General features: G+C 31.0%; 7 protein-coding genes and 1 long non-coding RNA gene across 13 annotated transcripts in view; 2 read left to right on the top strand and 6 right to left on the bottom strand.

Annotated features, from left to right (window-relative positions):
- Positions 1-22,072: 22,072 nt before the first annotated feature.
- Positions 22,073-26,116, bottom strand: LOC127262577 (protein ZINC INDUCED FACILITATOR-LIKE 1-like). 3 transcript variants are annotated; one of them, XM_051291323.1, is made up of 18 exons: positions 25,910-26,116; positions 25,636-25,837; positions 25,168-25,208; positions 24,942-25,002; positions 24,739-24,841; positions 24,551-24,653; positions 24,421-24,474; positions 24,266-24,328; positions 24,135-24,184; positions 23,748-23,823; positions 23,450-23,665; positions 23,273-23,360; positions 23,103-23,188; positions 22,919-23,026; positions 22,791-22,835; positions 22,626-22,714; positions 22,410-22,453; positions 22,073-22,329 (listed from the first exon to the last, which is right to left on the bottom strand). In XM_051291323.1, exons 2-18 carry the CDS (start codon positions 25,820-25,822, stop codon positions 22,235-22,237), a joined length of 1,509 nt encoding a protein of 502 aa, XP_051147280.1. In that variant the 5' UTR covers positions 25,823-25,837; positions 25,910-26,116; the 3' UTR covers positions 22,073-22,234. The 3 variants fall into 3 exon arrangements, with proteins under 3 accessions (XP_051147280.1, XP_051147279.1, XP_051147281.1); XM_051291322.1 differs by having other exon boundaries at positions 25,636-26,116; XM_051291324.1 differs by having other exon boundaries at positions 25,661-26,116.
- A 9,618-nt stretch (positions 26,117-35,734) lies between these two features.
- On the bottom strand, positions 35,735-39,298 carry LOC127262430 (putative B3 domain-containing protein Os03g0621600). Its single transcript, XM_051291107.1, has 5 exons — positions 38,885-39,298; positions 37,291-37,408; positions 36,642-37,080; positions 36,446-36,573; positions 35,735-36,216 (listed from the first exon to the last, which is right to left on the bottom strand). The coding sequence occupies exons 1-5, from the start codon at positions 38,950-38,952 to the stop codon at positions 35,974-35,976; spliced, it is 996 nt and encodes a 331-aa protein (XP_051147064.1). The 5' UTR covers positions 38,953-39,298; the 3' UTR covers positions 35,735-35,973.
- Positions 39,299-43,328: 4,030 nt separating this feature from the next.
- Positions 43,329-45,440, top strand: LOC127262644 (uncharacterized). Of its 3 annotated transcripts, none has more exons than XR_007841212.1 (4): positions 43,329-43,725; positions 43,858-44,202; positions 44,417-45,200; positions 45,301-45,440. It is a non-coding gene; the product is annotated as an uncharacterized LOC127262644 (long non-coding RNA). The 3 variants fall into 3 exon arrangements; XR_007841213.1 differs by having other exon boundaries at positions 44,417-45,225; positions 45,301-45,424; XR_007841211.1 differs by having other exon boundaries at positions 44,417-45,196; positions 45,301-45,421.
- LOC127262643 (inactive protein RESTRICTED TEV MOVEMENT 2-like) lies at positions 44,218-45,405 on the bottom strand. Its single transcript, XM_051291431.1, has 2 exons — positions 45,258-45,405; positions 44,218-45,167 (listed from the first exon to the last, which is right to left on the bottom strand). The coding sequence occupies exons 1-2, from the start codon at positions 45,403-45,405 to the stop codon at positions 44,383-44,385; spliced, it is 933 nt and encodes a 310-aa protein (XP_051147388.1). The 3' UTR covers positions 44,218-44,382.
- Positions 45,441-47,845: 2,405 nt separating the features above from the next.
- LOC127262504 (probable carboxylesterase 15) lies at positions 47,846-49,093 on the top strand. Its single transcript, XM_051291210.1, has one exon. The coding sequence runs from the start codon at positions 47,876-47,878 to the stop codon at positions 48,890-48,892; it is 1,017 nt and encodes a 338-aa protein (XP_051147167.1). The 5' UTR covers positions 47,846-47,875; the 3' UTR covers positions 48,893-49,093.
- Positions 49,094-53,440: 4,347 nt separating this feature from the next.
- Positions 53,441-56,304, bottom strand: LOC127262673 (pentatricopeptide repeat-containing protein At3g18020). Its single transcript, XM_051291474.1, has one exon. It carries the CDS (start codon positions 56,033-56,035, stop codon positions 54,035-54,037), a length of 2,001 nt encoding a protein of 666 aa, XP_051147431.1. The 5' UTR covers positions 56,036-56,304; the 3' UTR covers positions 53,441-54,034.
- Positions 56,305-56,593: 289 nt separating this feature from the next.
- On the bottom strand, positions 56,594-60,336 carry LOC127262541 (eukaryotic translation initiation factor 3 subunit B-like). The gene is made up of 11 exons (XM_051291266.1): positions 60,121-60,336; positions 59,792-60,029; positions 59,324-59,470; positions 59,031-59,159; positions 58,778-58,906; positions 58,626-58,709; positions 58,417-58,541; positions 58,083-58,281; positions 57,460-57,992; positions 57,248-57,356; positions 56,594-57,135 (listed from the first exon to the last, which is right to left on the bottom strand). Exons 1-11 carry the CDS (start codon positions 60,240-60,242, stop codon positions 56,803-56,805), a joined length of 2,148 nt encoding a protein of 715 aa, XP_051147223.1. The 5' UTR covers positions 60,243-60,336; the 3' UTR covers positions 56,594-56,802.
- Positions 60,337-70,869: 10,533 nt separating this feature from the next.
- Positions 70,870-72,089, bottom strand: part of LOC127262540 (eukaryotic translation initiation factor 3 subunit B-like) — a 10,229-nt gene continuing 9,009 nt past the window's right edge. For both annotated transcript variants that reach the window (XM_051291265.1, XM_051291264.1), the window contains exons 9-11: positions 71,672-72,089; positions 71,460-71,568; positions 70,870-71,347 (exon numbers count right to left, since the gene is read on the bottom strand). The exon at positions 71,672-72,089 is cut by the window's right edge and continues 115 nt beyond it. In XM_051291265.1, coding sequence (XP_051147222.1) covers positions 71,012-71,347; positions 71,460-71,568; positions 71,672-72,089 — 863 coding nt within the window. In that variant the 3' untranslated portion in view covers positions 70,870-71,011. The remainder of the gene's footprint in view (positions 71,348-71,459; positions 71,569-71,671) is intronic.

The following is a 72,089-nucleotide window of genomic DNA, read 5'->3' as shown; positions in this document are numbered from 1 at the left end:
TCTACTTCCCAGTTAAACACATTCTTACGAAGCTAGATCACCCAATTCCAAACGCCATCCACCCACTCACCAAAAGATGATACCCAATCTTCTTTCATCGTTGCCAACGCGAAGATACGAGGGAATTGATATTTTAAGAAAGAATTGCCAACCCAAATATCCTGCCAAATTCTGGTTTTCGATCCACTACCGATGATTATTTTCATGTAGCCCTTGGACATTGATCTCCTTTCAAAATCTGCCCATAATTTTCCAATATGATTCCAAAGCGATCTATTTACACCCCTAGGATATGGAATCAACATGACATCGATCCCGCATCTAAATTGTTTTGGACTATCAATTACCATTTTCCAAAATTGATTCTCCCATTGGAATCTTCATTTCCACTTATATAGCAACGCCGAATTAGCCTTCCTAATATCCCCAATTCCCAGCCCGCCGATATCCTTGGGACATTGAATTCAAGCTCATTGAACCATTCTCAAATTTCTAAAATTTTCAATATCCCCCAAAAGAATTGTCTTTTTAGCTCTTCAATTTTATTCGCCGCGCCAATAGGAATTCAAAAGATGAACATATAATAATTTGGCATCGGGTTACAGATTGTCTGAATTAGAGCTGCTTGCGATTGAGATTTGTTTTTCCATTGGCTTAGAAATTTTTGAATCTTCTCCAAAATAGGCCTCCACAGACTAATATCAAAGTACCTTTTTCCAATCGTAACCCAAGGTACTGACATGGCCAATGTCCGACTCCGCACCCGAGCACTGACCCTCCCCTCTCTAATTGGATTGGTGTGACATTCAACCCAAATAATTTATTCTTAACCATATTTTCTTTAAGCCCGGTGCATATTCTAAAAATTCTCAAGATCCATTTGATCACCAAAAGTTGATCCACTTTGGCCTCCAAAAAAATTATCGAATCATCCGCATATTGAATTAGAGAGATAGTGCCCCCCTTGGCGCTCCACCTTGACACCCTTTATTAGTTTTAAATATGATGCTCGATTCATCAATGTACTCAGGATCTCTGCTACAATTATAAAAAAATAAAGTGATAATGGGTCTCCTTGTCGGATCCTATTCCCCATCTGGAATAAATATGTCCGGGACCCATTATAAGTACCGCCGCTGACACTAATCTGATGCAGGTAAGAATCCAAGACGCCCAAGTCTCACCAAAATTCATAACTTGAATTATGTTATCCAATGCTTGCCATGAAACACAGTCATATGCCTTGGCCAGGTCGAGTTTAGTCACAAACATTTGAAACTTCTCTTTTCTTGCCCATTGGATGCATCCAGAATTGATCAAGATACCGTAGAGAATCTGTCTTCCTTTAATGAAGGTCATTTGCTGATACCCAATGATTTCTTTCATAACTTCGAGTAGTCGAAGGCTTAAGATTTTTGCTACTATTTTATACATACTTCCCCATAGCATAATTGACTGAAAGTCCTCAAATGAAGTAGGAGATGAAAATTTCGGGATTAGAGTTATGAATGCTACCCCAAACCCAATTGGAGTCCTATGAGTAAACTGAAATTTATTCACCAATTCTATCACATCTTTCTTCAATCACTCCCAAAACCGTTTGATGAATTCCAAGTTAAATTCGTCTGGAGCTGGGGCCTTATCACCCTGGCAGCTTTGGACCGACTTCCATATTTCCTCCGCATGGATTGGACGATTCAACCACTTCTTAGATTCTTCAGAGATTCGTTTTATCTCAAAATAGATAACTTTGGGCTAGCTTCCTTCCTCAGTCTTGAAGTGCTGCTTATATAGTATTCAGTTGTCGCCCTTTTGATGCCTATTGGATTTTCCCATGAGTTTGCATTCCATTCCATTTTCAATATCTGATTTCTTGAAAATCTAAATTTACACCGCGAGTAGAAGAATTGAGTATTTTTATATCCTTTCCGAATCCTAGTGTCACTTGATAATAATACTAAAAATTAAAAATATAAATATAAATTTGAATTATTTGTAATAAATTATTATTGTAATTATTTAAATATAAATATAATTTTTTTATATTTTGTTAGAATTTTTTCCAAAATTTTTACTATTTATGTCTTTTTTCCTTTTTGACAATATTGATCAACTTTCTATTTTTATTTTTATATTATAAAATCAATAACATAAAAATATATTTATATTACATCAAATAATTGTTCAAATTAAAATAATTACTGTTCAAAATTTGAATCAGCCAAACACACCGTTATTATTTATTTATTATGAAATATATTATTTAAAATAATAAAATTATTTTTATTTTTACTTTTTTTGAAAAAAAAAAATCAGCTCAATCTGGCCCCACTTAGTATGATTAATTGTATTAGTATTTTCGAATCATACTAATTTTTGTTTATTATAATGAAACGTAAGTAAAATATAGGATTCGGTATGACATACCAAAATGCCGAGTCATCGTATATTGTTATAAAACTGTAGTTATGTTAAAAATATATCGATATCATCCCAAAAATTAGTATATTAAAATATGTATATACCGTAGCATACTGATAATTCGATATACCGAAAGCATCGGTATATATTGTTTCATACTGAAATATCAAATTAAAAATAATTTTATAATTTATGAAAAAATAATTTATTCTTCTTTTTATATAAATATACCGAATTATCGATATATATATCGATATGTCGAATATTAAAATATCAACACAATATATGTTATTTTTGTTGTAAACGAGATAATTTCGGTATTTCAATATATATCGATAATCTCAAATATATTTTGGTATAATATCATACATAACTGAACTTTTTAGTATACCAAAATTTTAAATTTTTGGTATTTTTTCAGTAATATGCACAATATTTCGGCAATTCGATATATTTTTTTATCTTTAATTAAAAGTAAATTATGGGTAAAAACTTTGAATGTGTTCACCCGATAAATTTTTTTCAATACATTTCACAATTAATATTATAAAAAATAGAATATAACACACATTCACATAATATATACTACCAGCTTTAAAAGTCTCATTTACTTTTTGCGTATTGATATTTGAATATTAATTATTATATTAAAAACGTTTTACAAATTAAAAAAAATAAAAAATACTTTAATTAGTGTCTTATAATTTTAATAGAATATAAAGATATTATACAAATATAAAGATATTATAATATTATACAAATATAAAGATATTTTTAAGATTAAGTTAATGACGCAAAAAGTAAATATGACTCGAACGGAAAGAATATAATATTTATTTTACATACGTATAAAAAGTCAATAATTCAATAAAAATATTAATAATTATTTTACATACATATTTCCACATATCTAATATGAAACACTTAAAATTTAAAAGTTAAAAAAAAAAAATACATACTATATAGAATAATTTTAATTTTTAAATAGTATAATTGAATGTGATAGCCAAAAAAGGAAAAGTGACATAATTTTGTGAGATGGAACGAGTATCATTTAATTATAATATTTACAAAATTAATTTATTTTATTTACAAATTTATTATGACTTTATATATGCATATAATATTTGTACGATATTTTATATTTTAAATAAGTTTATATTAATGATTAATATTTATTGTACAAAAATTAATATATATATATGAATATTTAAATACTATAAATTTATTTTTTTTTTATGAGAATTGAGTTTTTCTTTCACAAAAATATTTGATATTTAATTGTATTTATGCATTTTTTTTCATGGGTACAACATAACAGAGAAAAACACAATAGATAAAGGAATACAACATATGAATTAAATTAATACTCTATTACTCTCATTTTAATTGACATTTTTTTTATCTATTCCTTAACAATTTATACATTTTTATTTTAGAAAAAACTTACAAAATAAATACATACTTAACAAATACTCTCTCCGTCCCAGATACAGTATCTCATTTACTGTAGACATGAGAATTCAAGATAAGTATAATTAGTAAATAATTAAGAATGTATTAGTGAAAATAATAATAATTTAATAAAAATAATTTTAAATTAAGATTAAAATAACTAATTAGTATAATTAAAATTAAAAAAAATTAAATTAAAAATTTTAAAATAAGATTAAAGTGTATAATATTTTTCCAAAAAAAAAAGTGACAAAACAAATGAGACAGACAGAAATAGAAAGATGAACACGGTAAGTGGGACGGAGGGAGTATAAATCAACTTAATTAATTATATAACATATAATATTATATATCACCTTAGGACCATTCAAAATCTCTCTATTCCCCTCTCTTAAAAAAGTAAATTTTTTTATCTATATTTAAAATTCCACGTCTTTCATAAAACTAGTTTTATATTAATTATAAATAAATAAACACATATTTTTATTTACTTGTATTATAAAAAAATTTATTCTATAAAAATAATATTTATATTGTATATATTTTTTATTGAAATATAATTTTTAAAATATTTAAATATATATTTCAATTATTTAATTCTATCTCAAAATTTATCTTAAAACTCCAAATACTATTAATTATATAAAAATAATAAAATATATCATAACTTATCATTATTAAGTCGTTAAAATATAGAATGTAAGTGTATAATATTGTATACATATACATAAGTAAAAATATTTAAAAAATAATTTCATATAAAATATTATATACTTATAAGATATAAAAATTAAATAAAAGTTGTTCTCATACCCCACTAACAAACTTTGAAATTTTATAAAATAAAAAAACATACTTTCTCCATCTTGTAAAAATAATCTCATTTGATTTATGAATTCTAAATGTGATGTGTATTTTATCATCTATGGTAAAAAAATAGTTAACATTGTAAAAGATAGTATAATTTTTTACTATGAAAGAAAAATGATTTTTTTCTTTAAAAAAAAAAAAAGTGAATCTACAAATGAAGTATATATAATTATATTGAAATTACCCTTCCTCAACCACAATTTATCACCTTTCAAAAAAATTTTTTTACCAATGGCACAATAGATAAATTAAAGATAAAATATATTAAAATAATAATAATAATATTAATAAAAAAAATATATAATAATCGGTAATATAAAAAAATAATAATATATGATACTTTCTCCGTCTCACATAATTTTTTAATTATTTTTATTTTCATTTATGCCACATAATTTATCACTTATTTTTTTTTGAAATATAATTATACATTTGAATATCATCTTAAAATTCATAATTTAGAAATTCTTTTTTTTTATTTTAAATAAAATATTTAATAATTATAATCTTAATTATAATTATTTTTATTAAATAATATATTTTTTAATTACTTACTAATTAAATAATAAAACTCTGTGCCCTATTTAATGTGGACAAATTAGCTAGAGTAGAGAAAATATTATTTGTATATATTTATATTTTTAAAATGTAACTTAATTATTTAGTTGGATTGAATTTTAATTATTTGATACATGTGACATTTTAATTTTAGTTAATTGCTAAGTGTGTGTACGTGGGTTTGGATATTTGAATAGTAAAAAATTAAATTTGAATAGTTTTTTATTGATTTAATTAGATATTGATGTGATATTTTGAATGTAAAATTTATTTATAGTATAATATAAAAAAATATATACTTTAATTTGATATTTTTTAGAAAAAATAAAATTGAATAATAAAAATTTGAAATAAAATCTAAAAAAAAAACGTCCTAAATTAATTGTCAAGAACCCCTTATTTTCTCTACAGTTTTCATTTTTTAGTACTTAATATTAATATTTTTTTTATAAAAATATATTTTTTTTTATAAAAGGTTATAAGTAATTAAATTTTAAATAATAAATAAACAAAATAAAGTATTCAAAGAACAAATTCAGTTCTGGTTAGGGTCAGCACCGTTTTGCAAATATGTATGTATTTGATATTTGAATCGAATTAAATAAATATTCGAAACTGTAAACCGTAATCGAAAATATTTGCAATATTTGCAAATAATTCGAACCGAATCGAACCGAAATTAAAAAAATGTATATTAAAAAATAATTAAAATTTTAATTAAATAAAAAATATTTGCAAATATTTTAAATATACAAACAGAAACCAAATCGAAATCGAACCGAAACCAAACTGAATATAATTATTAACATAAATTTTAACATATAATAATATAAATATATTCGATTCGGTTAATCGAATCAAAAAAAATATCAGAAATCAAAATTGAATCGAACAAATATTAAATAAACAATACTTGGAATCGAACCAAATTTACTTTATTAACCAAAAATTCGATTGGATTCGTGATTTGACAGTTGGATTTGGATTCTTTGTCCACTTCTGGTGGCCATTCTCATTTATTAGTTAGTTGATCCGCAGGGTGTGGGTCCTCGATGCGCCCACCCTCATGGGTGTATTTACACATATTCTCTCCCGTCCTACATAATTTATTCTTATTTTTTATTTTTGTTCATCCCACGTCATTTGTCTAATCACATTTTAAATTTTAAATTTTATAATTTTTTTTAATTTTAATTAAATTTACTTATTTTAATCGTAATATATAATTATTTTTATTAAATAATAATTATTTTTACTGATATACTTCTTAATTACTTATTAATTATATTTTACCTAAATTTTCGTATCTACAGTAATACACTCATATTATATGGGACGGAGGGAGTATAAATATGTAAATATATGTACATATATGATGTGACAGAGGGACTAAAAATCTGTGGATGTTGGAAATTGCAGCTCCATTTGATAGAAATCGCATAGACATAGCTGGCAATTGGTAGTTTTGTGTGGGTTGAATATTTTAAATGTGTTAAATTATTCAACTTTAATCCGATTCGTTTATTATCGTGTCGGGTTAGTATTGATTCATTTAATATTGTATTGGGTTCGAGTTGACTCATGTTGACCCACGTAGATAATTAAGTCAAATTTCTTGATTCAAATTAAATAATTTTTTGTTACGTTGTCATGTTATGTTAGTTTTTATTAGTTTGAGCGTAAATTATGTTGAATTATTTAAAATTGAACTTAAGTTTAAATTAATTTATGAAAAAATTATTAAATTATGATTGTTTTACATATATAATAAATATATTAATTAATATTAATATATTATAATCAGGTTGTCTTGTCGGATTCGAGTTGAGACCCTCAACCCTAACCCGACCCCTTTACTATCGTGTTGGGTTCATGTCAACCCGTATAGATAATCAGATTAAAATTTTTGACCCAAACCCAATTATTTCGTATTGGATCGTATCGGGTGTGGTGTCGGATCAGTTTTTGCGAACTCTTAAGGCATGATACATCACAATAAGTGTATCTACATTTATACAAACAGAATTTGTATATATATATATATATATAAATTCGGATGTTTCATTCAAATTAAATTGAATTTTGAGACTTGTTTTAAAAATTTTGGATTGGGTCAGATCAAAAGTTTTTTTTTTTATAATATTGAAATTCGCAGTTGCTATCCGAAAATACGCATTAGGTAAACCTCGGTCGAACCTAATATTCTGTAAATTAGGTCTGACAAGACAAGTCACACTAGATGAACCATATATGACAGGTGCACCTGGCAGCATCGGGATTTGAATTTATAACCTCATGGTCACAAGTTCATTCCTCATGCTATCAGGTCATCCCATACGATCAAAAGTTTTAAAAGTTATGAAGTTTGAATTGATTTGGATTGATATGCTAAAATTTTAACAAATTCAAAATCCAAAATATATTAAAATATTAATATAGTATAATAAAAATGTTTGTATATTGCATGTTTTGTGAGTTCTTTTGGTGTCTTTACTATTAAAATGTTTGTGTTGGGATTTTTCCCAAATTTTACTATTTTTTTTATTTTTATTTTTAAAAAAATATCAAATCAAACATCTATTTTTATTTTTATATTAAATTAAAAATTAATTTTATATTTAAAATATCACATCAACATTTATTTATATTACATCAAACAATTATTCACGTTCAAAATTTTTACTATTAAAATTTCAATACAAAATTCAATCCCCCAAACAAATTTATTAATAATTTTTTTTTTTTAAATTCAAATTTTCAGAATTTTGGTTACTTCAAGTAATTTTGGATTTTCTATTTTAGTTTGAAGTTTATAATCTGAATGTCGGACAATATGATTTGGTTTGGACTAGTTTTTTACAAAAATAAAAAATTTTGGATTGGTTTATATTTGGTAAAATCTGAACTATACATCTGAACTATATATCCAAATAGTCTCTAAATCTATGCCCAAAGGTGAGAAAGTGTAACTCAAGTGGTTGAGTGTTTGTGGAGCTGTTAAACGACCGAGTTGAACTTGGATCGGTTCATCTCGGTTAAAGTTCGTTCGCGAACGTTAACGAGCTGAGCCGAACAATATAAACAGACTCGTTTGATTAACGAACGAGCTCGAGCTTTATTCGCGAACGTTTCGTTTAAATAATATATTTATTATAAATATTATATATACATATAAAATTATAATTTATAAATAAATAAAATATTAATTTAAAATATATAAATAAAATAATTTTAAATTTTCTTTATAATTTATATATAAATTTAAAAAAAAAAAGACAAACGAGCTCAAACGAGCTTAATCAAGCCTAAACGAGCCGAACACGAACACGAGCTCAAACAACAAAAATTCTTAACGAGCCGAGCTCGAACACTACAAACGAGCTCAAAAGCTTAACGAACGACCACGAGCCTTGTTCGCGAACGTTAACGAACACTTAAAATTTGGCTCGATTTGACTCGGTTCAGATCATTAACAGCTCTAGTGCTTTGTGACATATTTGGTGTCCATTTTTTCCTCCAATCCACGCTATAAGTGGAGGTGTTGCTACAGTGCAACATCACCAACGCCAAATTTGTTTTATTTTATTTTTTTTAGTGTTCTAATTTTGTAGAAATTATATTTGAATCCTATTTTAATTGTGTAGAGATTTATTTGCAATTTGATATATTTATATATATATAGTTTTTGTGTTTTATAGTAATTAAAATTTATAATATTTAAATTTTACAATAAATAATTAGAATATTTATAATAGACTCGAAATAATTTCTATACAAAATATTTGTATTTTTTATATAGTTGTTACACAATAATATTTTATATTCTTCAATAAATAAAAATTTAAATTATCTTGTAAATATATATAAAAGTAAAATTTACTTATATAAAATAAACATTTCATTTAACATTTTGATTTTATTAAAATAATATATTACATACAAATAAAACACAGAAAATAATATATTATTTTCGTATTTAACTTTTAAAATAAATTGTTAATAATAAATTATTATTTATTTATATTAAAAACATATTATTAAGTAATAATAATAAAAAAATTGTTTAAAATAATATATGAAATAAAATATTTGAATAATATTATTTTTGAAATAGAAAATAGAGTTGTAGATTAAAGAAAAAATATTGTAATAACTCTAAATTTGGAGTTAGAATTGCATAAATAAAAATTTTGGTTGAAAATGCCTTAGATTTCAATTCCAGTAGTCAGGTCGGAACTAGTAAAGGGCTTGAGGGTCACCCGCTCCAACCCCCAAAAGTCTATATTTTTTTAGTTAAAAAAATAGTAAAATTATGTATTTCTAATAATTTGTCCCCCTATTTGTTAGTTTTTATTTTTATTTTTATGTAAAAAAATAATAAATATTATATAATTTTATTGATCTGTTCTTCAGTATTTAATATTTTTTATAAAAAATAATATAATTATATAGTTATGTTAAAATATTCAATTTCAAACACATTATTTTTGTTCAATTTTTTTTTTCTTTTTTACCTCGGTGTACGAAAGAAAAAAAAAATCAAAATGACAAAAATGAAATTATATTTTGCACCCCGAAGCTTGGAGGACAGTTTCGCCATTGCCAATAGTATGCAACACTACAAATTTTTTTAAGGTATATAAACTTTCTAATAAATATGTACGTGTTCACTTTTGTATTTTGGGTATAGGTATTTTTATGTTATAAATGGGAAGTGTTAGTAATACACTTTCGATATTTGTTGATGAGGAAAATTCAATAATAAAAAGTAAAATTCGAAAACATATTTTGAATTTGATGAATGGTGCTTGAGATTAAGAACTCCTAAACACTAAACTCAATTATACTAAGAGAATGATTAAATAAAAGCTAAAAATATGAAAATAATGATCCCAATAAAATTTATTTGGACTTGTTGTCGATTGAAGATGCTTTCGCCATGGGAGAAGCGACTTAAAATAAGGGCTTTAAAAATCGTTTGAAACCGTCATTGTTCGGTTACCTAATCGTGCTTTTAATCGCCAACGGTTCTTCACGTCGTGGCCTTTGAATTTGGGGCAGTTATAATGGCCCTGGTCGGATACCCATTCCTTTGATATAGTTGTCTTGTTCAATCACAATAGTGGTGTCCAATTAGTATTCTTGTTCGGCCGCTCACACATACACAATTGGTCCGTTGCCTAAGCACCATTTCTTAAGTCGCTCACCTATATTTATCGGATCAACCCTACTTTGGGCCTTATTCCAATTGGGCCAAATAATTCAATTTTAAGGCTTGACATATTATCTCCCGCCGTCCTAATTTCAACTGTCACGCCTCGACTGCTGTGAGAGGTGACTGTTGAAATAACGCCATTTCATATTTTGAGACTGTAATGATGACCCTTCAGCTGCTACTTCAACACACTTTAAAACCCAGAATTTAGACGTGCACATTTCATTTTTCATTATCTTTCACCAAAATTTCCTTTTATTTTCCTTTCTCTCCTATTCGTATTTCCAAATAAACTCCATCGGTAACATTTCTGATCAAGCATGGAATACATTCGTCCTCCTCCCTTTGATGGCTCTGCTTCTGACCCTACTCTGGTATCTTCCAAAGTGCTCGCTCAAACTGTCAGCCCCTATTTTCTAACCACCAACGATGGTGCTCCGGTGGTATTCTTTCTGGAAGATGGTAAGCGACTCGCCATTAAAAATCCACTCCTAAAACCTACTAACCTCCAAGATCATATCAAAAGCAACCTCGGTGACCCAAAACCTACTTTTAGGACCTGGTATGCCCTCATTGCTGAGGCATATGGTGAGCAATGGTGAATGCAAGGTCTGGAAAAGGCCATTAACTTCTCCACTCAAACTCTTCAACTTCAGGATACCCGCGGGCATTTTTGCTGCCTGCCGGCCCAATCGGTCGCACCATTGTGGATGTAACGGTGATTATCCATCTGCCGATTGTCGTGGAGGATCCGATGGTCAACACGCTTGGCGGGGAAAGGCCTTCATTAGACCACCCTGGTTGGGCCTTGGGCCAACGAAAGCCCAAAATTACTGTATGGGGCCCTTTCATCGACGCTTACTGTGGCTGAAGAGGCACACCAGTAACTACTGAGTAGTACATTGCTTTCCTTCTCGTTTGGCTTTGCAGGTATGTTGTTTGCTATTTTTTCCAAATGTGTCACCTATACGCATGTAGATATTGCTATTACTCTGTCCGAAAGCTGATTTTGTCCCTGGGGACCCTTTTCCTTTCCAACATTTTCGAAGGTCTGGCTAAAGCCAGTGCAGGCCTGTCTGGCAAGACCAAGCTGGATACCGTATGTTCGAGACAATTCTGATTTCTGGAACTATGGTTTCGCCTCTATTTCCCTTCTCACTTCTTCGGCTGACCTTCTATCTTCCCAGACCTTGGCCGAAAGCTAGTCCTTTCTTTACTCCGACTTTTTCAAGACCACTATCATTTCCTTAAACCCCAAAAAAAACATTCATTCCACCATCAAGACCAACCACCATGACATTCCATATTTCCCTTACCAAAACTATATTGTCTTTGCCACCGAACTATTATGGTCGTGCCCACAAACTGACTATCCATATCCCTTACCAAACTCCCATATCCCACATACCAATTTTTGTGAGATGTGGCCCTCAAGCCAAGAACCTTTTTCCCCAGTAAGAAACTTGATAAGAGTAAAAAGAAAATTACGTTGCCTACCACTATCAACCTCAATATCTTGTCCGTCAATTTGGTTGTCTCCAAGGCTTCCCAGATCCCGTCTCTTTGCCTCACTTCATCTCTATTATCCCAGACGGACTTGCCTGATCTCACCAAATAAAATCTTATTCGACCAGCTCTCTGTCTATATCACCTCTAACTTCTTATACCCCTTTGAAGTTAGCCTCAAAGAGGGTTGTGAATTTCCAGGAATGGTGGGAACTCATTTGAGCGGTTGTTGGATGCCTGCTTGATGTATGCATAGAAATCTTCTTCCCGACCTCCGTGGTTGTCCTTGGAATCACCCATGTCCCTTCAGTTGGCCCTCTTGCACCACCCCAAAAATGCAAATCCATCAGAGAATAAGAGAGGGCTCAAGTACCCGAAAAAGGCAGCGAACCATTCCTGAATCCTTCCCGATAACCGCTACAGTCTCGCAACAAGAAAGGGAAGATTACATGGCTTCTCTTTCTATTGATCCAGATACACTCTCGATTGGACTGCACCAGCTTCGTTGAACGCCTCCGACTGGTAAGTCTTTTACAGTACCACCTTACATATGTAAACTTACACGCACCTTACTTGTATTTTCCATGATAGGTGGTATCAATCCTCCCTCAGGTCCGACTGAACCTGGGCCGACCGTAGGCGTCGCTCCATCAGTCGCATGAGGCAAGGCCGGCATAACTTCTAGGCCTACCGATGCCCCTGGTCCAAAAGCCACAAATTCGCTCGAGCTTGTCGAAACACCTTTACTGCCTTCCCTTCCTTCCGCAACCACCAAAACGAATAATCCGCCCACCTTGCAATTGCCCCTCAGGTATTTTGTTTATCATCCATTATCTTAAAAGAATAAACCTCACATCTCTTCTTTAGGGTACTCCTGGCGGTGCTACACGAATTTTTGTCCGCTCAGCTGCCGAAGAACGACCCACTAACTGAGGTGACGGTCGTGAGGCAAGCCTTTGGTGGCCAGGTTGTAATACCTTCCGCCTCGGAGCCCACGCCAATTTCTTCACTCCATTCCAACCGAGAGTCGGCAGCACCTGAGGAGGAAGTAGCTGTAAGTCTTTTCTTCCAACCATTAGTCCTCGCTCTTTAACACTTCGGTTGCTATTGTCTTATTCATTCTCCAAGAGTCACGTTCGCCTCTTCCATCCGAAATTTCAGCCCGCCTCGGGACCTCAACCATTCTCGTATTGCCTAGAGTTCCGATTGTTGTGCCTCGAAGCACAACACCCATTCATAAGACTGCCACCTTACCTTTCTTCTCGGTCTAAACGCCAGGTAACATCCCTAACTTGTTTTCTTTTCTAGGGACAAGGGAACATCGAACTCTCGCCACTGCTCGCCCCGTCCGATCACATCCGGGAGGTCCTCTTAGTGTATGTCAACAAGAGTTTGACTGATCTGTCGGAGTATGAGCTTAGAAAGTTGGCTGACACTCTGAACAAGCTGATTGTCACATCCGACGCTGATCCGAACACCAACCAGATTCTGTCACAGATGTACATGAGGGTCAAGAAGTTGAGTCACGACATCTTGTGGCTTCAAACATACTCCACCGTCGGATCCTCCAAACGCACTTTAGGCCCGACCCATGCTGAAGACCTAGTCCACCAAAAAAATGAAATTTTAGACTAAACTAGAAAGGTACACGACCGTGTGACAACATGAGCGTGTATAACTGTTCTATTATAATATAATTTTAATCGATTTTGGTTTCACTATTAAAAAATTAACAGAAATTATTCATATAGACTAACGGGATAAACCTGGTAGTTAATTTGGAAACTGTGTAATTGATTTTTTTCCATATTAATATTTTATATTAAAATTTATTTTGTATGAATAGATTGAATACATATATTATGTTAGGTGTATGCATATATTTTATTTTTTTAGTAATATTAATTAAAAAGTATTAAAATTTTTATTGAATAAACAAACCTGACACATATTTATTGTTAGCAGACAGAAAAACATAGAATTATGATTTTTTACCTCAAATTTTTTAAATTTTACTATTTGGACTCTGCATTTTCCGAAAAGATATATTTTCTTTTCTCACAAAATATTCCATCAAACAATAATTTAATATCAAACTCAAATCAAAATTTTACGAAACTTATCTGAAGAAACATGTCTTCAATTAAAAATAATATTAATATTATTTAATCATGCCTAGTTTACAATAAAAATATATTATTTTACTATGTAAAATATCAAATCAAAATATTATTTAAATAAAAATTAGACAAAAAGTCAATCATGTCCTGTAATATTTTTAAAATTTAACATTATTTTTACTTATATTTTAAAATTTTCACTGTTAACAAAAATATATATATATATCTTACTAAAAAATATCAAAATTTTTTATTATATATTATTTTTATTTAATACTTCCTCTATTCTAAATAATCATGTCATTTTTTTAATCGGTTAGTTAAAATTATATAATAATTGATTTATAATAATTTTTTATCTATTTATAATTTTATTACTTATATTTTAATAAATAATAATTAATTTGCTATCATTTTTTCTTTTTACCCTCTATTATCTAATTGTATTCACAATTTTCTTTTTGAATCTTTATAAAAAAATACTTTCATTTTTAATAAAAAAATACATATTTTATATTTTTTACTATAAAAAGTAAAAAGTAAATACTTACATTAAAATCTATATTTCCATGAGTAATGAAATAATACTTTTAGTTTTTGTGTGAAATAAAAGTGACATAAACATTTTGAACAAATATAGTACTATTATGTTTTATAAAAAAAATATGAGTTTGTTAATAAATTTTTGCTGATATAATTGCCGATGAATATTAATAAAAAATTATAATATATACTTATATATAATATAAATATTATATATTCTATTATTTCATTAAAAAATAAACAATTTAATATATATTTTTTATATATATCAATATAATTTCTTACCATCCACACACCATAAAAAAAAATAAAAAATAAAATAAAATTAGAATAAAATGCTAAACAAACACATCGATTATTTAGAGTTTGTTTAGTTAGTACTTTTGCTTGATAAGATTCGTCGTAAATATAATTAATATACTCCTCCGTCCCATAAATAAATATTCATTTACTTTTTGCACGTAGTTTTAAAAATATTAGTATTATATTGAAATATAGTATGAATAAAGTAGAAATGACTAAAATAACCTTATTAGTATGTCTGATATAAAAGTAATGACATTTGTGTAATATATTGTAAGTTGTAAGGGTATTTGTAATGTTAGGTAGATAGTACCGTTACTAAAAAAAGAAATAGATATTTTGTTATGGGACTGACTAAAATGAAAAAATAGATACTTTGTTATGGGACGAATTATTATATAAATATATAATATAGACACTAACGTAATATATATATATATATTCTATCTACTTATAAAAAAAACCAACAATTTAATATATAATAATATTTTTATATAGAATATAATTTCGCATACCTAACATAAAAAAACACATTCATCTAAAAATACAAAATAAATAAAATTAATTATATTTAATAATTATTTATATTATATTATACTACATTTGGCTAATAAATGTAATGCTCTCTCAGTCACTAGTAAATTTTTTATTATTATTTTTGCACGTAATTTAAAATAAATTAATATTTTATAAATATATAAGGTAATAAAGTAATATATATAAAAAATAGTATATATTTCTTTATATTAATTAAAAATTATTTTTTTAAAAAAAAGAAATTGAATTTAAACAAACTAAAATAATAAATAAAAGAATAATGTACGAAGAGAATATATTTTTGTGCATGACATCGAATGATATAAATATTTTTTTTAAAAAAAAAAAGTAATAGAGGATTCTTATGAAAATTTAGAAAAAATAAAAAAAGTAAAATATAAATAATGTATAACAAGTACTATATTCATTCAACGTTTTTAGATAAATTAATTTTGTATATTATATAAAAAACTGTGTTAATAATATAAAAGTAAAATTTTATATTGAATAATTAATTTTATATAAGTTAATGATATATGTTATATTAATATAGATTTATAATTGATATTTTTTTAATAATACTTATAAAAAATTGTTTCATTAAAAATGTTGAATGAACGTGCTGATAATAAATATCAAATAAATTTTAATAATTAAATATTAATATTTTAAATTTATTAAAATTAATAATAAAATAAAATTTTATAAACAGAAAAAATAAATATAAAAATAAATTTAACCAAGAAATAATTTTATAACACATCTTAATCGACCCCACTTAGTTTGGAAATAAAACAAAATAGAGATCCAAATGATACTTCATTTCAGAGCATGCAAATCATTGCACGACCTGTCCTCTTCAGTCTTCACCGAATAATAAATTATTGTCTGGACTGCACTCGCAAGAAAGTCGTATGTTTAAAACAATTTTCATCTCATAATTTTACTTTTGCAAAATTTATAATACTCCCTCCGCCATTCCATAATTAAATATTTATTTACTTTTTGCATTTAGTTTTAAAAATATTAGTATTATATTTAGATGTAATAGGAATAAAGTTGAAATGACGAAAATAACCTTATTAATATATGTGATATAAAGGTAATAACATTTGTATAATATATTTTAAGTTGTAAAAGTATTTGTAATATTAAATAGATAGTACAGTTACTAAAAAAAAATAGATTAGATGCAGGTTAAAATGGAAAAATAGATATTTTATTTATTATAGGACAAAAGGAGTATATATTTTTTAATTCTGGTACAGGATTTTTCAAGTTATTCATCTCCAATCATATCTTAGATTTTAATAAATTACAATAACTCATCGGCAATTATATTCTCTATTTTTTTAAGTTAATGAATATTTTATTTTATATATTATTTTTAAATTTTATATACAAATAATATTAAATATTTTATTGTTTTTATATTTTTAATTTATAAAAATATTTTAAATATTATATCAATAAATTAAATTTATTATTCTCTTTATTATTTGATCATACAAAGTAATAAATATTTTTTAAATTAAATAAATTAAAATTTTAATAATATTTATGTAAAATATAAATAAAAATACTATTATATTATACTCCATCCGTCCCACACACAAAATAAATATTTACTTTTGGTGCGGTGTTTAAGAAATAATAATATTTAAATTAATGGGTAGTTAAAAGTAGTGGAATGATATTTTTGTCCTTGTTTTTTGGTGTAAAAATAATAATGTGATGTAAAGTAAAGGTATTTGTGAAAAAAATGAGATATTTAATAAAATATTTACTTTGTAATTGGAAGTCCCAAAATAGAAATATGTATACTTTCTAGCGAATTGAAAAGAGTATTATTTAATTAAATATAATAAATACAATAAAATTAATATTAATTCTGAAATTAAAATATAAATATATAAAAATAATTTATTTTATAAATAATAAAATAAAAATCACAAAAATAAAATAATCAGTCATGATTTTTAAAAAATATAGTCAATTTTTAATTTAAAATAAAATAAAAAATAAGGAATCTATTTCACCATCTCATCCCGATGGTGATAATTGCAAAAATATAAAATGGATTAAAGGGTTGAAGATGGTTTGCTAGCAAAAATATCAACCGCCTTAAAGACGATGGAATTGCAGGGCTAGCGTCCGATGATTAGCACTTGACCCATAATTCCGATGGACTACTAGCCGAAGTGAACCCAAACACTGACCCAGACCATCAACCTTTTGAACCTCTTGGGTTTCGACTAGTCGGCCACTTTGCGAGCTCATGGGCCCAAATCTTAATTTTCGTGGCTCAACAATACTACTTTGAGTTTAGATGAAAAGAATAGTATTTTATTATATGAGTTTCAATATTGCTGAAAAAAAATTGTCATTGTTTTTTTTAATACTAGATTTATAAATAATCTATTTCTAATAAAAAAAAAATTAGTTAGTCATAATTTGATTACATCTATTTTAATAACTAGTAAATATTTTATCATTATTTTTATTTTTTTATTACTGTGTTGATTTGATCCAATTAACATACGTTTACAAAAAAAAAAGCAAATATTTAATATTTAATTGACGGATATGTTGGTGGATGTCACGACCGGATACCAAATTTTGTCATTTATAGATGGGTATTTACTAGATTTATATTGCTCAGAGGATACCCACGAGACAACATTTTATTGTCAAGGAGCTATTGGTATTTTCAAATTAATTGTGATATTTTGCGCTAAAATCGCTGCTGCCACATGTCAGCGGGCGATGAACTCCATTTTTCATGACCTTATGGAGGGCTCTATTGAAGTATACATAGACAATGTTTTGTTAAGACTTTCGAGGAGCATTTGGAAGATTTACATAAATTCTCCTTGCTGATGCGGCAACATGAATTTATTATCTAAGTAAAACTTTGTATGAGGCAAAATCCCGGTATTCCCCCATCGAGAAGCTGTGCTTGTCACTTTATCATGCGTGCACTAAGCCGGAATACAATCTTATGTATTAGAAACGAAAGATGTTGTGTTGGACTTGTTGAGATACCTGCTGAATAGGCCTGTTCTCCAAGGCCAGTTGGTCAAATGGGCTATGAAGTTACATTATTTTTCCTTGACGTATAAACCCCTCCGAGCCATCAAGGGTCAAGCGGTAGAGGATTTTTTTGCGGAGCATCCGAGGATGGTTCAGCCAGAAGAAACTCAATCAACTTATATTGAGCTAAAACTATGGCAAGTTCTATTTGACGGATCTAATGCAGGAGGGTCCGCTAGAGCTGAAGTTGTTATCATTGGCCCGAAAGGGCAATATTGGCAAATTTCGTCACAATTGTCTGCAAGATCCACCAATAATAAGGCAGAGTATAAAGCCTTACTAATGACACTATGGTTTGTGGCGTCAAAAGAAGCAAATAGTGTCCAAATAAAAAGAGATTTTGAGTTGGTAATTCGCCCGGTGCTGGAAAAATTCCGCTGCAGGGAACCAAATCTGCAAAAGCTTTTGGTGGAGGTCAAAGCATTTCTAAATGTTTGATGAAGCCACGTTGGAGGACATCCTCAAGAAAGAAAATGTGGAAGCAAACAACTTGACATAGAAGGCTTCCGGATACCGGTAGAAATACTTTGTGTGCGCTACGAATATCGATCTAACAGATTGACGGAAAGAGTACCTACAGGGACTAGCATATACAAATATTGTGGCTTCTAGAAAATTGAAAGAGCGGTTACTTTGGTATGTCATCCAAGATGGAAAACTATTCGCAGAAGGCCGAATGGGACTTTTGCGATGCTTGGGACCTGCGTAAGCTAAGAAAGTGATGGCGGAAGTACATGAAGGTATCGCCGAGCTCATCGGAACGGGACAAACATGAGGTGGACTATTTTTCGCTATGGGTATTCCTGACCTCAATCTCTAGAGATTGCGTGGAATACACTCGCAGTTGTGATGTATATCAGCACCATGGACCAGTCCGGGGGATTCCAATGGAGGAGCTGCATTCTATTGTGAAATTACGGCCTTTCAGTGCTTGGGCCATGGATATTATTGGAAAGATATATCCGCCATCATTCAAGGGTCACTCGTTCATCTTAGTGGCCATAAACTATTTTACGAAGTGGGTGGAAATAGTGTCATTGGTCCAAGTCCGCCAGAACCATGTGATCAAATTCATCAAAACCTTATTCATCGATTCGGCATTCCACAATTAATTACTACTGATTAGGGAACGATTTTCACCTACGGACGAGTAAAATCCTTTGTTGCTCAATATGGGATCAATATTTTACATTCCACACCGTATTATCACACCATTTATCTGAAAGCGAATGGATAAGCAGAGGTTAGAAATAAAGTATTAATAGCCTTGGTGAAAAAATCATTGGAGGATACCCGCGGGATTGACATGAGATGTTTGAAAAAGTGTTATGGGCATACCATAATGTGAAGTCCTCGGTAACTAAAAGCACCCTATTTCGGTTAACTTATAGACACGATGTAGTGTTGTCCACGGAGATAACAGTTCCATTATTTCGGATAATCAAGCAGAATCAGCTACCAATGGAAGAAATTAATTCTACCTTATGTCAAGAATTGGACTTTCTACCTGAAAAAAATTTATAAGATCTGGAACACATCCGAATAAGAAAGAAGCAAACCGAGAAGAAATTTAATAAGCATGTTCGGCCCATCTCCTTCCAGGAAGGTAACTTGGTTTAAATTCATTCTACCAAAATATGCCAAGGACGCCAAATTTGGGAAATGGTCTTCTAACTGTGAAGGGCCATATATAATTTCATCCAAGTGGTTAAATGGTGCATATAAGATAATGGACCTGATGGAAAGGAATTCAATATAACCATGAATGGAAAATTCTTAAAGAAATTTTACCATTCCGTATGGGAATATATGGCTTAAAAGGCATATGCATTCAAAAGATAGTAAAAAACAAAATGTATCTAAGGGCAAAATAAAAATCAAAGTTTTAATAAGTGTTTTGGGAAGAAAAGTTATCATTCGGTGGTGGAAGACGAATCTTGAGAAGTGGTGCCAGTGGCTAATGTTTCAAGGGTTGTGCAAGCGGATCGTCAAGAGTGGCGGAGGATGTGGCCGGAGCATAAGCAGGTTCTGTAATTTCCGCAGCCGCATTGTCAGACAGGATTGGAGCAGGAGGATCAGCATTGGGGTTCTCCGGAAGAGTGGACTGCAGCTCACTCAGAATGAAGATGATCACGTTGGTGGAATCAGCAGCTAGATTAGTGGAAGGACCTGCTCCACCGGAGGGTTCGGCTGCATCAGTAGTTTTCAGTGACATCCAGATGGCGGTTATCTTGTCCCAAGGCTCCTGCAATTTCTTCAACCTGCGAGTTGTTTTATCCAAGTTCTTCTCAAAGAGAACTTTCTTTTGGAGGAGGTTAGAAAGTGAGATTTAACTTTTTAGCGCTCTCAAATAGGTCCGCTTGAAGAGCAGTGCGGTTGGACAATGTTTGATCTAGCTGGGAAATGCAGACAGGGAACTCTTTTAGTCTCTATGGGATTGTTTCCACTTCAGCTTGAAGGAACTCTTGCTCGCCTTAAGAGCTTTGACCTCCGATTCCTCCTCAGAAAATTTATGGCGTTCCTTAGTGAGTAAGGATATGTTCATGCTTTTATATTGTTCTAGAGTAGAAAGACGATCCATCTTTCAGCTGATTATCATCCTAAAGAGTGAGAAGAAATTCGGACTTGTCCGCCACGTCCCCTACTCGGTCTACCAGACCTTCAAGAATAGAGAGATGCTTCGGGTCACTAGTCGTAAGCTTTGGGATCATGCGAAGCAAGAACGTTTGGATGAACTTGAAGGTTTGCGGACTGGATAATAGACTTTCTAGTAAGGTGTCAAGGGGGTCCTTAGGGCCAAACAACGCTGGGGCAGGGTTTGAGCCAAACACTAGGACATCTTCAACATCCGAGGTAGGAACGGTCTCATCATCCGAATGCTCACCTACTAACTTTATCAAATAGGTAGTTGGTCTCTCTAGCAATAACCAGGCGTCAATATCTGCCCACCATTCCTCGAATGATGGTGTGACGATTGGTTGAAATTGATGAGTGAAAAATGCCAAGGCGCCACCGTGGCAGATCAACAGAAGAGATGTCTTTAAGGATTACAATCGGTGGTGAAAGCAGATAACCAGAAATTATGAAGGAGAGTGGAAGATTGGCCCAAGATGGAGCCCATGCAAAAGGAAGAAGTAGCCCAAACGTGGCGGGAGAACCCACCAGTGTTTGTTAATGAAAAATACAAAAACACTATTGTATTTGTTGGACTTTGGGCAAGTACATCAACGGTATCTTCATATTCATATTGGCGATAATTTTAAGTTTAATAGTACATATAATTAATTATAATAAAAATAGTTATAAAGATTATACTAACATATAATTATGTTTTTTTTTTTTTTTTCTGTCAGGAAAGTTTGAATAATGTCTTAGTAAAAGAATAATCAATATTTTAAATCATAAGAGTTTTTTTCTCTTTACATTCAATTTTAATTTTTTTACCATATAATTTTTCATAAAAAAATATAATCTTTCGTTATAAAATATCAAATCAAAATACTACTATCTGTTCGTTTGCAAAGAACATTGTCCTCCTCCTTGAACAATATCATATCATCGAACCCTAAACCACCGTTGTAAAATACTTACAACAAGCTTAAATTCGATATCTTCATCTATCATAACGTTCGACTAAAAATGGTTTAAACGTCATCAAAACCCCGATTGCTTCGATAATATTCAGGACAAAGAAAACCATCAGATCGCCTGCAATAAACCAAACATATATAACATGTACTTAAATCAATCGTAATCATTCAAAGTAAACATGTGTTCGTAGAATCTACCCGGAAGAAAACTAGCTTCTTGTCGAGTTTGTGCCCAAGAAAATCTGCAAAAGAAAAGAAAAACCGGCGAACAATGTCAGCAGTACAACAAAATCGATTATCGCCTCATTCATGCGGGGACTTATAACATAACATCATTTGTCTTTTAACCAGATAGGCTGGTGTAAACACATCATCGAATCGTTGTAAGAAGGATCAAAGACGACGACGACTCACATAGTCCCTCCTCCGGCTGGACCGATAGCCTTGAAAAGCGACATTAGCGTCATCGCGATACCATTGGCAGCTCCTCTCTGGTCTTGATCCTGAGAATTTTTCAAGATTTTAGTTCGAATCGGAATTTTAAACTCGTATTGTTTCTTCCATAGCTGACTTAATTACCACAGCTCTATTTTGCAAGATGAACAGTCCTGTAACAATGGAGATCTGCAAGAAAGCGAACATACAACGTAAGAAAAAATGTCGACGTAAATCCGATGACGATACCGGCAATGTTGTCATGTATGTACCGAGAGAACGTTCTTCAACAGGGAGGCGCAGTTGAGCACGATGGAGAGCGCGATCCCGTTCAGCTTTGCTATGTAGTGATAGCTTGTCAATAGAGGAATCGAAATTATCTGCGACGAGAGGACAACATTGAATAATCGTAACGTGTTTTAAAAAGTCCCGTGTCAATATCACATCTCCGCTTACTCCGAAAATTCGACAGAGTGCTACGGGGCCGAAGATCCTCTCGACGAGTGGATACAATGACGACTGAAACACTAACAATCCGACGCCTGAATTTTCGAGGAACCATCGTGTTACCGATCAAACGATGAGAATTAAGAGATCGTAAAAATTTTGAAGTTGATCGAACATACCGGAGATCGAAAGAACCGTTCCAACATCCTCGGTTGTATAGCTTAGGCCTCCGAGTCTTCGGGGGCTCTCTGCCCACAACGAAAAGATCTGCCCAACGGAACCGCAGTTATAATTCGAAACATTTTTGCACATTTAGATTTACAGTTTTGAAAACGAACGCAATCGAAAGAATATACCTCGGTGTAAGCCATGTCATGAAGAGAGAAAATGCAATAAACAACGATGGACGACATAAGGGGCCAGTTTTTAAGAAGGTTTTCTTTTGGAGAACTTTTCCTCGGCTGGTCTTTGGTCTCTATGGCGTCATCGAATCCTTGAATTGTGACTTCCAAAGTATCGTATGAGTTCTGTGCGGACAGCTGGTTCGTCGTCGGGTGCAAGTGCAAGGTTTCCTACATTCATCAAGATTCAATAAATACTATCATTTTAAGGTTTTTTGTGTCTTAACTAGAGAATCGATGGCTCAAAACATACCGGGATCCAGAAGCAAGCGAGAGAGACGATAGCTGCGAAAATTGAAGTAATCAAGCATGGTAGGAAGTATGGAAATCTACAAAAGAAGTCGACTCGATGAGAAACCACAATAACAGATAAAGCTGGCAATGGGTCGATTTGTGTTGAGTTCGTTTCGGGTCAAATACTTTAAACGGGTTAAATTACTCAACTTTAACCCAACCCGTTCATTATCGGGTCGGGTTCGTGTTGACCCGTTTATTATTGTGTCAAATTCGTGTCAACCCATATACATAATCGGGTTGAAATCTTTGACCCAAACTCAATTACTTCGTATCAGGTCAGGTTTTGCTAGCTCTAATAGCAGAGTGTATAAACAAACGTGCAAATGAGGAAATAAAGAAGCACCTCGCAAATAGCGAATCTGATGCAAATATTCCCGGAAACTTATCTGCAGGCTTCATCCGAGTATTATCCACAACAACGTTAGAGCGATCATTCGGACAAATAAGGTGTAATCCTTATTACAATATACATACCTGAGCAAGATAGCCTCCCAAAGCCGGTCCGACGATGAGTCCTGTGCCCCAAGCTGTACTAACCTGTGCGATTTTCATGCTCAATGTTGGTAATCCTATCACCTCGGATGTATTACAAAGCCTTACAAGCTACAAGACATGTAATAACTTCTTACCGCAGACAATCCTAGCGCTTGGTACTCGTCCCGGACCAGTTCGCACGCATATGCCTGGTCGTGTAGTGAAGCTAAATAAGTGTCAAACATTGGTATGTATCACTAAAAGAGCTGTCTTGGAAGGACATACCTTTATAGGTCCGAGTAAACCGTTCAAACATCCGAGGAGAAACCTTGACACGAGAGCCATCCAAAAGTTTACACTAAGTCCAAACAGAGTATTGAACACTACCCTGTAAGAAAAGCAAAGTTAGAAACATCGTTAGATATGAAGTTGCATTGTGTGTAAAAAGAAACATGATTCGATCGATCACTAACACGGCGGCGCAGCCTACGATTATTACAAGCTTCCGGCCATATCGATCTGCAATAGCTCCCCAAATGACGGACGTCAAAGCCCTTCCAAGCATGTAAGAAGATCCTTAACAAATTGAAATCCAAGTTAAGAAAACAAACACTAGAATGAGACATTCATTAGCTAGTCGTCGACAAGATTAAGAAAATTCAATTCGAGGATCAACCTACAAAACCGGCATAATAACCAATGTCTTCTTCTCTTTTGGCAATGCCGAAGTCCCTTATCTGCACCCAGAAATGAACTCTTACACGGCATATAACTAAACTATAGATCATGTTTGGATTTCATCAATTTTATTGCAAGAATTTAACATCGTACATTGTTCTTAACACAGCCTCTGTTCTAATTCATGATTCACTGTATTGTAATGAAAAGTTTCGACTACTTACCATGAAATAAATGAATGGAAAGAGAGACGATATCGTCAGAGCTGTAATGAACAAGAATGAATTAATACAGCAGAGTAAGAGAAAAATCTAACCAAGAATCATGAAGCAACCGAACCTAATTATGTGGACAAAACGACTGTTTCATTATCATTACCAAACAAAATGACACAAAATTATGCTCCGACAATCTTACAGCTATCCGCCATGGGAGGAAACTGCGAAAAGAATCTGAAACTATGTTTTTTCCTCTTTCTAATTCAAATCATTACAAACAGATCAATTTCATTACAGCCTAAGATGTTCCCCTTCAAGATTTATCCAAAAGCCCTATCGAAATCGAACAGACAGACATCACGCCCAAAAATCCCCTGCATGTCTGAGAAGAACACTAGACAGGCAGGAACCCTAGAAATCTTACATTGTAGCTTCGATTGTGTAAGAAATGGAATGAATCAATTAATTAATTACCAGTGGAAAGAACAATAATCCATACTATGAGAACTTCCTTTATCGGCAAGCCTCTATGGATGTCTTTGCGGCGATCGACTTTGCATCCTGGGCAGCCTTCCACGTAGTAATCTTTCTGCAGCAGTGTCTGTGTCTCCGCGTACTCCTGCTCCCGCAGGTTGCTGTCCCCTTCCGCCATTGTTGTCATGTTTTTGGAGTGTTCCTTGGTGCGTCAATTGATTAATGTTATTATTACAGCACCCAGCCGCCTCCCTTTATAAATGAATATTCTTACCACATCAATAAATTAAATTTCTAAGGAACGAACTCAAATTAACAAATGCACGACGAACAAAGTTGATTTCGTTCGTTCTTCTTGGAAAGAAGACGACAAAATTTGATAGACGAAAGTTGCTCGCCGTCGATGACTTGCCTTCCTATTGCTCGCCGTCGATGACTTGCCTTCCTATTTTGCAGAGTTACTTACATTAATTACATTTTAAAACAAACCCACACCACAAACACACGCATATGTATGTACATATATAGAGAAAATTTACTATTTATTTCTTTATTTATAATAAATTTTTTTTAAATAATATCCCATTAAATATATACATTTTTTTTATATAAAAATACTCTCATATTATGTGTGTTGCATAATTTGTAGTATAAGTTTTCAAAAGTTACTCTCCCTCCCATCGAATGTTATCTTATCTTATACTTCCTCCGTTCCACTGGAATTGAACCATTTGATTAGGAACACGGTATTTAAAGTAAGGATGTTTAATTAGTTAATAATAATTAGTTATGATATTATTATATTATTTTTGTATAATTAATAATATTTATAGTTTTAAAATAAATTTAATATATATGATTAAAAAAATTTTAATATATGTTTAAATATTTAAAAATTATATAGCAATTAAAAAATATATGGAATATGGATATCATTTTGTAGAGAATAAAATCTTCTATAATACAAGTAAATATAAAAAAAAATTGTTTATTTATAATTAATATAAATTAATTTTATAAAAGATGTGTAGTTTTAAATATAGATAAAAATATTTATTTTTTTGAAGAGAGATAAAAATAAAGAGGTTTTGAGTGGGTCCTACGTCATCTATGATGTTGTATGTTATGTAGTTAATTAAGTTGATTTATATTTGTTAAATATGTTTTGGTTTAGTAATTTTTACCAAAAATAGAAATATGTCAATTGTTACGAGACAGACAAAAATGAAAATAGTGTCGATTGTAGTGGACAGAAAGAGTATATATTTATATTTGAACTCAGTGTAGGATCCACCGAAATATAAAATTTGAATTTTTAAAATTTTTGAATTTTTTTTCTTTAATTTTAATTGACTATAACATTTAATTGATTATGGTAAATATATAGCCCACGGGAGGGGATCTTCAGCACCACCCCTCCTCATGTGGGGCAGTGAAAGAGTGATGTTGAGGATCCCTCCTCGTGGCCCACATCTCTTTCTCTTTTGGTTTATTTAATACAATCTATTTAATTTTTATTTTTAATAATTTTTTCTTTTTTGATTTATTTAATACAATCTATTTAATTTTTATTTTTAATAATTTTTTGTGCATGTGGATTTATAAAATTGTGTAACGTAGATACAAAAAATTGATTCTTAACATAATTAAATTTTATCGATAGCTTGATATAATGTTTTATTATTATATTTAAATATTGTAAAATCAATTTGAATATTTATTATATATTATCTTTATGTTATCAAATTATTATTACTATATATATTTGAGAGGTTAAAGAGCTTATATCTTTAAAATAGTGTATGTATAGTTTACATAATTTTTATTAATTGAATTATCTGTTGTGAAAAAAATATATCGCCAATCATATGATATATAAATTTAAAATTGTATTATAATAGAAATAAAAAATAAATATATCAATTATATTTATTAATAGAAATGAATTTTTTCTGGATAGTTAATTCATATGATTTTAATAATTTAAAAGCAAAAACATATTTATAAAGAATATAAACAATTAATTATTGTCTTTTAATTATTTTAAATGATATAATTATACATATGTGACATAGGTAGTTATATATAGCAACAAATTGTAGATCTGATTTTGGTATGATAGTTTAGTTTTAAATCATTTTTTTCTTTTATATCTTAATTTTGTTATGTTTTTTATTTCTTTTTTAATCTAAGAACTCTTTTTTTTTTTTTTTTTTTTTTGCATATTTCATTTGGGTGAGTTTTGTTAGTATTGGTTCTTGGAGTTGATTTGTTTGATGATCTTGGTTTCATAGCTTAAATTTAAATTTGTTTGAATTAAAAATATTTATATGAGTATTGAGATGGATTCAATAAATTAATTGCTAAATATCCTAACATCAGATATTTGAGCAACTTCTAATTTTATATTTTTTATAAAGGACTAACTTCTATTAACGGGAGGATAATCAATGCTATCAGTTGAGGAGCTCTCATGAACAAGAAACAACCTTGGGAATTGCTAAATAACATAACCATAAACTCTCAACAATATGGGCCAAGGGATGTCACGGGAGTGAAAGAAGTTGCCAAGATAAGTTTTTCTATGCAACAACAATTTAATGAATTAACTGTTTTTGTGAGGAAAAGAAAAAATTGTTGTAAGAAACGCTTAAGTGAAGCCTTGTGGAATTTGTACGAGTGTTACACATCCTACAGATGCTTGTCCTACATTGAAAAAAAAAAGAAAAAGTGGAAGCGAATGCGGCAGAATTTGCACCGAGAAAAACTTATGACCTCTATTTGAGTACATTCAATCCGGGATGGAGAGACCACTCCAATTATCGATATGAGAAGCAACAATCCTATGACCCCTATTACTGTTTGCACACTAATCCAGCCCAAACTTGGATGTCTGGTTTTGGGGGAGATTAAAATTTTTTATAATACAAATAAATAAAATTTTAGAAATATATATGTAGATATAATATAAATTTATAATTAAATTATACAAATTAATACACATTTATATTATTACATTCATTACCATTAAATCAATACACATCAGAACTCTCTAAACTCAACTCAAACACAAAAGAAACACATAAATTCAAACTTACTTCAAAATTCAAATAAAAATCAAATCCAAACTCAAATTTTTCCGAACATCTATAAAGAAACACACCCTAAATGATTATACACATACAAACAATTTGTATTGGTAACACAAAAGAACATAAGTTAACACACATAGAATTTCTATGTTTTTGGAACCTAAGCAACTCTCAACCGAACATAATGACCTATAAAGTAGGTCGGTAGCATGAAAGTGATTGAAAATTTAAATTCATAACTTTATAATTATAAATTCACCTTCGTACCATTAAACAATCTCTTATGAAATTACATAAATTCTATTTGCTTCGTTGAATTTGAGTTTAGATGTGATATTTCAAAAATAAAATTAATTTTTAATATAATATTTTAAAAAATAAATATTTCATTTAATATTTTTTGAATAAATTTTTTTATGAATACCAAAAAATATTTGGGTAAAAAGTATGTTGGTTTCTTTTTTCACTTTCTCGATTCTACTTTTTTTTTTTTTTTTTTCAAACTTGTAAAGTCATAGTACATTTTATTACAAGGTTCTATAGGGAAATCAAAAAAGTAAAAATCACGTCTTACATTAAAAACCACCTTTAAAGATAATCAAATTATGATTAATAAAATTAATCAACTGTTGTGGACAGAATCAAATAATATATATATATATATAAAGATGACAAATTATTTAATATTTTCACCTAAAAATATGACATTAATCTAAGGGTTGTTCATTAGCTATATTATTTGTCATTTTCTATCGTTTAAATATAAAATATATATATATATATATATTTGTAAATATAGATCCTATTATATATAATACAAATACTATAAAAATATATTTTTATTTATATCAATATTAATATCAGATTAAAATACAAAAACAAATAATCTTTATATATATAAATATATAACCAATTATTATTAACATATAGGGTTTGTTTGTTTGGGAGTTTGGATTTTGAATTGAGATTTGAATAATAAAAATTTTGAATTTGAATAATTGTATGATGTGATATAAATAGGTGTTGATGTGATATTTTGAATGTAAAATTAATTTTTAGTATAATATAAAAAATAAAAAATCGGTGTTTAATTTGATATTTTTTAAAAAAAAAAAAAAAAAAAAAAAAGGATGAACAATGGATTTAAAATCCAATCCCAGAGACAAACACACCCATAATATTCCTTAATCTGTAAAGAATAAGTGAATACTTCTCGAGTAGACAAAAGAAGTGTATAAAATATAATCATAGCATAATAGTAATAAATATTATTGTGTCAAACTAAAATACACGATCCAAAATGAATTCTCTAATTATAAAAAAAATAAAATAATAATAATAAAAATAATAAATAATAAATAAATAAATAAATAAAATTGTGTTGTCAAGTTTAATAAACATTTATGACTAGTCCATTTTAATAAATACTAATATAGTTGGAGGGTCAAATTCAATTTGAAGTTCCTTTTCCAAATGGATGCCTAAAAGTTAAGGTAGTGTATGGTTATTATTATTATTATAAGGTTGGAAAATAATACTCCCTCTTTCTCTCCGTCCATAACAAAGTATCCATTTTTCCATTTTAGTCCGTCCCATAACAAAGTATCAATTTCTTTTTTTATAACTGTACTATCTACCTAACATTACAAATATCCTTACAACTTACAATATATTACACAAATGTCATTACTTTTATATCACGCATACTAACAAGGTTATTTTAGTCATTTCTATTTTATTCCCACTATATCTCAATATAATACTAATATTTTTAAAATTACGTGCAAAAGACAAATGAATACTTCTTTTGGAACGAAGGAGTAATAATAATAATAAAAAATGATGAGCATAAAATAAAGCATAAGTCAGATTCCACATTTTGAAATTCTTTTATTATATTTGTGGAAGGAGAATTACAAATTGAATTTGGTACTGAGTCAATACTCAATGTCAAGAATCATATAAATATTATAATGTGTTTGTTTGGGGGATTGGATTTAATTTTCACTTTTCATCCCATTTTTTTCCCTCAAAAAATATTAAATCAAACACCTATTTTTTATTTTTTATATTATACTAAAAATTAATTTTATATTCAAAAGATCACATCAACACCTATTTATATCACATCATACCACTATTAAAATTCAAAATTTTTACTATTCAAATCCCAACTCAAAATCCAAACCCCCGAACAAACACACCCGTAAAATTAAAATAATTGCCACAATTTTGTATATAAATATAATGGATGCGTTTGATGTGTGTTTAAATAATTATTCGATACGATTTTTTTATAAATAATACTAATAAATATATTTTATAAAAATGTAGAATTATATAATAAAAAAAAAAAAAAAAAAAAAAGACCTTGAAATAACAAAGTTTGATTCGCGAATTGGACTAAGAATTAAAAAATTCAACAATATGGATTATTGAAACAGTACAATAAAATTATTTTGTGGTTTAATACTATAGTTTTACATGTCATCGAACTTATCGGGTTTATAACACAAAAAAGGAAAAAAAAAAATATATGACACGATTTTTAATAAATTTATGTATTTTTTATTATTAATTTTTACTTTTTATGATAAAAAAATTACTCTATTTTCTATTTTCGTTTTTTTCATATTATTTATTTTTTAAAAAAATAAAATAAATTATAAATTTTAATTATATTTTAAAAAATTCATAAACAATAATATTTTTAATTAAATTAAATTAAATTAAATGAATTGATTAGTTTAATCTTAATCGTAATTTTACTCTATAATTATTTATATTATATAAAATTATTTTTTTTTATCATTTTTATTTATGTTATGTAAAAGTATTTATTATTATTATAATAAAATTAATCATAAATTATGATGTCATATTCCGTTTGTTTGTAGGTTTTTATCAAAATTTTATATATATATAAAAAAAATAAAACTATCAAAATATCAAAGTAAATGGAGTATTTCTTTTTTTATTATTATTATTTTTAATTATATTAAATATTAATTTTATATTTAAAATATTATATCCCTACATTGTTATGGTATCTTATTAAGGTCATAGTATTTTTTTGTGTGTGTTTTCTCGGCCGTAAGGGTAAAATTTAGGGGTGGAAAAAAAAATCGAACTGAATCGAATCGAATTTACGGTTAATTGAGCAAATTCGGTTCGAATACAAATACTGCATATTTGATATTTGTTCGATTCGGTTAATCGAACGGAATATATTTATTTATTTATGTTATTATATTTTAAATTTTATATTAAAAATTATATTCGGTTCAGTTACGGTTCGGATATTTGAAATATTTTGTAAAAATTTTGATTTAATTAGAATTTAAATTATTTTTGATATATTATTTTTAAATTTCGATTCGATTCGAATTATTTGCAAAAATTACAAATATTTTCGATTAATCGAAAATTCAATTAACCGAAATTTTTGATTCGAATACGGTTCGCAATTTTAAGTATATGTTCAGTTCGGTTCGAATATCAAATACATGTATATTCACAAATATCCGAAGCGTGTCCACCCCTAGAAAAATATGGTATTTGTGCCTATCAATTGAATGGAGCATATGAGTAACTCACATAACATCAAATTAATTTAGGAGATTGCCGTATGGACCTTTTGTGTGTGGCCCCACCGTTGCACACCAGCTTGGACCAGGCACCTAACATATATATTATAACATATAAATGGAAGTTTTGTAGCTTTGCCACTTAAATTGACAATGTTACCCTTTAACCTATAAAAAAATAACATATAAATGGAAGTTTTGCCGTGATCGCCCCGTCGTTGTTTATCCATCCTTTAACTTTTCACCTTATATAAAAATTTTTATTTTATAATTTAATTACGTTATAAAATTTAAAAAATATTATAACTAATTATTAATTATAAAATACGTCCCACCATAATTGACACTATTTTTATTTTTGTCTGTCCCGTAATAATTGACATATTTCTATTTTTGGTAAAAATTATTAAATAAAAAACATATTTAACAAATATAAATCAACTTAATTAACTACATAACATATAACATCATAAATGACGTATGACCTACTCAAAACCCCTTTATTTCTATTTTTCTTTAAAAAATAAATATTTTTATCTATATTTCATTTTTGTCTGTCCCGTAATAATTGACACATTTCTATTTTTGGTAAAAATTAAACAAATATAAATCAACTTAATTAATTACATAACATATAATATCATAAATGACGTATGACCCATTCAAAACCCCTTTATTTCTATTTTTCTTTTAAAAATAAATATTTTTATCTATATTTAAAACTACACATCTTTTATAAAATTGATTTATGTTAATTATAAATAGAAAAATATTTTTGTATTTACTTATATTATAGAAAATTTTATTCTCTACAAAATGATATTTATATTACATATATTTTTTAATTTCTATATAATTTTTAAATATTTAAATATATATTTTGATTTTTTAATCATATATATTAAATTTACTTTAAAACTATAAATATTATTAATTATATAAAAAATAATATCATAACTAATTATTATTAACTAATTAAACATCCTTATCTTAAATAATATGCCCATAATCAAAGGATTCAATTTCGGTGGGAAGGACGGAGTATAATTTTTGTATAATTAAATATAGATAAAGTAATACTCTTGCCGTCCAGCTAGAAAATATACATATTTCTATTTTTGGGCGTCCAATTACAAAATAAACATTTTATTAAATACTTCACTTTTTTTCACAAATATTCTTACTTTACATCACATCATTACTTTTACACCAAAAAATAAGGGCAAAAATGTCATTTTACTACTTTTAATTATCCACTATAATTAAAATACTACTATTATTTCTTAAACACAGCGCCAAAAGTAAATGTTTACTTTGCGTGTGGACGGAGGAAGTATATAATATTAGAAATATACTAGTATATATATAAATAGATACAAATGGAAAAACATTATAGTACTCCCTCCTTCGCACATATCATGTTCATCTTGCTGTTTTTGTTCGTTCCACATACCATGTCATTTTCTTTTTTTGAAAAATGATTACACACTTTAATCTCATTTTAAACTTTTTAATTTTATTTTTTTAAAATTTTAATTAAACTAATTAGTTATCTTAATCTTAATTTATAATTATTTATATTATAAGATAATTATTTTCACTAATACATTCTTAATTATCTACTAATTACATCCTTTTTAAAATATCGTATCTATATTGTAGCAGACACGCGGAGGTAGTATTTTATTTAATATATATTACAATTTTTTAAATATTTATAAACAATTGTGTGAAATAAAAAAAAAAAAAAAATACACTATGTGAACAAATCTTAATCTAAAGTAAAATAATCAATACACATAAGGTTTCTTTCTTAGGGGAGTGGATTTTTTTTGGTGGAGTTTGGGAAAAAATGGTTTGAATTTGGTATTAAAATAATATTCGATTGAATATTTTGTGAAAGAAAAAATATATAGTATTTCTTTTCGAAAAATACAGTTTGGAGAAATTTGATTAAAGAAAAGATATCCAAAAATGAATATCTCTACTACATTTTATATTATTTTCTCTCTCTGTCACATCTAGATACTCACTTTTATTTTATCCTCGCAACAAAAAACTCATCCCAATTTTTTTGTTAATTTTTATTCTCATATTTATATATATATACATATATTAATTTTTAATTATATTTTTTTATTTTAAATTAATTTTAATATAATTTTATATTATATAATTGTGTTAAAATTTATAATTATATTTTACTCAATGAATTAAATAATTTTTTAATATTAATTAGTTTAATAAAATTAAATAATTTGTATTTATATTTTTAAAAAATTTAAATTAATAAAAATATATGTTCAATATTGGTATTATTTTGTAAAATAAAAATATAATAATAACTTCAATATAAATTAAAAAAACAAAATACATATAGTATATACATCATATATGTGTTGTCATGTGTCCCAAAGAGTTGCTCTTAGTATATATTTAGATGAAACCATTCCATAAATATTATTAAAAATATACAATATATACATTAATACAATTTAGTAATTAGTAAATATCAAAAAATATATTAGTAAAATAATTATGATTTAATAAAAATAATTGTAGATTAAAATTAAAATGACTAAATAGTTTAATTAAAATTTAAAAAATATAAATTATAAATTTTATAATATGATTAAAGTGTATGATTATATTTTTTTTAAAAAATGATATTATATGAACAAACGAAAATAAAAATATGAGACAAATTAAGTAAGACAACCAATATACTCCCTCCATCGTTCAAATTTATACTCTTTTTTTTTGTCGTCCAAAAATATTTTTAAGTAAAAAATAATTCCACTTTTGTATTTATTTTTATTATAAAAAAATTAATAATTATTATTCACTTTTATTAAAACTCGTGTGTGATCAAATAAGCAGACGTTTGCCTGACGAAAAGAGTACTACTTTCTCTAAATTGAAATATTTATATTTAAATAACATTTGGTATAATATTTTATAAAAAAATACTATCATTTAAATAGTAAAAATTTAACCAAAAATAAAAATAAAAACACACCCACAACAATTTAAATAAAAATAAATATAATTTTCTATTAAAATTTCAAGAATAATTATTTTTGAATATAAATTCCAAAAATCTAATTAAAAATAATTACAATAATTTTAATCTCGAAAAAGCATCAAAGCATTGCACGACCAGTCCAGTCCAGTCCAGTCCTGCCACTCTTCCCTGAATCATAATTCTGTGCACGGCACTGCACTGCAACCCCCAAAATACTCTTTTTTCAGACCACTCCACTCATCATGTTTCTATTCATCATTTACAGACAACAACGTAAAGCAAAACTGTTGCAAATTACTCCCATGGGAATCCTATGTTAGAGAGAGAGAGAAAGAGAGAGAGAGAGTAGACACCAAATATATTATAAATAAATTAAAACCCAATTTTACATAGCCCCAACCCAACCCAACCCAACCCAAAACTACTACTAATATAAAATAAAAACCAATTTTACAAAGCCCCAAATTCCAATCCAAACAATTGAAATGCATTCCCTAACAATCATATAATACTCTTAACAAATTCATGCATGAAAATTAACCAATGGATGAATATAACACATTATAAACACTGCTCTCTATCTTCGTCGTCCAAATCTATAGGAGGAGATGGGAAGAGGATGAACTCACATCATCTAAGAAAGGGAGACTTTGAAAGAGAGACCAATCTTGTTCCTCAACTCAAACCTGCAATAATCCCCAGGTTTCACAGACTTTTCACGGAAGAATTTCACCAAACCTCTCGTGATTCCGATTTTTTTCGCAGCCAGCGTCAGGCCCACACGCCACGGCTCCTTTCCCAGCCATATTGTAGCCGAGGCTCCTGAGGCCGATTCAAGTCGACTCATGTGGACCATCCAGAATTCTCTTGGTATTGGCTGCAACAATGTCGAACAGATTCAAATTAAATATACAATGCAAGTGAATGTAACATATAACGATTAATTTGGTGTGCTCTACGCAGATTTTAAGCTAATATGAACATTGTCGTACAAGGGCATCTGTATGTTCGCAAGCACTTGTTAGAATAGCCACAATTAAAGCATATATCGACGTATCCATATAGTTTGCAATTACTTATACAGAGCTGCGTAACAATGAGCTTACCACGAAACCTTTCCGGATGCAGTTTTTAGTGAGCATCACTGAGAATGAAGGGTTGCTCCCCCTGGTTTCTCTCGGCAGAGATTCGGGTGGGACATTTCTTTCCGTAGCACGACTATGATCGCTATTTTCTGCATAAATCAATATGTTATATGGAAATGATTGAAAAATTGAAGATATGTTTAGTAGAGGTGCTAACCAGGTTCAGATTCAGATTCAGATTCAGATTCAGGTTCAGGGTCAGGGTCAGATTCAGATTCAGTTTCAGTTTCAGTTTCAGGTTCAGGTTCAGGTTCAGGTTCAGGTTCAGGTTCAGATTCAGATTCAGATTCAGATTCCACTTGTGTGTCTTCGACAGATTCTTCATCATCCATGCTTGTCTCAGTAATTCTCTTCCGGCAACCGTTTATTGCAAATATTTTTACAGAAAACACAGACTTTCCGAGATAAGAAAAGACTAGAAAATCACCATCTGCAACTGAGTTTTCTTGCACAAATTCTGGCCAGCCTTTTTCGAAGAACCACTGTCCACAAAGTTGATGCATATGAACTTGCCATGACCCTTCAGACGACGCTCTCAAGAAGACATTTGTGGGTATGTTTCTTCCAAATTTCTTGAGAAACTCGAGGGGGATTTTCTAATTGAAAAAGAAATTTTTATTAAATCTACCATGTTTAAATTAAATGCATCAAGAATATCAATCTAAACTATCACTGTGAGTTCTAAAACATACATATCAACATGGCTAAATTAAAAAATGAAGATTGTCTTCTTCCACATGAGTGAAAATCGAAAGCTTCACTTCCTATAATCAAATGATAATCCAGAGATAAGAGATAAAAAGTACCACGCTATTAGAACACGCAGCAGGTATATAGATTACGAAGAACTCGGGTATATCATTCCAGTCACGAGTTTCTTCACCTGATTCCGCCCTCCCTTTTCCTCTATCACCATCCTCACTACTGCATCAGTTAAAACCACCAAGATTAGAGTCATTGAAGAAACAAAATGCTCACTTTGATCAATTAACATAATAACAAATTTCGAACACAAAGGGGTATGACAAAGTTTGGAATTTCTGATATCGTATGGTCAATACACACATTGTTCGATCATTTAAACATCAAATCTAACTGCCAGTACACAATCACATCATCAACTGGCTGTTCAACAAGTGCATCCATATGCTGTGTAGCATATTCAAATCCCATTAGGATATGTAAAATCAGTCTAATACTCTAATTGACACAGAGACTGATGGAAGAATCGTATAATGGATAATTTCCACAAAGTTGTCTCCTACTTTCACATTATAACCAAAAAATAACACGTTTCAAATTAGAATGTGCTTAAAAACAATGAAGGCAATCCCAAATCTCTCTGAGTACACATGCCAATTTCAAGTGTGAACTTGCGACAATTAAGGGAAAAGTAGAACAATAAGTTGTCAAGAACAACCTAACGAGGTATGTATAAGCCATTAATTGCCCTACATATCAACACAAATACTTTTTAGTAAGATTTGTCCGTCACTCGAGCACACAATCGAAAATTTTCAAGAGGCCCCCTATCTTGAACCTACTCCAGCATTGAACAAGCACACATGCTTTAATCTAGAGTTCTTAGTTATGAGCTTCCAAAAAGAGATGTTCAATTCATGGAACTTCGGTGTATTACATAATCCCTCCTCAAATTCCTTTGGTTACCAAACAGATATCAAATTTCAAGGCTGTTCTTACTGTATCTCTCTTTGCTCTAATTTCACAGTAACCACAAAAATAACATAAAACGAAATACAATGGAAGATCAGCTGATATAAATTTTTTTGACTCTACAACAAACTCTGGGCTAATAAAACCCCAACAATCAATCCCTCTTACACAATAAAATACATATAAAACAATTATAATAACCAAAACAATCGCTGTACGAATTACGAAGATATGCCAAAGCAGGAAATAATTCTTTCAAGAAATAAAACCACTCCCAAAGCAACACCAACGGCAACGCACGCCCGATTTTCAAGACGATCGCAGACAAAGATATATATATATATATAATACATAATTAAAAAAATTAAATAACCCTAAATAGGAGACATTGCTTTGCTAATGAGTTTCTCATAGCAACAGTAGTGAGCGCATGTAAATTTGTGATTTGTTCTTCACAATTTTTAGTTCAATATTTTATTTCTGAAACAAAATTATCACATTGATACTAATCTTTCACACAAATCAATTTTGATCATTAAACCATTTTCACCAAAAAATAAAAAACTTTGAAAACAAAAACACAAACAGTCCATAATTCTACCCTACAATCATCAGTCCAAAAGAGAATAAATTATTTTTTTCGCGGCAAAACATGATATCAAAACAATGTACAAAAACCAAACACAAAAGAACGTATCCCTCTCTTGTGTTTCCAAGTCTACTTACAAATTGTTTGAGGTTTTCTTCCTTGGGCGCCCTCGCGCTCTCCCACGCCCCGGCTTCGCGTTCGCCATGCTCGCTCTTTTAAATTTTCACGCAAGATACCCTAAACCCTTTGGTTTTTGCCTCGTTGTTAAGACAACCGTCAGTCCAGCCTTCAAGCTAGACCTAGACTTGCCCATTCGGTTTCGAACCGTCGGTTCGAACCGCCGGTTTACGGTTTGAACCGGCGGTTTAGCTTTTTTGTTTTATCTCTCACCATGGCAGGGGCAGGCAGGCGCACAGAAAAGAAGAAAGAGAGGAAAGGAGGAGAAGGACCGAGGTTGGAAGGAAAAGGGAAAGAAATGAGAGGAACTGAGGAAGAAGGAAGGAAGAGGGAGAACCTGTTTGTGGGCGTCAGGCGCGGCTGCGGGCCTGCAGCGTCCGTGGAGTTGGGATGTGATGCTGAGTAGATATTAGGATTAAATTGTTGCATTTTATAATAATATTATTATATTTATAATTAAAATTTAAAATATAATAATAATACTCCATCTGTTCCGTAACAAAATATTTATTTTTTTATTTTAATCCGTCTTATAACAAAGTATCCATTTCTTTTTTTTTAATAACGGTACTATCTACTAACATTACAAATACTTATATCATATATACTAATAAGCTCATTTCTATTTTATTCATATTATATCCTAATATAATACTAATATTTCTAAAACTATGTATAAAAAGCAAATAGATATTTAGTTTCGGGATGAAAGGAATAATATTTTAATTATAGTAAATAATCAAAATAATATAAAGATGTATTTCAGTATAAAAATAATAATATGATAATAAAATAAAAAACATATTTTTTTAAATAATTATTTTTATAATAAAAGCGTCAAATGTGTTTGTTTGGATGTTTGAATTTTGAGTTAAAATTTAAATAGTAAAAATTTTGAATTTGAATAATTATATGGTGTGATATAAGTAGACGTTGATGTGATGTTTTAAATATAAAATTAATTTTTACTATAATATAAAACATAAAAAAATAAATATTTAATTTGATATTTTTAATAAAATAAAATGGAATAAACAGTTAATTTTAAATCTACTCCCCAAAGGATTTATGAATCTACAGAATAATTATTATTAAAACAATTAATTTCCTGTCGCGGTGCATGGCCATGCAAAGCACATGTGTCCGTAGTTGGACAAAATCTGTCAATCCCTATGCTTATCTATGTCCGAACAGTATCTGAATAATAGCTTTGACCAAAATGAGACTAGAGAAATAACTTCAATGTCAAATATTATTTTAATATCAAATTTAAATTATTTTTATTTTTAAATTACTCAAAAGAAATAAATTCATTTGTTATATAATAATAATTATTTTGTTAAATTTATTTTCACTTTTTCTTTTAGTTTATTTGTTAAATTTATTTCATTATTAATTTTAGCAAAGTTAATAAATCAACATTTAACTATTATCCTAAATTCAATACTTATTTACAACAAATGTCACTACCTTTCTACATTTTCTTTTCATTTTTTTTTAAATTTCTAATTTACTTTCCAAATATATATTCAACTACTTTTTTATTTTTATTATTTTTTAATAAAATATTTATTTTTCTTAATTTTCATGCCGGACCCAAATATTCTAACTTTTGCAAACGGAGAGAATAATATATACTATCTATATATCTATACTATATGTCGGTGTGATGTGTGTATACCAGTATATCACCTTGCCATGCACGGATGATTATATAGGATAATTTTTAATTTATATTTATATATTAAATAATGTTTTTTCAACCATAAAATTTTGATATGAAAATTGTCAAAATTAATTTATGAAAAAAAAAAAAACTATATGAAAGGTACGATGGTTTAATTAGTTAATAATAATGAATTATGATATTATTTTATTATATTTTTATATAAATAGTATTGTTATTAATTTTAAAATAAGAATGAATATATATGTATAAAAATAAATTTGAAATATGTGTTTAAATATTTTAAATATTATATCTCAATAAAATATATTCAATATAGATATCATTTAGTAGATAATAAAATTTAAATAATACAAGTAAATAAAAATATTTATTTATTTATCTATTTATAATTAAGATAAATTAATTTTATAAAAATAGTGAAATTTTAAATATAGATAAAAATATTTATTAATTAAAGTTTTGAGTGGGTCATGGATGTTATATATTATAAAATTAATTAAATTAATTTATATTTGTTAAATATGTATAAATTTAGTAAATTTTACCAAAACTAAAAACATACCAATTGAGGCCTACATATAAAAAAAATAAAAACATTGAAATGAGAAAAAAAATTAAATAATTATTCAAATTTAAAATTAATTTAACATATTTTTAAGAGTAAATTAATTTCAAATTTTAAATTCACTATTCACTTCTTACTTTCTTTCTTTCTTTTTTCCTTTTTTTTACCGAACAATCTAATCAATATTTATTTTTATATTATATTTAAATAAATTTGATATTTAAAGTTTTGGATATCATTTAATTGGTATTTATATTACATTAAATAATAATTTTATTTAAACTTTTATTATTTATAACGTAAATATATAATAAATTTTTAGGTTTTTTTTTTTGGTAAAAAATAAAATTTAAATTCAAATTTTCCTATTCACTAATTTTTTATTTCTAAAATATAAAATCAATTTTTTATTTTTTAAAATATTTTTGCTCTCCTTAATAATTTATTATTTTTTTATTTTGGTCCGTCTCATAATAAAATATCAATTTCTTTTTAGTAATTGTACTATCTACCTAACATTACAAATATCATTCAAATTTACAATATACAAATTATATTATCTTTATATCATACAATACCACTAAGTTTAATTTAGTCTTTTTACGTTTTATTTATATTTTATTCAAATATAATACTAATATTTTTAAAATTTCATATAAAAAGCAAATACAGACAAGTGGTTGTTTGGCTTCTGTTTTTTCTATATTACGTCTATTTTAAAAGTTGTATAATGTTATTATAAATAATATGTCGATTATATAGTTTTTGATGTCGTTTGAAATTTTTTCAATGAATATTAACATATTAGTGTATTACTGTGGAGTTATGATATGTTTTAATAAACAAAAATATATATATAGATATTGGGCAGATGGAGTAAGATTTTATCATTTAAAATTTCACTCTTTCGGGTAACCAGCGGCGGGTCCCACAATAAATAAAAAAATAAATATAAACAGTCAAATTAGCGTCGCTTGCACCGACGGAGGAAGCAGGATGGGCAGAGGTGCGAGAGGACGTCGTAGCAACGACGGCGCCGACGGCAGCGCGGAGTTCTTCAAAGTCTTTCTTCCTCACCGTTCGTCTGATCGACTTGTGAGGATCGCCGTTCTTAAACAATTAGTTTCTTATGTTTCTGACTCATCGATAGTACATATTATACTGCAAAACTCCGAGAGGGGTTTTCTCAATGACCAAGCTTTTCCTGTTAACTAACTCCCAGGCTGTCTCAGTCCTGTCGCCCTCTAATTTCACCATACACCGCGAGTATACAGTGCTTAAAAGCCATGCCCATGGATTTCTTGAATGTATGGAATTGAAGAAACTAGGGTTTTTGTTTGAGGCGGGAGAGCAATTGGCCCGTGATTCTGACAACGTTCACTGTGTTGAATTGTAATCTTGTTTTGAGGCACTACCATAAGCTTGTATCTACAGGGTTGAATTGTTTGTCCAGAAAATTTAGTAATTGACCCCCAATTCGATCATGAACATAAAATTCAAATAAAGACTGTGCAAACCTAGGTTCTGTTGAAATTGAATTAGGACAAGTTAGAAAAATAAAAAGTTTAGGTGGGTTAACCTATGGTAGCTGTTGTGCCAAAGAATATGTATACACTTGTTATGTTGTTATGCATTTTATTTCATAATATATGATAGTCACAGTTTTGCAAGTTTGATCTATTAATGAACTTTCATTGGCCTTTTGTGTGCTGAAAAAATCCATCTTTGCAGCTATTTAATCGAATCTTTTAACATGCTGTGTTGATTGATTTTGAGTAACTGGAGCAATCCTGATTCCTTTCTCAATGAGTTTGAATTCTGTCCTTTTGCAGCAAATCCCTCCAGATTTTGTCAAGAACTTCAGGAGAAAAATAAAGGAAAGAGTCATCCTGAAAGTGAAAAGTGGTCGAAAATGGTTCATAGAAGTTGAAAAAACTCGGAACGGAGTGTTCCTTACAAATGGATGGCAAAGCTTTGTTAGTGATCACTGCTTGAGACATGGGGAATTCTTGGTGTTTACACATGTGGGACCCTATACATTTATGGTCAAAGTATTCAGCCGAGGTGGATGCAAGATTGAACCTCTTCCCGCAAAGGAGATTCCCGTGACTATAAAAGTCGAAAAGGTTAAAGAGGAGATGGACTAGGAAAAGCCTCTTTGTAGTAGCTAGTGAAGGAACAAGAAGAAATTTTTGTGTCACTCAGTTTTAGGTGTTTTTGACTAATCTGAATAGCTAATGGTAGAAAATGAAAATGTATATATAATGTTGCAGATGTTTCTTAACAATGGGTAATGTCGGAATGCATATTATTTTCATTGCCAAGCAACCGTGGCCGTCATTTTACTGAAGCTGTTTATATTTACTTTGATCTGTAGCAACATGCTGCAATATATGCCTTTCAAAAAGGAATTACTAATGCAAAGAAATCCGTTCTGTTAACAATTCCATATGATTCCAGTGCGAAGACAGGCAGACACTCTACCTGCTGGACTATCAGCCAGAAGAACTCGTCTCGGAGGATTTGAGTACTGCATCCCGAGAAAGGTACAATACCTTACTAATTCCACCCAACTATGGACATGTTCTGTTCCTGAGGTTGATTGTTTGAACTACCTAGTAAGAGTAGGGTATTCATAGTTTCTCTGATAACATGATAACTTTCTTTCCCTGTTTCAGGAAACTTTGAGGACAACAAAGTTATTTGAGGCTGTTTACATCCCCCTAGAGAGAATAGATTACTGAACAAGCAGAGGTTAAGTGGTTCTCATTGTTAGTCGGATTGACATTTGCTATTCTGGCGTTTATGAAGCGACTCTAACGAAAATACAAATAATTGCTGTATCGCAAGCGTAAAATGGGCTTTGTTGGTGTTTTTGAAGAAATTAAGCAGTCCCTCAATAACTGCACATGATGAGACCATCTGCTGAAAATTTGTTAGGCTTGACACTAATTTGTTCCGCATTTGGAAGATGCCGCAGTTGAGTTATGGCAGCGATTGATTGCCCAGGGAAACAAGCAAAGGTATATTCCAAATCTGTGATGTGTGATTGTTTTTGTTATTTATGTATGTGCTTTGGCTTTGTAATGATCTCTGAGACATATGTGTTGTTATTGGATATTGCCTGTTTAGTGGATGAACTTTTAGCTTTCATTCATACATACTTGTGCACAAGTGAATGTAAATATACATTTCTTAAGGACCTACTTTTGATCCTTCCCTGATGTAAACTTATAGGTTGCATAAGCAGTGATTGCCATGACAACAAGCACTGCAACACCCATGTTTACGAGTAATTTTCTATCTTCATTTAACTCGCTGAGTCCTTGCACTGCTTTCTTGTATTTCTCCACTGTTAAAAAATTGTGATCAGCATGGCCTTTTGAATGAAGGGTTTGTTTTTCTTTTAAATCTCTGTTGTTTTCCGATGTTTTAGAGGTCTGCGGATCGCTCCTTATTTTCTCCTTCACAGTGGTCTCGCCCGCGGGTAATTCTTTATTTGTTTCTGAACTGTCATTCTTTTCCAGCTTCTTTGTTGCATCATTGGTTTGCTTTGGTGCTATGTGTGTTTCTCTTAATTTGTTGCTTTCTTGAGGAAGTACTTGCCCGACATTTCTAAATGGACTACTGCTCCTTGCATCTCTTGAATCATCCGGCTGGCCCTGTGTTGTTCTGAGATCAGCTGTTTTGTTTACTGCAGGTGGAGATTCATCTCGACCCTTTTGAGGAGTGGGCTGTTTTGGAGCTTCGGCTACGGCAGCTTTGGGAGGATGAACGTCGTGAGTCATGTCCGCACTTGTCTTCTTGACAGTGATGGTAAGAATCCCACCCTGGAACTTGGCACGGACTGAATTCATGTCACTGCCTCTAGGAACCTCATAGTCCTCGAGGAAACGGTTCCATTTATTGCCAGCTACCAGACGTTCCCCGCGAACCCTGATAACATCCCGGCCCTCTGTCGAGACCCTGAGCTGCTCCTTGGCGAATCCTAGCAGAAAAATTTCAGATTGTTGATCAGTAGGTACACTTACACCCTTCTGTTACAGGTAGACTGAATTGAAAACCGAGTTATAAGCACCAGGGAGATAGATATTGAGGATATTCGATTCACTGTCTTGCAGCCACTCTGATGTAGGCTTAAAATCTTCGAAGACGGGCCAAACTCCGCCACCGGCCGGAGGCGTTGCAGCACCTCCACCACCACCACCGCCTCTCCTGGTTGCCATGGTATGTTATGTGTTCTTCTCTCCCTTGAATTGAATAGTTAGATGGTGTTATATAAATTGTGTATTTTGAGAAAATGGTATTATATATATATATATATGTGTGTGTGTGGGAATGGATGTTGAGTTCCTTCAATGAAGAGGGGATGATGATTCCAATTTAATTGCTTGGAGTTGGAGTATTGGGGAATTGTTGTGATTTAGGGTTTAGGGTTATCTGGGGGATGGATGGATAATGTGTTTGTAGGTATTAGGAATGAGTCCTTTGTTTGCCCTATACTGTACGTTGCCGACGCACTACTTTACTTCAATACCTGAGGGGTGTTTTTGGACATATATTCCTGTTTGCGAAATGTGAAAATGGAAGAAAATATTTGACAGGCTAAAATACGACTGTTGTGGGATAAAAGAATTGAAGTGCCTCTCCTACGAATAGCACGGTTCGGTTATTTGCAAATATGCAGGTATTTGATAATCGAACCGAAACAAACAAATACCCGAAACCGCGAACCGTATTCGAACCGAAAATTTCGGTTAACCGAAAATATTTGTAGTATTTGCAAATAATTTGAATCGAACCAAAATTAAAAAAAAATATATATAAAAAAATTAAAATTCTAATTAAATAAAAAATATTGCAAATATTTCAAATATTCGAACCGAAATCGAATTGTATATAATTATTAATATAAATTTTAAAATATAATATTATAAATACGTAAATATATTCGGTTATGAAAAATCGAAACTGAACTGAACAAATATCAAATATGCAGAATTTGTATTCGAATTGAAATTGCTCGGTTAACCAAAAATTCGATTCGATTCAGTTCAACGATTCGACGATTCGGTGCGGTTGTTTTAAATATTTCATACTTTCAAAATTGCGTGCTCATGATTTCATAATTTCTGTGTTTTATTTAACAGTGTTTGACCTACATAATGTTTATTTCTAAACACTTAAAATTATAAATATATTTATTCATCTTGTATTTAATATTTTTGAACAGTAAAAAGAAAAACACCTCTTACAATTAAAGATAAAAAACTAATTTTGAGTTTATTTACAGTTCCATGAGTTTAACTATAAGAATAATGACTATATTAGTAATTTAAAGAGTTTAAAAATGAATATTAGTTTGGGCGCATCCATAAAAAAATTATAAGGAAATTTGACGTAATTTTGGAAGTACGAATTTTGTGCAATTTTGTCTAAATCTTAATAAGGAAAGTGTGTTAATAAATAATAAGGTATTTTATTAATAATAATACTCGATGCTTTTATGTTTGATAGGTGAGTATATCATACCTAAATCTTAATAAGAAATGTGTCAATAAATAATAAGGTATTTTATTAATAACAATACTAAACAAATTTATATTTGGTGGATGAGTATGCCACACTTAAATCATAATAAGGAATATGTTAATAAATAAAAAGGTATCTTATTAACAATAATATGACTCATTTTTTTCTTTTTTGTGCTGTCTTATAAATATTTTTATATTTTAAGTAAATTTATTCATCATAAACATGTCTAATAAATATAAATCAATTTAATTAAATTTATAACTTCTTACACATACAGATTACTCAAAACCCAATTATTTTTTAATCTCTATCCTTAATAAACAATATATATATATATTTAAAAATTCTCATTTTTATAAAATTAGTTCTAAAGTAATTATAAAAAAAATACAATATATATTTTTATTTATTTGTATTATATAAATTTTTATTATCTAAAAATGACATTCATATTGCATAAATATAGAGATATAATCCTAAAGATATTTAAAATACCAACAACACTACTCATATAAAAAAATAATATCATAATTAATTATTAATAATTTACTAATCTACCTTATCTAAAAATGCAGTATTCCTAACAAAAGGACGGGATAAATTTATATTTTGTGGGTGACTATACAACACCGAAATCATAAAAAGAAATGTGTTAATAAATAAAAAGATATTTTAATAATAATAATGCTAAATAAATATGTATTTGGTGGGTGAATATGCAATACCTAAATTATACTAAGGAATGTGATAATAAATAAAAAATACCTTATTAATAATGATACTAAAAACAATTATATTTGATGAGTAACGCCTAAATCGGAATGTGTTAATAGTCAAAAGATATTTTATTAATAATAATTGTAAACAAATTTATATTTGGTGGGTGAATATGCCTAAATTATAATAAGGAATGTGTTAATAAATAATATTACTTAACAAATTATATTTGGTGTGTGAGTATGTCACGCCTAGACCTTAATAAGGAATGTAATAATTAACAAATACAGATTTTTTTTCTTTAGTTTCTATTTATGTTTAATTTAAATTTAAATAAAATTTTATACGTTAAATTAAAATCCTATGCTATAAATACCCTATGTTCATTTTCATATGTGATCAAAGAAATCAAAATTAAAACTTTGAAATATAATTTCTTCTTCAATGGCGCCGGAAAAGAAGATCGTAGAAAATATCGCCAATTGGATAACGCTATTTGACGACGGCTCCGTCGACCGGACTTGGACGGGGCCGCCGGAGGCCATTCCCAATTTAACCCCCGTGCCGCCGCACCAACATTTTGTCGACGGCGTTGCCGCCATCGACGTCGTCGCCGACGACGGCGCCGCCGCACTGAAACTCCGGATATACCTGCCGGAGACGGCGGAGCGCGACGGCAGCGCGGAAAAGCTGCCGGTGCTCCTCCACTTCCACGGCGGAGGTTTCTGCATCAGCCAGACGGACTGGCGAATGTACTACTCAATGTACACGGCGGTGGCGCGCGCCACCGGCGCGGTGGTGGTCTCCCCCTACCTCCGCCGCGCGCCGGAGCACCGCCTCCCGGCGCCGTGCGACGACGGGTTCGCCGCTCTGAAGTGGCTCCGCTCCGTCGCCGCCGGCGAGCGCCGCCAGCCGTGGCTGGACCGCCACGCGGATTTCAACCGGGTTTTCCTCATCGGAGACAGCTCCGGCGCGTGTGTCGTCCACCAAGTGGCGGCGCGTGCGGCGTCGGAAAATCTCGCGCCGCTGCGACTCGCCGGCGCGATTCCGATCCACCCCGGATTCGTCCGCGAGCGGCGGAGCAAATCGGAGACGGAGATGCCGGCGTCGCCGATGCTGTCGGTGGAAATGATCGACAAGATGCTGGCGCTGGCGCTGCCGGAGGGCGCCACGAAGGACCATCCGATAACTTGTCCGATGGGAGAGGCGGCGCCGGCGGTGGAGGAGCTGAATTTGCCGCCGTACCTGTGCTGCGTGGGGGAGATGGATCTGATGAGGGAGACGCAGTTGGAGTTTTACGAGGCGATGAAGAGGGGGAAGAAGGAGGTGGAGCTTCTGATGAGCTCCGGCGTGGGGCATTGCTTCTACCTGAACAAGACGGCGGTGGAGAGCCGCCCGGAGATGGCGGAGGAGTACCGGAAGCTCATTCAGGGGATTGCGCTCTTCGTCAAGAACCATTGACTTTTTTTTATCTGAGTTGACTTTCGTTTCATTTACTCTCTCTCTCTCTCTCGTTCGTTTTTCAATTATTGCTGGTTAGTTATTATTATTATTATTATTATTATTTTTTATCTGTCATCATTTTCGGAATGTGTTTCGTTGACTCTAGTGATTGATTAAGTTGGGTGTGTTTGTTTGTTTTGAGAAAGAGATTGAAATGTCATTCCCTAATTTTCATCTTAAAAATATACTTATTAAAGTATTTGTTTTAATTTATACTATCAAATTAAAAATGTCAAAAAGATAATTAATTTTTTATTTAAATATTACTGTTTGTATCATTTGATTTAATTTCTCTTTAAAGAATAATATCTCCGTGTACAAAAAATAAAAAGCACGACCTAAGTCTTGTCTTTCTCTCTAATACTATAGTAATCATTGTGCAGTTTTCTATTTAAAAAGCATGTGTCAGATAACACATAAACAAAATCAGACAATTTACTACATTAATTAATATATGCTCTAAAATGATTCCAACCTACCTAGAAAAACTTCAACAAAATTACAAAGAAAATAAAAGTAATTTTTGTAGACTGGAAGAGTTCAGAAATGCAGGAAAGGAAACAATAGATATACAAAGCATTGACAACTCTTATTACCATTTTGTATATTAAAGAGAGCTAAAATGTATATATTACTCTGTCATTGATTTCCGTATTTATATAGAGGGAGCTTAACAAACTAACCAACACTTTATGTACACCACTAATCCATGGCCCACAAGCTATAACATAATTTTGGTGCGAATAACAGATTAGCAATCTAATATGTAGCACTATTATTATGTTGCTCTCAATTATCTTCACTGATTACCCCTCTCCCTCAAGGGCAACTTGGATAAGGTAACCCAAGTTTAGCTTTACACAAGTATAACGAAAACCAATAGGTGTAAGAGGCTTTGTGAAGGCATCAACAAGTTGTTCAGAAGAGTGGACATAAATGAGATTAATGAATAAGTATAGCATTGACGAATAGTCAATGTCAATGTGTTTGGTGCGCGTTCATGGTGGACAGGATTTTGCACAATATGGATAGGGGTTTAATTATCACAATAGAGAGAGAGGGGAAGGGGGGAGAGAGATAAAGGGCCATTAAGATCACGAAGCAAGTAGGAAAACCAAAGCAATTTTGAAACAGTCGTAGCCAAAGCTCTATACTACAGTCTCTGTGGATGAACAAGCTATGGTGGGTTGAATTTTGGTCTTCTATGAAATAAGACATGGCCCAAGGAAGATACGAAAACCAATAAAAAAATTTATGATTTTCATGCAATACGTCAGTTTGCATCAAAGAAAACAATCAATAAAATGTCACTAGTGGCTAGAAAGAATAGTTGCAAGTGCTTAGTTCCATTCAAGTATTTGAGCACGCACTATGGACATGCCATGATTTGAGTGAGTTGTTGAACAGAATAACAGATATTCGACTGAGTCATCATTAAGTATAAGAGTCTATCAACAATTCTTCGATATTCTACTGGATTGTTTAGGGCTTTGTCTGTGCTGCTTTGAAGCTTAGACCCTGCCACAAAAAGTGCAGAGCATGAATTGGAAGCTTGCATACCAGAATCAATAAAAATATCCTCAATGAAACGTTATTGTAGACTCGATCTGTATACCATGGAATAAATCAACATGTTCATGATCCTTGATAGTGAATTCTTTATGCAGGAACTGTTTCATTTCCATTATAAGTAATGAATTTGTTCCTATGAGGAAATGTCATCAACATAGAACATAAGGATGACAAAATAATTCGTCTTGGTACATGTTAAAAGACAATGATCATGATAAGATACCATAAATCCAAACTCCAAAATCCTTTATGAAAACCTTTTATACCTCTATCGGAGAGCCTGCTTTAGCCGATAGATAGATTTATGCAACTTACAAACTTGATTGGATGGAATGTTGTTGCCTTGAGGAGGAACTATGTATACCTTTATCCAAATAGCCATGAAGAAATGCATTTTTAAAGAAGCAAGTGCAAGAATTATTTTAATTTTCATTGTCTTAGCAACTAGAGCAAAGGATTATGTATAATCTTTTCCTGGACATGCAAATAAATTTTGGCAACTAATCTGGCTTTATAGCGTTGCACACTTCCATCAACATTCCTCTTGAGACGATACATCTACTTACATGAGATAGACTAAACACCACTGGGTAAAAAAGTGACTGTGAGTTTTCCTACGTGGCATTTTTTCAAGAGAAGTCGCCATTGGGCTTGAGCATAGGATGTAGGTTTCTAATCACTGACGGCGGAAACACTATGCCACAGAAACATAGATGATAAGTTCTTGTGATGAGGTATGGAGGCATGACAAATGTAGCCTTGCATCCAAGCAGGTTTTTTTTTTTTTTTTTGGGCGCTTAAGGAGGACATAGGGATTGATGTTGGGTTCAGAACTGGATGAAGGTGATGGAGAATTGTCAGGGAGTGGATCAGGCAGACGACAAGGTGAGAAAAAAGCTTCAGAGAAAACAATCAATAAAATGTCACCAATGACTAGAAAGAATAGTTGCAATTAATGTCATTATTTGTTAAGTAGATATTCTTTTAGACCATCATTTTAAAATATCAAATTATTCTAATTCATTTTTACCATATTCAAAGGTAGATGTTAAATATGTTTCTAATTCTAAAAATGTGTTTGAAATTTCTTTAGAATGTTTACGTCCTATTACATTATAAAAATCATAAAAGAGTGAAAGTTGTGAAGGTTGAGATAAACTATCACTACAAGAAACACTAGAATTAGTATCTATATTTTGACAGTTCTACAAGCACCAAATTGTTGTTTATATTCTCTAAAAATATGCATTAAAAGTTGTGTTACTTCATATGCAATTGAAGTAGGGTTAGAAGTTTCATTATTTTTTTCAAGAAATAATGAGTCGTAATAATATGTTAACAATTGTTCTAATCCATCTAATCTTACTCTAGGATCAAGTATTTTAGCAACTAAAAATATATCAGGTAAATATAAAAAGTATTTATACCATTTAAGTTTCATAGAAGCAATAGCATTTTGAAGCAAATAATTTGAAGGAGATCCCTTTAATATCGAAACAATTTTAACACAATGATTTATAGCCAAATTAGAAGTATGATAATAAATATTAGATAATTCAATAGGAGCATCGTAAAAATCTTGTAATATTTCACACAAATTTGAGCATGAATCCCATTGTTGTGAAAATAAAGTAAAGCCACATTCACATGCTTCTCGTGAAAAAAAATCACATAGTGCATCTCTATATTCATATGAACCACATAGCATTCTATAAATAGAATTCTATCGAGCTTGATAATGTTTTGGGTTTGTAAATTATTTTGTCTACAATATCTTTTTTATCGTTTTAATAATGAGGCGTGTCTTACTAAATAATAAATTGTTTGTTTAGTAGTATGTACATGTTCTTTTCCAAACAATATAAACCATCTTGAACACATAAATTTAAAATATAACCAGTTACCACCAATTGATGATTGACATAATTCAATGAGAGAATTTGAACTAACAATGTTAGCACTTGCATTATTAAATGAAATTGAAAAAAATAATAATAAAATGGTAAGTAAATTATATTTTTGCAAAATATATCGTATCTTGTGAGAAATATTTGTTGCGGTGTGTTCTACATTAAATTCTCTATATGCAATTAAACGTTTTTGTAAAGTGCATGAATTATCAATTCAATGACTCGTAATGTTCATATAATGATATTCTTGCCAATGATCACTCCAAACATCCGAACATATAGAAACTTTATTTTGGAAATTATTAAACATATTAATTAATTATAAATTTCATTCACCAACCATTATATCAATATCATGGGTGAGTGTTGAGGGGTAAATTCTTCTAGCAGAAGGATTTTACGCAAGCATTAGTAACCCATTTTTCATAACGTAAATCATTTGCAAATTTAAAAGAAAGATGTTTAGAACAAACTAACTTAGCTAATTCTCTTCTAGCATTAATGTCACTAGGGTACTTATCTCATCTCCAATTTTGAAAGTGGAAGATGGAATTAGTCCTCGAATTTGTGTTTGTGATGAAGTTATTCTAATTTTAAAAGGGTATTTCTTCTCGACATGGAGTGTAAATATTTTATATTCTCCTTTTTTTTGTAATTATAAACTTTAGAACAATAATTATAAATAACTTGAAAGAAATTACTTATTTCGTTTGCTTTCTTGGTCCAATGTGAACCAGCGGTTGCTTGACCTTTGTCATTTCCTCTAGATATAGACGATAATATTTTTCTATTACAAAATTAATTTTGAATGGATATTAAAATATATAAATAATGTAATTATGTAATGAAGTAAATGATACAAATAAATAAAAATTCAACTAATAACTATTAGCTAAAATAAAATACTAAAGAACAGAGTAAAATGCAAAAATATTACTATAAACTTAACACTTGAAGATTAAATGATTGTGAGTGAGACATAGATGGAGTGAGACTTAGAGAGATAAGAACGTAGAATTTATCCATCTATTTATACACCCATCAATAAATTACATCCGCTCTTTTACCAAAACGTACATTAAATCTTCACTGTTAATTTCAAGTTTTAAAACAAAAAAATCACCCAAACCGGTAGTTCGAACCGAAACCGCCGGTTTGAACCAACGGTTTACAATTTGGCTCAATCACAAACCGAAACCGAACGGTTGGAATGACAGTTTAAGTTCGGTTTGAGCCCGATTTCAATTCAAACCGAAGACCGGCGGTTCTGAACCAAATGACCAAGTCTAGCGCCGGCTTCAACAATTTGGAGCTTGAGTTTGAGTTTTACAAGCCGAGCTCGTACTACCGTTTTAGATCGAATCCTTGTCGAATCGAGCCGCGCCAATACGATAACATTTTCATGTTAAAGCTCAAACAACACATACTCAAGCTTACTCGGATCGCTCTTCACGGCAACCCACCCGGTAGTAAAACTCCAGCTCTGGCCTCTTTTTACAAACTCTTATATTTTATTATAACGTGAAAATCCGCGGCTATTACTTTTTGAATATATCTTAACCGTTGGACGACAACAGATCGTTAACTCGCATATATTTTTCGATACAGTCCCCTCACATCACACACCGTCATTCAACTTATTCAATATTCGCCATGTTACGCCATCCGGCATAACGCCGTTGCGCTTCATTTCCCCAACAATCTCATACGCTTCTCTCTTGAATCCCACCCTGCAAGCGTAGTCGAGAACCACGTTGTAGTTCACATTGTTGAGCGAAGTGCCGCAGTTGGCCAGTTCGTACAGAAAATCGCAGGCCTCGATGAACTTGTCCGAGAAGCACAGCCCCTTGAGCATTGCCGAGTAGACAAAGTTGTCGTGAACACCCGAGGGCCACACCGTATCCTTCCACAACTTCTTCGCATCATCGACCCTATCCAACTTGCACAACCCCTCGATCATAATCGTATTTGTCACACAATCCGCACACACTCTGTTGCCAGCCATGTCTCCAAAAACTTCCATAGCTTCATTCGCTCGCCCGAGTTTAAACAATCCGGATAATAAAGTATTGTACGTCACGACCCCGGGCGAAAATCCTTTCCGGGGCATGACATTTTTTACGACGACAACGGCTTCATCCGCCCTACCTGCATTTAAGAGCCCGCCAACAATCGTGCCGTAGGTAACCTCGTCCGGCCCACAAAACTTCCCCTGATCCATATCATCCAACACCTGCAAAGCCTCGTCGACTCTCCCCATTCGACAAAGCCCTTTGATTACGGTATTGAGCGTAACAATATCCGGCTGGCAGTGCGCCTGGAACATCGACACGAGCACATTTAGAAGTGCGGTAGGATCGTTCACATAACAAAGCGCCCGCAAATATATATTATATATTCTTGTCCTATCCGCGCCGTCCTTACTCAACATCAAGTCTAGAACTCCCTTCGCTTTCGCCATATCGTATTCCCTACAGAGACCTTCAACCAAGATTGTATATGTATACAGAGAAGGATAGAACCCGATCTGCATTCCTTCTTCCAGCATTTGGTATGCTCTAAATACATCGCTATCATTGCATAAGCCGTGCACGATCGAATTATACGAAACCAAGCTTGGAATTAAACCCGCGCCTCTCATTATATAGACGATCCGCGCAGCGGCGTTGTACCTCTGGAACCTACAAAACGCATCGACCATTTGCGCATAAGCGAATTCTTTGCGAACATGCTCGCCTTGCGGCGTATCTTCTGCGATCTTAAACACCTCGTGGAACAATCCTTCCCTGCACAAACATTCGATTACATGGCAGAAAGCAGCATTGTTAAGTTGCTCGATGTCGCCATTGTTGTTGTTGCCGCCGGTATTGCTGCTTCTCATGACTTCCCAAATTTTGTCCATCAAGATCTTTCCTCTCTGAAAATCCCTGTTTCTGAAAACTCCATGGATTAAAGCACTGTAAGTAAGCGCATTGGCATGAATTCCATCCTCAGACATTTCGTCGAACACCTTGTCTGCAGCTGCCACATCGCCATTTCTGCAGTAGCCATTGATGAGAGTGGTGTAGGTCACAACGTTTGGAGAATGGCCTCTGATCATCATATGATAGAGCAGCAAATGCGCGGCTTCCATCCTCCCAATCTTACAGAATCCGTCGATCAATCGGTTGTAATTCTCCAAACAAGGCACGAAGCCTGGCTTCTCGGAAACCATGGAGTTCATCAAGCGCAGTGTGGCGGAGACGTCGCGGCCGTCGAGGAGGCGCGCGATGAGGACGTTGCAGGTGCGCTCGTCGGGAGCGTTTTGAGAAGACACGAAGAGGAGCAATCGATTGTGCGCGTCGAGGAACCGGCCAGCGTCGCAGAGAGCGTGGATGATGCTGCTGATGTTGAGGGAATCGGGGCGGAAGCCGCGGAGGCGGAGGCGGTGGAGGAGATGGAGTGCGGCGTCGGCGTCGCGGTCGAGGGTGCAGAGTTTGTGGATCCGTCTCGTCCAATGCGCCGCGTCGGTTATGTCGATGGATTCGAGGTTGGCGTTGTTCGGCGGTAGGGTTGATGGGAAGGCAGCGAGCGTTGTGAAGCTGAGGCGCCATGGCAGGTGCGTTCGTGAAAGCCACATCGAAATCGAAGTTGATTTTGATATGCCGTAGTGACATCATAATAACTTGTTATTTGAGGCATTGTTCTTGCGCCGCCACATGGATTTCGAGGAAGATGATTCTCTCCATCGCCATTGTTATTCAGCGGCACAGGTTGTTTATTGAGGAGGAAAGGTTTAGTTACAACCATGAATTGAATTTCATGTACCAAACCAAATCATCTCATCTCATCGTTTTGGAGAAATCTTTGCATCGATCCAAACCTAATTTACAATAAAGAGATGGAAGAAAATAAAATTTGCAAAGTTGACTGCAATTTGAAGTTAAAGAGGGTGATCGTACGTGTTAGTTTTGGCTCTAGTTAGATGACTACACATTTCTTGGATAATACACTCCCTACATTTCAAAACACTACGGCCTGATTTGCAGGGTATTAAGTTCGACCGAAAATTTATTCAGTGCACATTTTCGTGGGACGGTCACGAATTCCCACGTCATCCAAAAAAAATAATAAATAAAATTCACTTCCTAGAAACAAAGCAAAATTATATGCAACAATATTAATAATTTCATAGAGGAGATTAAAGCAAATTATTTCTTTAAAAACCACAACACCAGAATTCATTATGATTTCATCTAATAGATCAAAACTATCTTAAAAACTATTGCAATTCACTGTAACACAAGGCACCATCACATTGGCAAACTGCCAACTTCAGCCAAAATCTGTACAAAATAAAATAAAAACAACTACAATCTATCTCTTCTCAAGTTTAAAGGAAGGATCTCAGTCGAAAGAAATGACCTCTTCAGAAACATCCAATATTTCCTCGACTTCGACTTCTTTAGCCTCATACTCTTCTTCTTCATCACTGGCTTCCCCATCGCGCAGCTTCTGCCTGTCCAGTGTTTCTTCTTCATTTAGCCGTTTCCATTCGCTCAGCCACCTATCCCACTCTTCCTTCAGCATTCTCCTCCTCTCGCGCTCCTGCTCACTTAGCTGCAGAGATACATCCTGATCCTCTGCCTCGTATTTCTTGCTGTATTTCTTGAGGTTTTTGGCAATCTCTTCCTCTTTCTCGGAAGTCAAGAAAGATGGGGGCCTTGGCCGCCACAAGAACTGCAGTGAAGCAACCATAATGTATGTCACGGACAAGAACATCAATGTAAAATATAGTCGGCCATCACTCAATAGAACAGACTCGATTGCTCAGAAGAATCAAATATCTTACTTGGAAGAAATGATCCTTGAGTATCCTGTACAGCTGTTTTCCATTGAATGACCAGACACAGAATCCATTTTCCATCTCATGCACGGACGTAACTGCAGTCACAACGTACCTATACAGACAAAAATACCATGTCAAAGATGAGAAAATCCACTGCATATGACAGCAAGAATGTTATTCCAAAACCATAAGAATCTTAGTGTTATGGGTGATACCTTCCAGTTGGATCCCACTCAACATCTGTCGCCATGAAATGTTCGGTTTGTGCCATGGTCTCAAGCTCATCAACATTATAGAATTCTAACTGCCCATTAAAACCTTTTAACCCAGCCAGTATAATAAAGCGGCCACCTGGTGACCAGAAAAGAGCATTTGCCTGCTTTCCCTTGAGAGTGGCGAGCTTTGAAACCCGACCAGTATGGGTTCCACTGCGCATTGAGTAGAAGCTCACATCAGGCTTTGGGTTATCACCATGGATCACTGCAAATCTGTGACCTTTGGGCTCCCAAGCGAAAGCAATGATCTTATCATTCTTATTTTCAAGTTCCAGAACCTCAATAGGTATGTCCCGTTCTTTGATTCTGAAAAGCTCAAAGCCAGTATAAGTGCTCTTCTTGGTTTTTGTATAACGATCTACTTTAACAGCCAGGTAATCCCCATTGCTTTGCCAATACATCTTACAATCACTAACACTGAAGAGATTCTTTTGTCTCAACTCTTTTTTGCTCGGTATTTGCACAAGACTCACCTGGTAATAACATCAAGAAAGGTAAGGGGAATAATTAATTTCCATTTTAGCATAAGCATCAAGTAGTTAAGCAGGAATTTGTGAGTTCACCCTAGCAGGTTGATTTCCTCCACCGAGTTCAGGAGCATACAGTGCTAGAATGGGATCAGTAGGTGACCAACTGAAGTCCACAACGTTTTCAACCTTGATGGACTTCTTATCAATAAGGGTAAATGTTTCAGTTTCATAAACAGAAACAGTATTTTTCCCTATTCGAGCAAAGTACTTGTCTTCTCTTCCACCTCCCCACCTGTAAAAAAAAACACTTGTGATACATTAGAAACAGCCCTGATCTAACACCAAAGAATGTGCCAGTGGGTTGTCAATCGTCTCACATATAAACAAGTGGGGATAGGACAATATCAAACTGATTTTTACTAATCACCTGAAAACAGGCCAAGACACTCCACTAACACCACCAGTTCCTCCAATAGCAAAGTCATCAGCACTCCCCTTGAAATCTCGCATAACTTTTCCAGTTCTCACATCAAAAATGTTGATCACAACCCTCTGTGAAGAGCGAAGACACTCTATTTTATGACATGATCAAAGTAGGGGTGTGCAGCATTTCAAGAACTAATCAAGAATATTTACATGTGTATCACGAGGGTTGCTGGGTTCATGGCTGCTGTAAGTCACCAGATATGTCTCTCCAGGAGAGAAATCAATCAATTTCACCTGCAAACCAAACCATTAATACTCAAGGCCATAAAATAGATAAAGTCCTAACCCTAAACTCTAATGACCTGAGGATGAGCACATCGCATCAGACGGTTGAAAGTGGTCGCTCCACCCCAGACGGCGGCACCCTGCCTATGCACTGTAGCCAAGTACGTTCCTAATGGTGACCACTGCACAAAACTCTCTGTCCAGGACTGCAACAGGCATAAAGAAAGCACAAGGGCGTATCTAGCATCATTTTGAGTCAATTTACATGGCAACGAACAATGCTTATACAAACAGTCCTTTAAAATGCGCACACAGCACAGAACCACTTACAGATCTTTTATAAACAAGCTCAGGCTTAGCATGCCTTGCATCATTCCACATAACCTCAGTGTCTGAACCTGCACGAATCACAAACTGATCCCTCGCTTTTTCATCAGTGAGCCACTTTTGCAGATTTTCCTGTATAGCCAAGCCATTAGTAAAAAGGAAAAAAAAATGTGCGATCAAATCAATAAATTTTCTGGAAAGAGAGACAGAAATCTCTCCCACAGATTAGGATGCCATATAGTCGGACATGTGCTTGTTAACGAGCAAATGAGAAAAAGGAGAGGAAGATAACTAACCCCTGGAGCGTAAGGCTTGGTTTCTGGAGGTGCCCACTCCTCTGGGACTCTCATGAACTTATCAATGTCATCAAACATATTAACAGAAAAATTGTGCTTTCGATCCAGTTTGTACCCATGAGTCTTTTCTTTAGCCAATTCAGCTTCCTATGCAGAATCCAAAAGTGGAAGTAGCATTAAATAACCATCCTATAGGGTTGCTGCTGCAGCAGCCGCTAGTACAATAATAAAAATCATCATCAACAAAGAGACCAAATGCTTTCAAACTTCAGTCCACTAAAAGAACATCTAAACGAGATTCCAATTAAACAGGAATCTCGTGTTGATACAACACTCAGATCAGTAAGAATTACATCAGAGAAATCAAAACCTAGAGATTGGTAGAAGGTAGAGAGCAATGTGCAGTAAATCTTCCAGTGTAAGAAACCAGCAGTTAAGGAACTTGAAGACAATTAACCATGTTGTCACCTGAGGGGTGTTGTATTCGATGAAGCAATAGCCTAGTGTTTCCCCAGTGTCGGGTGCGACGGGCATCCAGAGACCATTCTCCTTGATTACACCCATCTGACTGTAGATTTTCCTGATTACTCCGTCCAGTTTCTCGAACTTATCTTTTGTCACCACTGGCAAATTGTCCACCACAATTATATTTCCAAAACCCTCCTCGAACTCCAGTGGCTCCCCCTCCTTCAAATCCTCGTCATCGCTGTACGTAAATTATCAACAGAGATGAAAAAACAAGCAATAGGTCTAACATCAAACATGTGGAAATCTAATCGTCGATGTCGATGGGTTACCTAATTATGCCAAAATCTTCGCCTGGAGGGAGACGAATTGAATCGAGATCAATAGATGCTACATCAACATCCAAACGCGAAGCAAAGTCCCGTATGTCCTCCATTGTCATCGTGAGCGCCATGGCTGGCGGCTATCGCTGCACTGCCAAGGAACACGAACGAGGGAGGGGAGGAGCAGTGCTGGCTTCTGCGATATTGAGAAAATACGGAGATATGAGAACGATGGTTGAGATTGTAAATTGAGAAAACTAAACCTAAGCCTAGGGTTTCGAGGAAAGGATCAAGTGGGCTGGGCCCGTTGGGCTGCTGTATTAGTTATATATATATATATTACTAATATATTATCAATTCACATAGGGTGTGTTTGTTTGGAGATTTCCCCCCAAATGAATTATTCATTCAATTTATTTTTTTTCAAAAAATCAAATTTATTTTTTATTTTTTATATTATACTAAAAAATCAATTTTACATTCAAAATATCACGTCAACAAATATTTATATCACATCGTACCATTATTTAAATTCAAAATTTTTACTGTTTAAATCTTAACTCGAAATCCAAACCCCCAATCAAATACACCTGTAAAAAATAATAAAAACACAGTGGATGCGATTTTTTGGCATTAGTTTGAAAATTTTAGTTTGACTTTGGTTTGGATTTTAATTTTTTTTTTTTTATGTTTTTTTTTGTAATTTTGAAAAATTACATTTTTATGTGTATTGATTAGATAGATAAAGTATGTTTTGTTTAAGTTTGAGATTTTTAATGTGTATCATTAGATAGATAAAATAATAAAGATATAAAATATATCTTAAATTAAATTATGAAATTAAAAATAGTATAATTTGTGTTTAATTTGTATTAAATATAAATAAATATTTATATTCTATTAATTATATTATATAAAATTTTATTTTCTACGATAATATATCCATAGTATATATTTTATTAAATTATAAAAATATTCATTGTGTTTATTAAAATTTTAAAAAAAAAATAGTCAAACATGATAGGACCTACTATATAGGTGCATAAATTGTCGGTTGCAAGGGATCTAAAATAATATATAGATCAGGGAATGAATTAATATAAGAATGTTGTACTTTTTTTTTTTCATTAGAATTTTCTTTCGTATATGATTTTTTTTTAATAAAATTTTAACGAGACACGTATTTTTGTATAAAACATCAAATATGGAATGTTAGAACAAATACTGTCCACGAATACACACAGTCGTCTCCTCATTTCAATCTCTGTCTTATATTCTTTCTCATTTATAGGGTTAATCCCATAATAATATCAAAACAAATATTTTATTATTATTATTATATACTCCATCTATTTTATAATAATTGACACTTTTTTTTTTCATTTCTTTGTTCCCATAACCATTCATATCTTTTTATTTTGGGTTAAACTTATAAAATTAAAACATAATTAACAAATATAAATAAAACTAATTAACTACATAACATATAACATTATAAATCATGTAGATCCACTCAAAACATTTTTATTTATTTATCTTTTAAAAATATATATTTTTATATACATTTAAAACTTTACTTCTTTTATAAGATTTGTTTATGTTAATCATAAATAAATAAAGTATTTTATTTATTTATTTGTAATATAGAATATTTTATTATCTACAAAATAATATTTATATTGTATATATTTTTTATTGCAATATCATTTTTAAAATATTTAAATATATAATCTTTTTTAAATTTCTAATTTCTTACACATGTAATCAACTCAAAATCTCTTTATATTTGTCTATTTCCTCAATAAAAAAAAATATTTTTATCTATATTTAAAAATCTTAATTTTTTATAAAATTAGTTTTAAGTTAATTATAAATAAGTAAATAAATATTTTTTTATTTTGTAATATGGAGTATAAAATTTTATTATCTACAAAATGATATACATAATATATATATTATTGAGACATAATGCTAAAAATATTTAAAAGACCAACAATATTACTTATATAAAAAAATAATATTATAATTTATTATTAATAACTTACTAATCTACACTACCTAAAATATTGTGTTTTTAACTAAAAAAGTCATATAACTCGAGACGGAGGGAGTATATAAATTACATATACTAATACAACTACTATAATATATATTTTCTCCGTCATCTAAATTTATTCTCACTTTTTTTTTGTCATCTAAATTTATTCTCATTTTCTTTTTTAATAACAAAATACCACTTTTTTTACTAAAAAAAATAAAAGTTTATATTTTTATCTTTTTTTTTTCTTAAAACTCATGTCCAATCAAATTAACATACAATTGGATGACGGATGAAGTAATATAATTCAACAAAACATATGCTATAAAGACATAGTATATTATATAGAGATAGACAACACATGAATTATATAAACATAATGCAAACACAACATATGGGTTAATAGTACATATTGTAGTCTCATACAATGCATACTAGAGTTGATTTCAACATAATATATACTTTATCTGTTCCAAAAGAGTTGTCTTATTTTTTCTCTTTCGTTCGTTTCAAAACAATTGTCTCGTTTCCTTATTTAGTAACCGTGGTCCCCATTTTATAATAAAATTATTCCTACTTTTTCAAACTACCAATAATTATTACTCTAACCTAAGGATGTCAATGGGGCGGGTTCGGGACGAATTTTGTAGGCCCCGGGACCCGGCCCACTAGAAAATATTATGACCCAAGACCCGCCCCGCCCCGCTTTAACCCGGCCCCAGGACCTGTCCCGCCAGCCAACCCGACAAACCCGCCTTTTTTTTTTCAAGAAAAGAAAAAAATAATTTTTTTTAAAAATAATTTAATACTAAAAGAAGTACGTGTCAATACCAAAAAATTATTGTAGGAGAAACAAATGCGAAAGATAAATTTAATTTAGAATTAAGGTTCTATTTTATATTTAAAATTTTTTAAATAAATAAATAATATAATTTATATTGTATAGAAATATAAATAAATTATAATAATTATTAAAATATCCGGGTTCGGGTTCGGGTTCAAGGCGGGGCGGGTTTATAGTAAAACCCGTAATCCGCCCCGAACCCGACCGGGTCTAAAACTCAAAATTCACAACCCGCCCCGAACCAAATTTTTTAAACCCAAATTCGCCCACCGGGCCTGGGGCGGGTCCGAGGCTAACCCGGCCCATTTGACATCACTACTCTAACCTACTTTTTAAAATTTCTTCAAAAAAATAAAGGCATTTTAGTCTTTTATATTTTACTTTATACTAATTTTAAATTAAATATTATTATTCTATAATTCTCGTGTCAACCCCCAATAAGGCATCTCTTTTTACGGAAGAAATATATCAATAGAATACATTTATATATTTTTATTTAACACATCATACGTTTTATTACATTAAAACAAGTATTGTTTGACTGTTTTATATGTATTCATTGGGAAAATAAACAAAGTTGCACGGTCATTATCGTAATGTCCTTTCTCATTAGTAAAATAAAAAATACATCAATGGTGTGTTTGTTTGGGGGATTGGATTTCATTTCCACTGCTCATCTAGTTTTTTCCCTCAAAAATATCAAATCAAGCACCTATTTTTTATTTTTTTATATTATACTAAAAATTAATTTTACATTCAAAACATCACATCAACACTTATTTATATCACATCATACAACTATTTAAATTCAAAATTTTTACTATTTAAATTCCAACTCAAAATCCAAACCCCCAAACAAACACATCACAAATAAAAATACTAAACGAACATCCTTTATGGATGTATTCGTCTACCAACAAATTTTCGACGGACTTTATGATGAATATAATAAAACAAAAAGATATATGCATATATTTACACCAAAATATAATATATACTTCCTTCGTCCCATAACAAAGTATTCATTTTTCCATTTTAGTCCATCCCATAATAAAGTATTCATTTCATTTTTTTAGTAACTGTACTATCTACCTAACATTACAAATACCCTTACAACTTACAATATATTACACAAATGTCATTACTTTTATATCACACATACTAACAAGGTTATTTTAGTCATTTCTATTTTATTTCTACTATATCCCAATATAATACTAATATTTCTAAAACTACGTGCAAAAAGCAAATGGATACTTCTTTTTGGGGCGGAGGGAATATATATGATTAATTCAAAACATCAACAATTTAATATTCCATTCGTCCGACGATAAAGCATATATTTATTTTTGACGTGAAATTTAAAAAATAATAGTATTTTAATTGTAATTGATTATTAAAAGTAATGTAAAGACAATTTTATTTTATTTTATTTTTTTTTGTGTAAAAGTAATGATGTGATGGTAAAATCTACAAAAATTAAGATATTTAATAAAATTGTTATTTTATAATTTGACAATTAAAAAATAGAATTATATATACTTTTTGACTAGATAAAAAGAGTATAAAATATCATTTTTAATATTACGGACATATTACATCATATCTAACATAAAAAAATCCCTCAAAATAAAAACAAAACTGTTATTTTTTTTTTATAATTTTAATCTTTTATTGGAGTAATAATTTAATTTGTTATTTTATGAAAATATGTAATATATTTATATGAAATTGTATTATTGCATAGTAAAAATCAAATCAAATCAAATCAAATTTCAAATAACAAATAACAAAAATTTTAATTTGATTGTAGTTTAAAATTGTTAAAATAAGTTGTTAATTTTACTTTTTATTTAAATATTATTTTAATATAATATTTTTTTAAAAAAAAATAATGTATTTTTATGAAAACACGTACATATGAATAATGATGATTTCACACTGAAATTACAACTCTATTAACCAAGTTTATAATTAATTCTCAATTTTTTTTTTCTACATTTACTTTTATCTAATATTTGTTTTAACTAGTTTTTTTTACAAAAAAAATTAAGGTGGACGAAAAATATAAAGAATGAGTTTATTGATTTTATATTTTTCGATAGCATAATTCTTCATAAATAATATTCTTCCCGTCCATTTACAGTGTATATATTTACTTTTGTTGCGGTGTTTAAGAAATAATAATATTTTAATTATAGTACGTAGTTAAAAGTAGTGTAATGACATTTTTGCTCTCGTTTTTTATTTAAAAGTAATGATGTGATATAAAGTAAGAGTATTTGTGAAAAAAATAAAGTATTTAATAAAATATTTACTTTGTAATTGGACATCCCAAAATAAAAATATATATATCTTTTAGCTGAATGAAGGGAGTACTAAAGTATTTAAAGTATTTATACATAAAGTATATAATATGTATACATAGTGTATTTTTTTTATGTAGTATATATATTTTATTCATAAAAATCAACAATTCAATACAAAATAGTATTAATATTTATATTAACAACATAATTTTTTATAGATACAAAAAAAAAAAAAAAAAAAAAATATTTATACAAAAGCACAATGCGAACACACCCTATATATGTATATATTTTTAAAGTAACATATATATATATGGGAACAATTACGGAACAATTACGGTGCGTATTGATTTTTGATTTTTCATCATAATATATACAAGCACACAATTTTATTATACATAACACATGTTGTGTGTAATAAATGATGTATTGTTTGTTCATAATAACAAGTGTACTGTATAATAATATGTGGTGAGCTATAATCAACTGTTGTGTGTAAAGTATGAGACTATAGAATATGTTGTTAGTACATTATTGTATTTGTACTATTTTAACTAATATGGTGTATTATCTGTAATAATATCGTGTATTTTCTGTTAGCACACAATATACTATAAGTACAGTACTTAATTTTAACCCCCAGCCTCTCTCTCTCTCTATATATATATTGTTGTAAATATTAATATCGGAATAAAAAATATGAATATTAATTATCTCTATTGTTTATCAATATAAATATAATATATAATGTATAGATATATATATATATTGAACTTTGGTATCCTCCCGATGTTATACAAAATTCAAGAGCATCCTAATTTTTTTTAATCTGTAGGATTATTTTGATTTGCAATCCAACGGTTGAGTTTAATTGGGAGTATTTTGGTAATTTAAAATATTAATTAAGCATATTTAATTAAAGAACAATCAATTAGAAAAAATTATCTCGAACTATTGTCGATATATTTGGGATTAAGTTAATCATAAAAAAATTAAAAAACGTGTGCAAATAATAGATTTTCAAAACCGTATACATTCAAAATATAATAATGTATACATTATCACAAATGATGTCTCTATAATATTATTACGATGTTTTATCGTGAAATGTCCTCCATATATAATCTACTCAAATGATGTCAAAACAAATGCATTATGATGCATTCTCTTAACTCTCAGATTATTTATTATAACATGATAAATTTGACTTCAATCCTAAAATATAAGAAATATATCATATTGCACAGTTATGATATGTTGATAATATTTAAATGATGGACTATGTTAGATATATTTTTCACCATTATATTTATAAATACGATATATAACTTCAATAGACATGATATATACATATGATTTAAGTTGCATATAGGGATTTGCATGTATACTTATGATATATTTCATTTTATGATTCCGATTTATGATTTATATATTGCATAACTATGATGTATTGGTTAGGTTTTTAAATTATGGACTATGTTATATATATTTTTCACCATTATATTTATATGTATAACTGAGGCGTCAACATCCTTTGAACATCTTCGTTCATTATTGGGGTCAACTTTACTGTTATTTTTGTTTTATTGCGGCAATAGTGAATGTATTGTATATTTGATGATCACTTTTTGTCTTTTACATTTGTTTTCGCACGAATAATCTTTGTCTATGCGCACATATACCATATAACTTGTACGTATCGTTGGAGCTTGAAAAAGATGCATTTGTCCAATAGTCGTCACTTAAAGAGTCAAATGATATTCAACGTTATAAAATATGTTTTTTATTTTAATGTAATATGGTTTACGGAGTATTATTATGTCGTTTCTGCCGAATATTGAGTAACTAAATTACTTATTTTTCCTTTTTTTATGTAGTATATAACTAGATAAATATTCTATATGTTTTTTAGGTATTTAAATAATGAAAAAAAATAATAGATATGGTTTATTTGAAGACTGTTTCAAACTCTTCATACTTTTAGAAGATTGTTCCTAAATTTAAGGACAAATTAGTTTAATTCAATACTTTTAAATTTAGATAAAATATGATGTTCTTTACATTGTTCTTTTTAAATATAATTTTATAGAACAATCGATTAAATTATATTAGAAAAATTAAAAATTTTAAGTGAGTACTTACATAAATTCTACAAAATTATAATAAGATTTAAAATCGTCTCAAGAAAATAATATAAACTACTTTTTCTAATTTCTGGCTACATATTCGTACAAATATTGGATTCGACAATTATGATAAATTTATTGTATCTAATTGTACTAATGGAAGCATACAAGTGTTCCATTGTTTCGGCCATTGATAAAATATTTCTTGTGTGCAACTATTGATACGTTGAATGACTAATACGATTAGGATGTATATATATTTAGAATATGATGTTCAGAAGATAGGGATACGATACAATAAAAATTCGTCAATATGTTACTTTCGCGATGGATAAAAAAACATACCCAATTCTATAATTTCTAAAACGTTATCTTTATCCACAATACACTAGAACTTATCGGAATGCACATCATTTTGCTTAATCTTGTTTTACATTCCGGCTTCTCTACAATTTATTTTCTTCGAAGGATGTCGGTGAAAAAAAGATGAAGTTATCTTCTTTTTTTTTTTAATGTAAATTGATTCAGCTTATGAACACGAACAACATCTATCCATATTTATATTCCCTTTATTTATGCTAAAATAAAATATTGACTTATTAATTATATGAATCAAATTATATATCTACACATACCTGCAATTTTATCCATTGATTAAAATTTTCATCATAGTTGTAATTTTTTCAAAATGGTCCTAAATACTGAATTCAGGAGCATACCCGGATTGATATATATTTAGATGTAGGTATATTAGGTAATAAATATGCAAGTGTGTATAGAATGATATATATATATATATGTAATATAATATATATGCAAACAATATAGTACATAAAGTCATGATGATAATATAGTTGACCTGAGAGATTGATATAAGAGAGAGTAGTGAAAGTGGGAGGTGTGTATTTTTATTTTGATTAACAACACCTACTTAAAGACATTAGAAGATACTTAATTTCAGCCAATAAATGACTATCTAATGTCATCATCTTGTATCCATGTTATGTACTACGCATCATCGATGTAGGTGCTAGTATTCTAACACTCTTCTTTGGATAATTTTAAACAAAGAATGTGTCTCGTTTAAATCTTACTATGAAAAAACTCTGTGAAAAAAAAAATCACAGTGAAGGAAAACAGTGCGCCATTCTTGTATAAATTTGTTCCCCCTTATTTTGACTTTATTTGAGATTTTTAAGCCGACGCATTCCAATTTTTTTCATCAATTTGTTGAATATTGTTTTCGGTAGAGCATTTGTTAATAAATCTTCAAAATTATGCAGATCATGAGTGAAAATTTTTTTTGGTAAAATGTAGTTTTATTCTATCTCCTTTGATATATTCACTCTGTAACTGAGCAATACAAGCTGCATTGTCTTCATATATGATTATTGAGGGTTCTCCATTTTCATATATTAACCGACAATTTTTTCGAATATGATGGTTCATTGATCTCAGTCAAATACATTATCGACTAGCTTCATAAATGGCCAATACATTAGCATGGTTTGATGATGTGGCGGTTATTATCTGTTTTGTGGATCTCCCGGAGATAATAGTATTGCCGCATGTAAATATATATCCGGTTTGTGATTTTGCTTTATGCGGATCCGAAAAAATACTCAGCATCAACATAGCCTAATAACCTGTGTCGAGAATTATTCGAATAAAATAGGCTAAGATCATTTGTCACTTGGAGATAGCGCAAAACATACTTAACCTCATTCCAATATTGTTTAGTAGGAGATGAACTAAATCTGGCCAATAAATTTTCTGCAAATATAATATATGGTCTTGTGTTATCTGCTAGGTACACGAATGCACCTATTGCACTGAGATATAGTACTTCAGGACCAAGCATCTTTTAATCATCTTCTTTAGGTCTAAATGGATCATTGTTGGGATCAAGTGAACCTGACGATCGTTGGGGTACTCAATGAATGTGTTTTATCTATATAAAATCGCTTCAATACCTTCTGGGTATAAGTAGTTTGGTGGATGAATATTTCATTATAAACATATTCAATTTGCAGATCAAGGCAGAAATTTGTCTTTCCAAAGTTTTTTATCTCAATTTTTTTTCAGATATTCCACGACTTATTGGAGTTCTTCAGACATCTCGATAATATTGAGATCATCAACATATACTGCAATGATCACAAATTTTGACTCATTTTTCTTTATGAAAATATATGGACATATTAGGTCGTTAGTGTAACCTTCTTTGGTTAAATACTCAGTGAGATGGTTATATCATATGCGTCCAAATTGTTTAAGTCTATACAATAAACTTGTATACTTTGATGGAATAACATTCTATGGGATTTGATTTTGCAAGCTTCGAGCATGTCATATTCTTCAAGGATTTTCATATAAATATCTTTTTTCAGTGAGTCATACAAGTAAACAATGAGTACGTTCATAAGGCGCATATCAAAATTTTCATGCATTGTTAGGCTTATGAGGTATCTAAATGTGAAACCATCCATAGCTAGAGAATATGTTTAATCATAATTAATCCCAGATCTTTGTGAGAATCCTTGAGCTACAAGTCTCGCTCTGTATCGAACAATTTTATTGTCTTCGTTTCTTTTTTTACAAATACTCATTTACACTCAAGTGACTTAATATATTCTCATGTTTGAATTATAGGTTCAAAAATATTTTTTTTGACCAGTGAGTTTAATTTAAACTTGATTGCATCTTTTTATTTTGGTCAATTATTTATTTTCGATATTCATGAATTGATATTGGTAGAAGATCCTTCTTATTTTATGTCAAGTGTCATGTTATATGCAAAAACATATAGACAATAAAATTAATTGAATTCTCGATAGTTGAAACATAGGGACAACAACGCATGTAGGCAAAAATGGACAGAGTTTGAAAGGTTCTAAAGAATAGGGGCAAAATGGGAAATTGAATGCATTGACTGAATAAGCGTGGAGGCGCACGATAGAACGAACGCAAAATCACAAAAGGCGTCTTTATTTATTTGCCAAAACCGCATTGACTGTCTGTTTGACTTATTCACACCTTCTGTCTAGTTGTTCCGGATACGGGCCGTCCACATTCCACCCGACCCTCTTAAATCTTGAGACTATAAGGGTGTGTTTGCATATTCGATTTTAAATACATTATTTATTGCATTTTTTTTTCCAAAACATCAAATCAAACACTTACTTTTTATTTTTTATATTATACTAAAAATCAATTTACACACATAGGATTATCCAGCTATTCAAATTCAAAATTTTTATAATTCAAATCCCAAATCAAAATCCAAACTGAACAAACAAAACCTAAATAAATCCAGAGACCTTGAATGTATAGCAAATTTCCATAAATTAATAGATAACCTAAAATAGCAAAGGTTCAGAGTCCCAATAACTACTGAATAAATTGTAATGAAAAGCAACAACAAATTGGCAAACTGCCCAATTAAGCCCAAAACGGGAAGCATATCATATCATATCATACTAAAAGTACAAAATATGATGATTAGGTAGTACAAATACAATACAATTAGACAAAACTAATCTTCCTTTTAAGTTTAAAGCATCATACAGACAGACAGAAATCATCAGTCGAAGGAAATTACCTCTTCAGAGACATCCAATACTTCCTCTATTTCCACTTCTTTAGCCTCATACTCTTCTTCTTCGTCGTCGCTGGCTTCTCCGTCGCGCAGCTTCTGCCTCTCCAGTTTCTCTTCTTCGTGCAGCCGTTTCCATTCGCTCAGCCACCTATCCCACTCTTCCTTCAGCATTCTCCTCTTCTCGCGATCCTGCTCGCTTAGCTGCAGAGACACATCCTGGTCCTCTGCCTCGTATTTCTTGCTGTATTTCTTGAGGTTTTTGGCAATCTCTTCTTCTTTCTCGGGGGTCAAGAAGGATGGGGGCCTTGGCCGCCACAAGAACTGCAGTGAAGCAACCATAATGTATGTCACGGACAAGAATATCAATGTAAAATATAGTCAGCCATCACTCAATAGAACAGAGTCGATTGCTCAGAAGAATCAAATGTCTTACTTGGAAGAAATGATCCTTGAGTATCCTGTAAAGCTGTTTTCCATTGAATGACCAGACACAGAATCCATTTTCCATCTCATGCACGGACGTAACTGCAGTCACAACGTACCTATACAGACAAAAATACCATGTCAAAGATGAGAAAATCCACTGCATATGACAGCAAGAATGTTATTCCAAAACCATAAGAATCTTAGTGTTATGGGTGATACCTTCCAGTTGGATCCCACTCAACATCTGTCGCCATGAAATGTTCGGTTTGTGCCATGGTCTCAAGCTCATCAACATTATAGAATTCTAACTGCCCATTAAAACCTTTTAACCCAGCCAGTATAATAAAGCGGCCACCTGGTGACCAGAAAAGAGCATTTGCCTGCTTTCCCTTGAGAGTAGCGAGCTTTGAAACCCGACCAGTATGGGTTCCACTGCGCATTGAGTAGAAGCTCACATCAGGCTTTGGGTTATCACCATGGATCACTGCAAATCTGTGACCTTTGGGCTCCCAAGCGAATGCAATGATCTTATCATTCTTATTTTCAAGTTCCAGAACCTCAATAGGTATGTCCCGTTCTTTGATTCTGAAAAGCTCAAAGCCAGTATAAGTGCTCTTCTTGGTTTTTGTATAACGAT

The sequence above is a fragment of the Andrographis paniculata genome, unplaced genomic scaffold, assembly GCF_009805555.1.
Source record: "Andrographis paniculata isolate CXL003 unplaced genomic scaffold, ASM980555v1 Contig65END, whole genome shotgun sequence".
Lineage (NCBI taxonomy): Eukaryota > Viridiplantae > Streptophyta > Magnoliopsida > Lamiales > Acanthaceae > Andrographis > Andrographis paniculata.
Note: the sequence above shows the minus strand (reverse complement) of the source record. Positions and strands in the feature narration are given on the sequence as shown.

Coding starts and splice junctions, on each gene's coding strand:
- LOC127262643 (XM_051291431.1), bottom strand. CDS start 45,405: ATGGCAACCAGGAGAGGCGGTGGTGGTGGTGGAGGTGCTGCAACGCCT. Junction 45,168..45,257: donor CCTCAATATCTATCTCCCTG/GTGCTTATAACT, acceptor TTTTTCTGCTAG/GATTCGCCAAGGAGCAGCTC.
- LOC127262430 (XM_051291107.1), bottom strand. CDS start 38,952: ATGGCGAACGCGAAGCCGGGGCGTGGGAGAGCGCGAGGGCGCCCAAGG. Junction 37,081..37,290: donor CTGCGTGTTCTAATAGCGTG/GTACTTTTTATC, acceptor TTTTTCAATTAG/AAAATCCCCCTCGAGTTTCT. Junction 36,217..36,445: donor GCATCCGGAAAGGTTTCGTG/GTAAGCTCATTG, acceptor ACATTGTTGCAG/CCAATACCAAGAGAATTCTG.
- LOC127262577 (XM_051291322.1), bottom strand. CDS start 25,822: ATGACAACAATGGCGGAAGGGGACAGCAACCTGCGGGAGCAGGAGTAC. Junction 23,361..23,449: donor ATGACATGGCTTACACCGAG/GTATATTCTTTC, acceptor TCCGTTGGGCAG/ATCTTTTCGTTGTGGGCAGA. Junction 23,027..23,102: donor CACTCTGTCGAATTTTCGGA/GTAAGCGGAGAT, acceptor CTCTCGTCGCAG/ATAATTTCGATTCCTCTATT.
- LOC127262504 (XM_051291210.1), top strand. CDS start 47,876: ATGGCGCCGGAAAAGAAGATCGTAGAAAATATCGCCAATTGGATAACG.
- LOC127262541 (XM_051291266.1), bottom strand. CDS start 60,242: ATGGCGCTCACGATGACAATGGAGGACATACGGGACTTTGCTTCGCGT. Junction 59,471..59,791: donor TCGAATACAACACCCCTCAG/GTGACAACATGG, acceptor GATTCTGCATAG/GAAGCTGAATTGGCTAAAGA. Junction 58,542..58,625: donor GCAACCCTCGTGATACACAT/GTAAATATTCTT, acceptor CGCTCTTCACAG/AGGGTTGTGATCAACATTTT.
- LOC127262673 (XM_051291474.1), bottom strand. CDS start 56,035: ATGTGGCTTTCACGAACGCACCTGCCATGGCGCCTCAGCTTCACAACG.